At 42.0% G+C, this 72,089-nt stretch overlaps 1 protein-coding gene across 4 annotated transcripts; it reads left to right on the top strand.

Moving 5' to 3' along the window:
• Positions 1–20,514: 20,514 nt before the first annotated feature.
• LOC149285523 (zinc finger SWIM domain-containing protein 6) lies at positions 20,515–67,042 on the top strand. Of its 4 annotated transcripts, none has more exons than XM_089495246.1 (16): positions 20,515–20,830; positions 20,951–21,049; positions 41,359–41,715; positions 46,279–46,427; positions 48,669–48,819; positions 57,633–57,812; positions 58,316–58,492; positions 58,569–58,573; positions 58,692–58,836; positions 59,272–59,418; positions 60,361–60,621; positions 61,012–61,147; positions 62,552–62,709; positions 63,676–63,839; positions 64,530–64,611; positions 66,180–67,042. In XM_089495246.1, exons 1-16 carry the CDS (start codon positions 20,515–20,517, stop codon positions 67,040–67,042), a joined length of 3,390 nt encoding a protein of 1,129 aa, XP_089351372.1. The 4 variants fall into 4 exon arrangements, with proteins under 4 accessions (XP_089351372.1, XP_089351373.1, XP_089351370.1 ...); XM_089495247.1 differs by having other exon boundaries at positions 57,633–57,816; positions 58,329–58,492; XM_089495244.1 differs by lacking the exon at positions 58,569–58,573 and having other exon boundaries at positions 20,515–21,049; positions 58,690–58,836.
• Positions 67,043–72,089: the final 5,047 nt, after the last annotated feature.

The raw sequence follows: 72,089 nt of genomic DNA, 5'->3' as shown, positions 1-72,089 counted from the left end.
ATTTCTGAAAATACAAATTTACTAGCATATTTGACTTTTACATTTTATGTTTTTGGCACATTGATTTCCAGCGGAAATGGATTCTAAAAAAAAAATGCTTGGAAATAATGTATAAAAATAAGAAAGCATATGTCCTAGAAAATATATATACTATGAAACATAGGCAGTTTTAAAGCTTGTCAGGTTCATGGTTAGGTATTTACCTATCAGAATTACCTATAAATAAAAGAAAATATTCCAATATAGTTCAAAAGTATAATATATTTTTCTTTCATTTGCATTTAGCTTATATTGTTTTCAGCATTCTTCACTCCCGGCCTCCATTGGAAAATAGGTCCACCAGGAGGCTAAATCATTTTTATCTGAGAGTGCAGCAAAATTGCAAATATTAGGAATATATTACTGCCCCAGTGCTCCGTAGACAGTGCGGAATGGGCTGTCGTAAAATCTCTAAGCAATCTGAATTATGGTTCCTATGAAACCTTCAAACTGCAAAACCATATCTGCGATCTGTCATTTGCATAGAGTACACAATTGGAGGTTTTCTATTCTGCAGGCATAGCCCCATATTGGCGTAATGACTGCACTTATCTCCACGTACCCAGGGAACAGAATTGTCTGAACGCCGGCTCCAGCCAATAATGTGTCTCTTAACGCGAGCTGCAAGCAAGCCACTCAGCGTGGACCGCCAATATCTCTATACTGTTATAATTATCGACGGAGCGACGGCTAAAATATAATAACGCAGCTTTGTGTAAATTGGATAATTAATGCAGAACGTACTGTGACCCCTTTTCCATACATTAACAGAAAACTAAAAATAAGTTAGAAATCACCATTTGTACAAAATGTGTTATTCACAGTACTGTCTTTTTTTTGTCTTGGAGCCTTTAGTCAGAGGTGATACCTTTTATCAGATCGACTTAGAAAAAGCTGTAACATTATATAAGCTTTCAGAACCTCAAAGGTCTCTTCCTCATACCATCTGTTTCTGGGGTAAAGTGAATGATAAATAGAATCACTTATTGTCTGAGTATCTCTATGTATACATAATTTTTTCGACCATTTGTTTTTTTTTTAAACTATTCTTTTAACCCCTTAAAGACCTCCAGGGGTCTATAGGACTAGAGTAATTTTCATGTTTTTGCTATGTTTTTTCTTCTACCGATATTTTCCTTTTTCTCATTAAGTGTCCCCACACATATTTTTAAATCATTATTTTTAATGAAGAAAGTTTTTAAAAATTGAATTTAAAAAAAAACAAAAACCATAAACCATTTATTCACAGTTTTACAGTTATACATATAAATAAATAATAATATAAATTATCCATTGGTAGTTTAAATGTGTCAAACAACGTCAAAAATATATTTGTTAGCTTTCTCTGATTTTAAAACCAACCTTCATTGCTTTAGAATTTTTATTTTAAGTTTTCTCATTTTATTTTTTAACCACTACATAACACTAAAGTTAACCCTATGTAATTCACCAGTAACTAACCCAAACCATACTAAATATACAATAAGTATTAACAATAACATATCAAATTTAACCCCTTAAGGTAAGATTTTTTTTCTAATGTATTTTTTTTTAACTTGGGGACCCAGGGAATCACTTCTTACTGTGGGACATGTGGCTTGTGAAGTCATGGGGAGGGCAATCTTCACACCAGGGCCCTGTGGTTTCTAGTTATGCCTCTGTGTTAAGTTGTATGAATCCATGAAAATATTGTTGAATATTCTATGAATATGAAGGGAGCATGCTAAGGGAAAGATAAGGGAAAGATATTAAGACAATAAAGGATGGGTAAAGAGATATGAGAAGTTATGTTAGGTAGCATGAAATGAATGGAAATAATGGTAGGGGATGAAAATTATAGTGGTGAGGAATATGAAAATGGGAGGTATGAATATGATGGTGGGGGATATTGATTGTGGTTGGGTTTGGGAATGAATTAGGATGTTGGGGGTATGATGATGATCCTGGGCAGCTAACAAATACATACATACATACAGAAACTCTGACACCATAAACATACATAGATATACACATACCCACTTAACACTTTACACATTCATGCACACATACACACACTCTTTCAAGATACACATACAAATACAGATACATGCACACTAACAGCCATGCTAACACCATACACACACCTCTCTAACATCATACACTTATGCATACATACACACAGAGCCCCTCTGCCACCATACACTTAAAAGTACATGCACATAATCTAAAACCATGCACTTATATATATATATATATATATATATATATATATATATATACACACAGCCACTCTCTATGTGAATCCATGCAGCTCACACATGCCCCCCTCTGTCAGCCTCTCTCTTACATTTTTAGCTCTAAAAAATTTTAGGAGACCTATACGTTTATTTGTAATGTTTATTATCTACTGTGAAAGTAACTCCACTTTCTAAAATAACTTTGTTTTCAGTAATGTATTTCAATACATTTGAAAACAGTTTATTTCATACTTAAGATTTTTTTGGATTTTAAAAAAACTATACCAGTGCTCTCAGTTGGTCCCAACACATTACATGGTGTCATGGGTCACAGTGATTTCAAGAACTGTCCGGCCCTGATAGTGTTAAAGAGGCAGTCAGGCAGGTTCATAAAACCTATATCTTTTTAAATTAAAAGGAAAATAAATTGTCTTTTTCCCATAACCTGTGAACATCTCAATAACTTTTAATGCCAAAAGAAGTCACATGATAAAGATAGAATAGTCCCTACCAGATAAATGACCTTTACAGGTGGGCTAACTAGGAGGTATAGAAACCTAAAACTTGACAGCAGATAATAGCTAATTGGGTCCCTCATTAAATCAGATTTCCCTATGATACTCATAAAATATGTGGTAGCAGCGCATCATTTTGCTAAAATGTTTTTTTACATTCCCAACTAAACTGTTCTCCTTCCTTCAAATACGTTAAGCTTTAATAAGATTCATTATATATATATCATTAAATACCATGTGGTGCACCTTGCCTCCTACCAGCTACGCTGCAGTATTGCCTCTGCGCTTGTAGGTAAACTTACGTGTATGAACTAGACTTTAAAATTGTGAACAGGCTTCTCTTTACCTAACGTATCAAACTTGGGGTACTTTGGGGGGTGAAGCAATAAATGGCTGTATAGTGTGACGGAATACCCAATATTTGTGCCTTACATAGGTGTTTTTTGAATAATATTCACTGGGTATGCGCTGAATTCTTGCTTTGTTTTGTGTACATATCGGTCATTATTATTCGAGCAACAACCGGGAATCTGAATGTGTATGCCTTATATGCTTTTTGGGCTGTATGTATTTTTAATAATATAATAGATACTTAGTTCTATTAAGTATTTATATACTAGATGATATAGTGTAGCGAAGCACTATGTTGCTTTAATTGTTCCTGTAAATCTTTTCTTTCCGGTATGGAGGTCATTCTTAAACATAGGTTTTCACACACCGAAGAAGTACCATAATATACAAACATAAAAAAAATCTGCTTACATTCAATGTGATTAGCTTCTCCCAGATACACTGTAACTGGATTATAAATTAAAGTCCCTGGACCCCCAGAGCCCAAGGTCCCTATGTACAAATTTAGTTTGCCTAACAGATAATCTGACACTGGGGAGAGGCAAAAGAGGATTTTCCCCTCGGATATTGTCCGGTGAATTTGCAGGGCAATTAAAGATCTACAGAGGAAAATCTGAATAACAATCCTTGATTATGAGTATGGATGTGGGACAGAAATGCAGGGCTTCAGTACTCTGCTTCCCAATAACCGTTTGATTAAATGAAGTGAGGTCATGGCAAGAAGATGGGAAAAAAAGATTTTCTCCTTGTTCAAAATTAAGTAAATAAACTGTTCCAAAAATTAAGAATTAATATCATGTCACTATATAGGCACTATGGATATCACAATGACATTATTAGCAGTAACAACTGGCTACAAAGACAGATCCCTGACATCTATAAATACCCCAAAGGAATCTATTGTTAAAAAAATAAATACATAAACAAAAAAAATGGAAAAAGCTAACCAAACACCTCATGCCCCCGCACTAGAAATACAACTTGTCTCAACTCAAAAATGTTCAAAACAATGAAAAATAGTGTAGTATATAGCCTTTTGTCTCCTCCAAAACATAAAACCATTAAACCATATTTCCTTATGTTATTTTTTAATACATACCCAACTAAGCAGCCCCCCCCCCTTCAGACCTTACAAATGCCTTCTAGACAATATATATGTCAAGAATGTATGAAATGTGTTTGCTGGCTCGGTCGCGTGCAGCCACCAGCCGTGGTAGCCTCCAGGACTGTGTGATTGTTGAGTATCTCATCACGTGCAACATGGTGTGAAGGAAAGTATGTGCACGTATCTGTAAGTATAAGAACCATAGCCAAGGCTGTGGCCTCAGGAAAACAAATCCTCTGAGACGTATTGTCCTGCTATGTTACTAAATTAGTGGATTTTGGCATGTGTTATGACATTTTACCTTTAACTTTAGAATTGGCCTGCAGACATTTTTCATAGGTGGAGACATATTTTTAAGTTCGCTGGTTATAGTAGGCCTTCAACAGACTTAAAGCAGGACTGAGGATTGCTAAGGAGGGGAGAAATCTGTGTTATACTTTGTTACACATTTTTTCAATTTAAAAAAAACCTTGCATTTGAATGGTTTTCCTTTTGTATCAACGACAGTAACTGGGATTTATAATGTGGACAACAGGTGGTTGGCTTTGAGGAGAAGACTTTGTAACCTGTGGGTTCTGTAGGAGCGGCCAACGTCTATTCAGTAAGCACATCATTTAAGGAAAGACTGAGTCATTCTTCTACATATCCTTCGTGAAACGTTTGATTGCTCAGCTAAAGTAACAGGAAATCCCTAAGGCTACACCGATGAATATTAATAAGAACCTCCACCCACAGGCATGGCTTAAAAGTGCAACACGTGTAAAAAAAATAAATGATGTCACAGTGGTGCAATGCTCATGGTGACATATCTCAATGACTCAAGGTTCATATCTCAATGACTAAGGTTTTTATATGAGTTAACAAAGTGCTTTACTGGTAAGAATAACTTGGGGTTTCTTATATTTTTAAGTACGCCTACAACACAGAACCACACAAATCCTATACCTTTAAAAAGATGTTCCTATAACATGAATACTTCTCTGCCCAATTTACATTGACAGTGCAGAACTTGATCCCTATTTGTTAATCTGGGACCTCATATGTTCAAATATATATATATATATATATATATATATATATATATATATATATATGTTATGTCCTTCTAGTCAGTCCTTGGTCTTGTCTTAGATCCAAGATAGCTTTCTGTCTATCCCATACAGTTTTAGCCTCTGCCACTTCTGATGATCGGCTGTTCCAGTTATCTACCACCATCTCAGTAATTATACATCATTGTTCTTAGTCTCTTAGTTTTATTGTTAGAGAAACTGCTGATTGGACTATGACTTCCATGTAGCATTCTCTTCAGTACAGAGGAAAACTCTACATTTAACACTGGGCTTCTCTGATTAACTGAAGTCTCAAAGTATTAAACAAACAAGTCTTCCTCTATAAGCGGGTAACATGGCTCCTGGGCATCGTCCACTATACTACAAAAAAGAACTGATCTCTGCAAGGGGTAGGCACTCTATCACATACATGGTTAGCACTCTAAGGGTTAATGATAAGTTGAAGGGGAGAGAATTCTTGGAAGACAGCTAACTCTCTTAACAATATGCAGGTTCATTTTAGCCCTTCTTGCAGTTGAAGCTCACTGGGGTTGGACCTTCATGATATGCAGTTAAGTTGTAGTGTGTATGTACCTCCTCTATCACACCGGTGCAGTGTACCTACTATATCAATTCCAGCTTCACTATTAGGTACAGTGACACGTAGCCTTTTAGCTAATCTTATGGACCCCATAATCAGGGCCGGATTAACAATGGATCTCATGAAGCAATTGTTCCAGGGCTAAGGCGTCCTGAGTGGCCCTGCAGGAATTACTCCAGACCCCTGGTGGTCCATAATTCTCATCTGTCCTGCAATGTGCGGCAAACATCGTGTCGCACCACACGACACGAACATCAACATGACATCACCTTGGATGATCAAATTGTCACAGGCCACAAGAAAAACACAGGAGGGAAGTGAAGCATGTGGTTTAGTTTAGTGTATATATGTGTGTATACATTATACGTATATTGTATGTCTATTATATGTGTTTCTATATGTATATCTGTTTGTGTGTGTATATGTATGCGTATGTATGTATCTATATATATATATATATATATATACGGTGTATATATATGTATATATGTCTATGTGTGTATATGTGTTTGCATATGAATATATGTGTATTTATTTGTGTCTATGTATATGTGTGCGTATATGTATATGCATGTGTGTGGGTACAGAATAGAACTCAGAAAGAGAAAGAAAAATGTAAAAGGCAGACAAGCAAGATAAAAAGGGAAAAAAGGGAAATAAGATAGAAAAAAGCGTGGAAAAGATGTGTGAGGTAAAAAAAAAAAAGGAGAGAAAGGGCAAAAGACATTGCAAAAGAGGGAGAAAAGAATAGAACAGAAAGAAAAAAGATCACAAGATGCAGAAAGCAGAGAAAGTGGAAAAAGAGCTTGTTAAAGGCAGGGAATTTAGAGAAGAGGCCTTTCCCGTGTAATTGCTCCAAGGCCCAAAGCTCTTTAATCTGGCCTTGCTCATAACAGACGTTTGCACACAACATGAATAACTCAGATAAAGATCAACCATCCTTCTCCGAGGAATATTACTGCAAACTTGTATATATTTTTCAACATCATGTTATGTCAATTTAACACAGCACAACCCTAATGCATACATGTGCCTTCGCTGTAACAACATTTGCCTGGCATATGATCAGTCATTTTCTGTGGGTACTCTGAATGTTCCATGAAAAGTTATGATGTCATAATCCCCCCACCTTTTCACAGTCTGGGCATAAATGTCATAGAGTCACTGGAATTAATTACTCAAATCTTACATTAAGGTTAAACAATAAATCAGAAAAAAATCTGTAGAAAATAAGTCTTTTCAAAATAAATAACTTTGAGTGTATAAAATAAACTTTATTAAAACATCTATTTAAAATGTGTCTGCTACAGAAAAGAGAAAAAAAACAACTGGTTGACATTAGCCATCTGCTCCTGATACATATTTATACTAGCATTTGCTACCAAGAGCTTCTAATTATAAATTCCAGTAGAACCATAAACTGAAATGGTTTATTTTTTACAGCCCATAAAAAACTAATCTAAAATTCCATTCAGATTATTGATACCTGAATTGGAACGCAAATATAAAATTACTATGAAAAAAAAAATAAAGCAATTTTCTTTAATGTATTAACATAAGTTATGCTATATATTGGAATAAAAGTGTTAAATACAAAGAACTAATCTGCAGCGACAGTACGGTAATAAAGACAATGTATACCTCTGTAGTATTGTATGTAGACTATAAGAAAAAGTTTTTTTCTTTAAAAAAGCACCAAAAAAACATGCTGCCACTCTGTCTCCCCCCCCGAGATATGCTGCCACTGTCCCCCCCGAGATATGCTGCCACTGTCCTCCCCCCCCGAGATATGCTGCCACTCTGTCTCCCCCCCCCGAGATATGCTGCCACTGTCCCCCCCCGAGATATGCTGCCACTGTCCTCCCCCCCCGAGATATGCTGCCACTGTCCTCCCCCCCGAGATATGCTGCCACTCTGTCTCCCCCCCGCGAGATATGCTGCCACTGTCCTCCTCCCCCCGAGATATGCTGCCACTGTCCTCCTCCCCCCGAGATATGCTGCCACTGTCCTCCCCCCCGAGATATGCTGCCACTCTGTCTCCCCCCCGCGAGATATGCTGCCACTGTCCCCCCCCGAGATATGCTGCCACTGTCCCCCCCCCAAGATATGCTGCCACTGTGCCCCCCCCCCCCGACTCAGAGGATGTGCCGGCACCGGAAGTTGTTTACGCGTATTGCGTAGATGTCCCCCGCCGGCCCCGCAAGACACCCGGGAGTCTGCTCTGGTAAGTCTTGGGGGCAGAGGTAAAACGCATCGTGTGGACGGTCACCAGCACTTTCCACGGGGGGGGTGCCGGCACAGGAGGTTGTCTAAGCGCATCATGCAGACGGCCATCGGCTGCGGCGATGCGGGTAAACAACCTCCGCTGCCGGGACATCTGCACGATGTGCTTTAACAATCTCCCTTGCCGGGACTCCCTCCGTGGGAAAGTGCTGGCAGGGGAGGCTGTCTGAGCGTATCGGAGAGTAGGATAACCCCGCTGCCTGCCTGTCCCGGGCGTCGGGCGCTAGACCCCGAATATAGGCCGCACCCCCACTTTAAAGACTTAAAGTGGTGGAAAAAAGTGCGGCCTATATTCGAGCCAATACGGTGTATATATGTATATATATATATATATATATATATATATACAGTATATATTATGTATAAACATTATGTAATTATTATTTAAAAAGGGAAACAGCACAATATTTTTGAAGACTAATTTTAAATGTAAATGGGTTTGATATCATATAATGGTTGTCCTAATTGAATTACTATTAACGTGTCGGCAGGTTCTGTTTTACCTTATTTGATATGGTGGGAACTGGAGTAATCGAGCAGAAGAAGAGATGTGCACGCTAGGCGTAAGACAAAATGACTCGGTTAAAATGGCAGCATGTAAGCTGGTCAGGATGAACTCTACATCTGGAACTTAACTCGTTGTATTTCCCAGAAGACACATCGGGCAAGGGTCTGGGACTTGATTTTCCAATTGCAATACTAGAGGGAATTTTTCCAGGCTAAATGGCACCCTCATCTAATCGCTGCCTTTTTCACACAGATAGGAACGGCTCTTGTAGCATTTGTCTAGGTACAAAAAACTCAAGTTATAAGGAAACTCTATTGCAGTTTAACTAAAATAATAATTATATTTTATTCCAAATCATATTTTTTTAGCTATTATAGGACCATCTAACTTGATGTGTTTATATACACATAATAAATCAGAATTAATTTATTTGGATACTAACAGTGATGTATTTATATACTGCCCTAGGAGTAACACATGGCAGAGCCTCCTCCTGCCACCCCCTCTGCGACACTGTCCTTTTCTAGTGGCCATTGGGATATGTTGTACTCCGGCGCTCCACTTTTAAAGGGAGTAGAAGTAGAAGGGCTGTTGCCCTCTCCCCTCAGACCTGCCACCCTAAACCTTGGCGTAGTCTGCCTAAGCCAGAATACACCATGATTTATATGTATTTTAATATGGCCATAACTTTGTGTTGAGACTAAAGTAAACTGATTTAACTTCCCAACTCCCCTTTGTACCTTTGTGGAGTTACAACCACATACTATGTTGCAAACAATGCACATACATACAAGTTGATGTCACATACTCCTCTCTGACAAAGTACATGGCAAAACAAGACACAGTATATTACAATTGAAGGCAATACAGCGCGGCTTGCAGTGACAATACCTCCACTATCCTCCAATCAGAGGAGAGAACGTCACCACAAGTGCCATCATTTCGCCCTCACGTGAACTGAGGGCAATATGGCATGCTTGGGGTGATGGCCTTTTCCCTGATGGGAGGATCAGGGAGCACGCCACCACAGAATGTCATCTCAGGAATTTCGGATGAAAATTTGGTACATTTGCCATTTATACGAATCCGAATGCTCAAGTCTAATTTACAGTATTACCTAGTTCTAGTTTTTTCATTTTATATTTTTTTTCAGAGTACAGAGTGTAAATACTTTGCATGTACTGCTAAACCATATTCTAAACCCTATAGAGAAAAGCTATTCTACGTTGCACCTTTTAAAGAATACAATAAGCTATATATACACTACTGGGACAACTGACCATTACACCAACAGGGGCTTTTATGACATTACATTCTAAATACATAGACATTAATATGTAGTTGGTTCCCTCTTTGCAGTTATAACGGCTTCCACTCTTCTGGGAAGGCTTTCCACAAGATTTGGGAGTCTTTCTGTGGGATTTGTTGCCCATTCATCCAGTAGAGCATTTGTGAGGTCAGATACTGATGTTGGACGAGAAGGCCTGGCTTTTAATCTCCATTCCAGTTCATCCCAACGGTGTTCGATGGGGTCGAGTTAAGGGCTCTGTGGACCTTGCTTTGTTCACCACTATATGGACAAAAGTATTGGGACATGCCTCTTAATTATTAAAATCAGTGTTTGGGCCCCTTACTTCAAATGAACAAAAATCTTAATGCTTCAGCATATCAAGGCAATTTCAAAAATTGCTATGCTTCCAACTTTGTGGGAACAGTGTAGTGAAGACCTTTTTCTATTCCAGCATGACTGTGCCCCAGTGCACAAAGCACAGTCCATAAAGACATGGTTGGATAAGTTTGGTGTGGAAGAACATAGTCCTAAACTCAACCTCACTGGTACAGGGTCAGCTCCTCTATCCCAGTGTTGTTCTGCACCCAGGCAGGAAGAGTCGCAGGGCTTTAGATTACAAAGCGTGCTCTGATTGGGTTTTCAGCCATCTTCTCTTCCCTTGCCTCCCTTTCCTTTCCCTCAATGCTATATGGGCTTGTGTGCCCAGTCACATGCTGCGCAGCAGCTTATACCCTGTTGAAGAGAGGGCTGCAGACCGAGACAACAAAGAAGTGTCTTAAAGTATGACGGCTGATAGCAACTCTAGGTCAGTTTAGAGAATCTAGTTACCTGGTTTTTATTTTTGGCAGTTGTCCTGATATGAATGGGACAGCCATGAGCAGCAGTTGTGTGCCACTTGCCAACATTCCGCTCCAATTGGTTGCACATGTGGAGTGCATATTTTACAGTGACGCATGGTTTGTACATGTATTGTGACCAGGCTTCAGATTAGGGATGACAACATTTAATATGAACTGGGTGTGACATTGTGAAGAAATGTAGAGGAATCTGCAATAAATGTTTTTTGTTTTGTTTTATTTAACATTTTGTTTTATTCCTGTTGACATGGAAAAATAGGAGCTTGTTTTGTGTAAGTGCTCCAGAGCCCCTAGGGTTGAGCCAAATAATTGAATAGTCTATTGACAGCTGTATGACCAAGGTGAAAACACTATTGTTGTAGCCAAAGCAGCGGCTGTATATAGGTCTGTTGATGACTGCCTCACTTGGTTGGTTAAGGGGACCTAAAGGCAGAATCATCTGTGTCTGTCTGAAAGGTATTTGACATACTGTAAGAACTTACCTTCAGCGCCGTCTCTCACAGCAGGGCATCCTCGGATGGTGCTAGATCTCCTCGGGTAGCAGGTACCCGTGCCGAACCCGCTACCTGTCTGCAGACTGAACTGACCCAGTTTGCTGACCTTACTTCTCCATTAGTGATGTCCGGATCATGAACGAATCGTTCATTTGATCCGGTTCTTTTTAGTGATCCGGATGAGTCGGTTCACTAGACTGAACGATTCGTTTGTAGCGGTTCAGTCTGTGAATCATCATGCAGCTGTAACCTGATCCTAGAGCTGTGAGTCATCTGCAGAGCACTCTGGGGTCAGGTTACAGCTCATTAATTCTCACAGGAACGATGACTCATAGAGTCAGAGATTCGTTCAAAGAGTCGAATGATCCGAAGAGTCGAATGAACCGAAGAGTCGAATGAACCGAAGAGTCGAATGAACCGAAGAGTCGAATGAACCGAAGAGTCGAATGATTCGAATCTTACAGGGATCCGGATCTTACAAGGATCCGAATCTTACAGAGATTCGAATCATTCAGAGAAAATCACTGATACCATACTTTTATAAATAAATACATTAATAATGTTCACACTGCCCCCAGGATTTAGATTCCCCTGAGTTTGCCCCCCTTTACCTATAACTGCACCTACAGTTAACTTTATTAAATTAATTAAATTAACCCTCAATCATCAGCATAAAATTAACCCTTATACCCCATCAACCATAACTGCCCCTGAAATTAACCGTAAAGATCCCATTAACCATAACGGCCCCTGAAATTAACCCTAAAGACCCCATTAACCACAACGGCCCCTGAAATTAACCCTAAATACTCCATTAACCATAACTGCCCCTAAATTAATTGCATGTACTCCAGATAAATTACCTAATAAATTGGTATGGTTGATGGGGTCTTTAGTGTTAATTTGGGGGCAGTTATGCTTAATGGGGTGTTTAAGGATAATTTAGGGGCAGTTATGCTTAATGGGGTCTTTAGTGTTAATTTAGGGGCAGTTATGCTTAATGGGGTGTTTAAGGATAATTTAGGGGCAGTTATGCTTAATGGGGTCTTTAGTGTTAATTTAGGGGCAGTTATGCTTAATGAGGTGTTTAGGGTTAATTTGGGGGCAGTTATGCTTAATGGGTCTTTAGTGTTAATTTAGGGGCAGTTATGCTTAATGAGGTGTTTAGGGTTAATTTGGGGGCAGTTATGCTTAATGGGGTTTTTAGTGTTAATTTAGGGGCATTTATGCTTAATGAGGTGTTTAGGGTTAATTTGGGGGCAGTTATGCTTAATGGGGTGTTTAGGGTTAATTTGGGGGCAGTTATGCTTAATGGGGTCTTTAGTGTTAATTTGGGGGCAGTTATGCTTAAAGGGGTCTTTAGTGTTAATTTGGGGGCAGTTATGCTTAATGGGGTCTTTAGTGTTTATTTGGGGGCAGTTATGCTTAATGGGGTGTTTAGGGTTAATTTGGGGGCAGTTATGCTTAATGGGGTGTTTAGGGTTAATTTGGGGGCAGTTATGGTTAATAGGGTGTTAAGGGTTAATTTTAGGGGCAGTCATGGTTGATGGGGTGTTAAGGGTTAATTTTAGGGCAGTCATGGTTGATGGGGTGTTTAGGGTTAATTTAATGGTGAGGGTTAATTTAATTAATTTAATAAAGTTAGCTTAAGGTGCAGTTGCAGGTAAAGGGGAATGTAAATCCTGGGGGCAGTGATTATGAATGTATTATTTATAACAGTATGGTGACATTCTCTGAATGATTACAATGCCAATGAAGGCAGAGAGTCGTTCAAAGATCCGGCTCTTACAATGATCCGGATCTTACAATGATCCGGATCTTACAATGATCCGGATCTTACAGTGATCCGGATCACTGTAAGATTCGGATCCCTGTAAGATCCGAATCTTTGAACGACTCTCTGCCTTCATTGACATCACTGGAGGCAGGGGGGAGGATTCATAATGAAAGGGGCGGGGCCAATCGTTAGTGTGCCTGCACGGAGTTACTGGAAAACAGTAACTCCGTGCAGACACACTGAGTGATCCGAAGATCCGGATCATGAATCGGATCATTTCAGTGAACGAATCGAAATGATCCGATTCACTTTAATGATCCGAACTTCCCATCACTATTCTCCATATCGCTACAACCCATAAAATGATCTGACTCAAACTAATGTGATAGATCTGCAAAAAATACATAAAAATGCAACTATAGGTAGTTTCAACAAACCAACTGATATACACAAAAAGCTACAAAAGCGGCAGTTCCCTTTAATAATATATCAGTAACAGAAGGTTAAATGGCAGTGTGAGTGAATTCTTCTGTGCAGTGCTTCAAAAAGATAACAGAGAGCCATAAATCAAGTGAATGGCGACTCAGCAGTAAAGACAAACATTGAGAAGGTTTTCCTGTCTCAATGAGCTAGCAATCTAAACAAGATAAAATATATATTTAACCCACATTGCAATGATTACTCAAAATAGTAATGGAATCCTGAATATAAGACAAGACCAAGGGCCAAATAAGGATTTACTTTTTTACATTAGAATGTGTGTGCATTTTAAATGGTCTGAGGTGACAACAAACATTACTATTATCACTTTCTGCTTATGTATTAGATGTATTAATTTGGAAACTAGTATTGCTCTTGACTCGGTTAAGTAATTCATTAAAGAAAAAGGTAACATGAGAGTTAAGTTTCACCAGCTTGACCTTCACTATACATTATGAACAGCCAGCCCCAGTGAGGTTCTGCTGCGGAGCTTGGCTGGCCCTGTATAAAGTATAGTTGAATCTGGACTGACTTTAGAGGTACAAGCCACTTTCCATCTAAGTGCCAATTTCCTAACTGCCATTAAAAAGAATTTACCAAGGGAGTTCGCCAAGCAGTGCAAGAAAGAGGCATCAATGAAGGACAAAAGAGCAAATTGTAAGAACTCCTGTAAACCAATACTCCACTGATCCTTTATCAACTGCTGCCATACTGGTTTAGTGTGTTGTCCATGAACTTCCAATACGTATATTATCCGCTACTATTCCTCTCCCATTCACATGTCCAAAATTTGCTTATTTGAATTCTCAGTCTCCTGTATTATGAATAAAATATTTATCTCTTTCCAGCCACTAGCACCACCACACAATATTTTTGTGCTCTTTCATTACTTTCTGTTCCTCTTTCTCTCATATCAGGCACTTTTCTCTTTCACCAGCTTTCCCCTCCTCCACTCTCCTTCTCTTTTAGCAGGATATCTCTCCAAATCCTGGACCTCCCTTATTGCTCACTTTCCTCTGCCACTCAAGAAACCTCAATAATCTTATCCACACACACCCTGCTACTCCTTCTGTCCTCCTTTTAACTTTGCTGTTTGGAATGCATGCTCTGTGTGTAACAAACTAACAGTCATACATGACCACTTGTTCCCTACACCTTCTTGCTCTAACTAAAGCCTGGCTAACCTATTTTAACACTGCTTGTCCTGTCGCTCACTCCTATGGTGGCCTCCACCTTCTTACACCTAATGACAGAAAGGGTGGTGTAGGTTTCCTGCTTTACCCAACTTGCACTTTTCCTCTGCTCCATCACTCTTTTTCCTCATTTGAGGTTCATGCTATCCAGTTGTTTAATTACATCTCTTTACCCATTGCTGTTGTACATCATCCCCCTGGCACTGGTAATATCTTTCTTGGCCACTTTGCATCATGGTTTCCCCACTTCCTCTCCTCTGATACCTCCTCTGTCATGCTTGGGGACTTCAACGTCCCAGTAGACACTCATTTGAGTCCTGTGGCTTCTAAATTCCTTTCTAAATTACTTCCTCTGTTGATGTTATGCAGTATATACTAACTCCCTTATTCACGATGATTATCACACCCTAACCATATCTTTTCTAGCCAACTGACAACTCACTAACTTCTCCAATTCCCTTTCCCCCTCTCTGTCCACCACATCCTACCCCGCTCTCTCACTTTGCCTCCTACTCCTTCCCTTTCCCCCAACAACCTCACCTTAGAGACCCTAGCTCTCTCAATCTTCTAAATTCTCAACCGATCTACTCCCTCTGCGTTCTCCTATATTTAACATGTCATACTTTAACCTAGCTACCTCTCTCTACAATGCCATCCTTGCGCCTGCTCTTAAGGATGTAGCACCAAACACTACTCGCTCTTCATGATGCTGACGTTTCCAACCGTGGCACACCGCACTAGCCTGAGATCTTCGAGGTTGCTTCTGCACTGCTGAACTTAGCAGAAGTCTCATGTTACGTCTAATTTCCTGTACTATAAACTCATGCTACTTCCTATTAGTCTGCTCTTTTGTGCTTTAATTTTTGGTCTTCAGTTTATCACAACTATCCCTTTCTGCTAACCTTACTGACTCTGTTACCTACTTCAAAAATAAAATTTTAACGATCAGATATAATCTATCTGCACAGTACCCCCCTGTCCTTGTCCCTATACTACCTCATATGTGTCACGGTTCCCCATGCGCTGACCGGACTTGTTTATATTTTGCATTATTCATTTCTCGTTTCCTGCCACTAGTGGCCGCCCTAGCCAATCAGGACATCCTAGACTAATTATCAGGTCCAGCTGCAGTGGCTTACCTGATCAAGTCAGCCTTGATAAACCTGCCCAGCCCTGCAGTCTGGGCCTTGACATTAATGTTGGAGGACTACCTGTTTGGTTCCTGATTTGTTCCTGTACCTGCCTTGTTCCTGTACCTGCCTTGTTCCTGTACCTGCCTTGTTCCTGTACCTGCCTTGTTCCTGTACCTGCCTTGTTCAAGGACTACCTGTTTAGTTCCTGCCTTGTTCCAGTACCTGCCTTGTTTCAGAACCTGTCAGAACCTGCCTTGCTCCAGTACCTGCCTTGCTCCAGTACCTGCCTTGCTCCAGTACCTGCCTTGCTCCAGTTCCTGCCTTGCTCCAGTACCTGCCTTGCTCCAGTACCTGCCTTGCTCCAGTACCTGCCTTGCTCCAGTACCTGCCTTGCTCCAGTACCTGCCATGTTCCTGAGTTGCGGCCTGCGCCCCACTAAGTGGACTCCTAAGTAGAGTACCCTGCAAGTGGGCAACCTGCCGTGTGCCCTGCAAGTGGGCAACCTGCCATGTTCCTGAGTTGCGGCCAGAGCCCCACTAAGTGGACTCCCAATTGGAGTGCCCAGCATCGTTACTCCCAGGATGACTGCCCACTAGCGGACTACCCCTGGTTGAGTGCCCTGCAAGTGGGCAACCTGCCGTGTGCCCTGCAAGTGGGCAACCTGCCGTGTGCCCTGGAAGAGGGCTTCAAGTCGTGTGCCCCGCAAGTGGGCTTATCTGCCGTGTGCCCCGCAAGGGGGCTTGTCTGCCGTGTGCCCCGCAAGGGGGCTTGTCTGCCGTGTGCCCCGCAAGGGGGCTTATCTGCCGTGTGCCCCGCAAGGGGGCTTATCTGCCGTGTGCCCCGCAAGGGGGCTTATCTGCCGTGTGCCCCGCAAGGGGGCTTATCTGCCGTGTGCCCCGCAAGGGGGCTTATTTGTCCTGTCCGTGTGTTCTGTTTGTCCCAGTCTATAGTCCTAAGGTATGTCTCCGGGTTATATGTCTTGATTACATGTCTGGTGTGTTCCGTATGTCTGTCATGAAGGAATTAGCGTTAGGACCCACCGTCATTGGAGTACTTTGGCGTAGTGGTGGGCTAAGCATGCTATGGCCATATTATGTGACGAAATCTCCAATAGTTATCTGATAGTCCTAGGCTAGTTTCTGTATATTGTGTCCTGTATTGTTCATGTCTGTTGTATGTTGTATCCCCTGCACCTGGGCTCCTTATCCATCTGTGTCCTCGGTTCGTGACAATATGCTTGATCTCTCCCTCTCTATTGAATCTATCCTATCCTCCTTCAAGCATTCTACCATAACTCAGATTTTGAAAAAAAAGCCCTCCTTGGACCCCACTCATCTGTCCAACTACTGTCCCATCTCTCTACTTCCTACCTACTACCTACTTCCTCTCTACTACCTTATAGCTTCTTGAACGACTTTTATACAGATAACTAAGTTTCTCAACTCCAACCCTCTACTTGACCCTTGTAAGAGATCTCGGTACCCAAAATCGGTATATCCACTAAAGTTGGCTTCCTCTGCTACTCCGTCCGCAGAACCTCTTGCTTGTTATTGGCCACGCTACCACCTTTCTCTCAAGAAACATCAGCTGAGACTAGATGCTTGAGGGTAAAATCATGAACTGAATTTAATGGGAAACACTCTGGTATTTAAAACAGTACATGGAGGTAATTTACATACAATAGTCACAACAAAACACACATAGTTCTCAAGCAGGCCTCCTTTGCACACCGCTCAGTATTTGCAAGATGGTAAACACAGCTTCAACTTCTGGCCGAAACTTACTGGATATCAGATCTTGATGCAAATACTGGCCATAGAGGTCTCTATCCTGTAAGTCCTGACCTGATGGAGAGTAAAACACCACACATAAAACCTCCTCCCAAAATGCAGATTCACCAAATCTGTCTCTGAGCTCCACAGTCTTTAGAATCTCTGGTAACTGGGGAAACGTGGCACTCTATATTAGAGGAAAAAAGTAGTCCGAACGGACCCCCTGTACCCACTTCCCCAAAAACATAACCACTTCCATGGCCAGGGCCTAGAGTCTGTAGGGAGGAGTCTACTCCTACTTAACTTAGTAATGATTTACCTACTGCTAAATCCAAGGGCCTCTACTCTGTGCTGGACTTTTCTGCTGCTTTTAACACGGTGGACCACTCTTCACAATCTTGGTCTCTGTGGGACTGGTCTCTCCCGTTCCACCTTTCTGATCATACCTTTATCGTCTCCCTTTCCAGTAAGACTGTCTTTCCCCTTCTCTTCTTAGTCGGGGTAAACCAAGGCTTAATTCTATGACCCCTTCCGTTATTACTTTACATTACCTCACTTGACAAACTAATCTCAACCTTTGGCTTTCAGTACCACCTGTATGTTGATAAAAAACCCAGATCTACCTATCCTCTCCCGAACTCTCTCCCTCTTAGCTCATGTCGCTAACTGCCTTGCCTCTGTTTCAAACTGGATTCCTGAAATTCACTCTCTCCAGAACCGAACCTCTCATCCTATCATTCCTTCTACAATTTCCATCAATGTAAAAGGTGCAATCATCACCCGGCCCCCATATGCTCGCTGTCACTCTTGACTCTGACTTCCATTCACTCCTCACATCCATTCTGTTTCAAAAAACTGCCATCTCCATTTCTGCAACTATGCTCTTGTTCGTAACCCGTTTTGTTTCCCGTCTTGACTATTGTCCTAGCTGGTTTTCCTTATGCTGCTGCCATACTGATCTTCTTTACCAATTGCTATACTCACACCTCTCCCCTCTGTCAATCTCTTCACTGGTTGCCTGTACACTTTATGATTTATTCAAAACCCTAACTCTTACTTTCAAGTCCCATGGCTGTTCCCCTACCCACATCTCCAAATACACTCATATCTGGTCTCATTGATCATCCAATGATCTTTGTCTGCCCTCTGCTCTGAGTTTTAGTTCTCATGCATGTCTTACAAGACTTTTCAAGGGCTGCTCTATGCTCTGGAATCCATTTCCAGGGGTTACCTGGTTTAACCGTCTTTCCCCCTGCCTAGAGTCCATCAAAAAATCCCTCAATACCCACTTCTTTAGGGACACTTATGAACCTGCACGTTAGCTTCTTCCCACCTACCTTTAGCTCACCCTTCCTAGTCCCTCCTGCTTTCAGACAATACTTATGTCCAACGATATTATGTTTTAATTAACTAGTGTGGTAGTTCATCGCTAAAAGTGGCACTGAAGTGTGCACAGAGACTCCATTGTGGTTGTACTTCAGGAGGCCAGAATATTGTAGATGGATCCATGAGAAAGAGAAGTGTTTGTTAACTTCACTTTCTCCCCCAAACGGTCTACATTATTCTGACCTCTTGATGTACTTCCGCAACTGGGTGGAGTTTATAAATCTGAATGCACAAGTCTTATATTAATAATCAGGGAGATTTTTTCAAGGTCTTATACATTAAATTATGCATTATACAGGGCCAGCAGAAGCTCAATGGTATTGGCCAAGTTGATAAAGTGAAAGCACAGCTCTACTGCGAACTCTCCGGTCAGCACTCCCTTTAGTAAATATCCCCAAAGATTCTATTAAAGTGGCCGTTTTATTATAAATAATGGTCCAATAAAGCTGTATTACACCCTGCACTTGTAATGCAGTGTGTAATGTAACTTCTGACATATTGGGACAGTCTGGTTAATATGTTTTATGCAAACTTCTGCTCTCCTTGTTTAAACCAAAGAAACTTGCATTTTGCAGTTTAAGAAATACTGTCCAACAGCAAAAATGCAATAGGATTCCAGTAGCCATAGCAACCTGCCCACTGAGACTTTACTAAGAGGGCAAAAAAAAAACATCTGCTAAATTACAAAGTGCCCCGTTTCTCAGGCCATCTTTAAGCTCCTCCTGGCATCAAAATAGTTAACAGGAGTGCCAGTTCCTCCAGCAAATCCCCGCGTGAGGTGACTGGTTGGGGGTGTGGGGATTTCACACACGCCTCCCTGTGTCAGCATCCACTTCCTGACTCCTCCGCTGCCACATTTCTTTTGTTTTGAAAGAGTGTGTGACGTCACGGACAGCCTCCACAACCAGGCGCATTGCCAGCCGAGGTCACAAGGTTCAATGGATCACGCCCACATTCCGAGCAGCCCACGCCCACAGGCCTCTGGTTCCTTCAGACCTCTGCCCTCCCTACTTTCCCGTCAGGAGGCGCGCGACCCTGGTCACGTCTGACTTCAAAGGCCAACGAGAACTTCAAAGCCTCCCAAGCGCCTTCCATCAGATAACCACGCCCCCTAGTGCCAATGACGCGAGGATGCGAGTAATTAAAATGACACGCCCACCCGGCTTCATTTCTCAAACGCCCGTCCGTCTCCACCTCTATTTATGTTTCCAGCTTTTGAAGATTTGCATAGCCCCGCCCTCTGGTTGTGACAACAGGAGTTCTCCTTCCACAACCGCGCCTTGTATTCATTTCCCCGTCCTGTGTTGTACTGGGAAGTGGGCTGGACTCTTGTCAGCTGGTTGTCTGTACCGGATTGCACTGGGGCGTGGTTCGTGGAGCACTGAAGGCGTGATCGCAAGCGGTGCACGCCCCTAGTTTATAATGCGCACCCACTTCCGCTGTCTGCTCAGAAGCGGTGCGAACATGGCGGAGCGCGGTCAGCAGCCTCCTGCTAAACGGCTCTGCTGCAGACCAGGCTTCAGCTCGGCTTGCAGGCCGGGTCAGCGGACGGGCGGAGCCTCCTGTGGGGCCAGCGGCTCTGCCCATGGTCTGGCCGGCAAGACACAAAACCCGGAGTCCCTCCTGGATATCGCGGCCCGCAAGGTGGCTGAAAAGTGGCCATTTCAGCGGGTTGAGGAACGTTTCGAGAGGATCCCCGAGCCCGTACAGCGCCGCATAGTCTACTGGTCTTTCCCTCGGAGCGAGAGGGAGATCTGCATGTACTCGTCCTTTAACACTGGTGGGGATGATGGGACGCCCTCCGGAGGGGTGACGGTTCCTGGAGCCGCAGGCACAGCCGGTACAGGAGCGACGACGGCGGTTGGAACGGCCTCTATAGCAGCCACAGCGGCCGTGGCAGCAGCTGCAGCCGGCGAGAGCATTGAGGAAAACAGGCTGCCCTTCCGCCGGGGCATCGCTCTGCTAGAGGGCGGCTGCGTGGACAATGTCCTGCAAGTTGGTGAGTCCGCGGGGAGGAGGCAGCCACCGACAAAAGCCAGCGTATATTGTGTACCCACGGGGTCACATGCAGCTGCTCATGCATGCGATGTGTTGCAGAGCAGCCCCGGGGTCATGCAGCTGTTCCTGCATGTGATATGTTTCCGATCGGCACTCACACAGAGGGCTATAGTGATGCACCTTTTCTTTTGCCCACGGATGTACCCCCAGCCCCCCCTTCTCTGGTGTGACACCCTTTTGAAAAAAGATGGGAGCCCCCTCTCCCTCCCGGCAGCACCCCACCTCCAGGAGATCAGAACAGGAGAGGCAAGAAGGAGGAAATTCACAATCAGAACAAAGAGGGGAATTTAAAGGGCCGCACAACAAGGAAGGGGGGATCGGTCTGCAGACACACAATGCAGCGCATACCCAAGTGTGTGTGTGTTTCCTGTTTTGTTGATGAGCTGGAAGAGCTTGTTCTGTGTTTGCCTCTTCTACCCCCTCCTTCATGTGTGTTGTTTTTGGCTTCTAGTGGCTCCCCATCCTTCTTGTGGCGAGGGTGTCAGAGTGGTTTGGGGGTGTGGAGGGCATTCCTCATACACTGTCCTCAGTCTCCTTGTTGTGTTGAGAAAGCTCTGCTCTCTTTGTAACTGGAATAACTAGCTGTGATCCTGAGTTTGTTCCCATTAGTCATTGAGAAGCTCTGTCTCGGGGACTGTGCAAAGTGTGTTTCTTAATTGCCTGGAGGTGTCTTCAGATTTGGGTGTCTGGAGAAGAGGGAGGTCACACCTCCTGGTGGGTTGTGCTGCAATCATTGCTTGGAGGTACTTGACAGGATTGTGTGTCTGTGAAAGGCTGGATCACACACACCCCAGGGCTGTGCTGCTGCATTGTGCCAGGCGGCTCGGAATGGAGCTGTTTCTTGTCAGGACAAGGGAGTGGAATGAAAACAATACCCACCTTTCATGTACCCCCAACCCCCTCTTCTTTATCCAGTTACTTCTATGTACCGGCCAATACCCTTTTATGATCAAGGCTCCGATGAGACCTCTTAATTGCATTGAGGATTAGGGAGCGATCGCCTAAATCCCGATCTGCCTTGTGCATTGATCACTATGCACTTTACTGTTGCAACTCTAAATTTATATTGCTTTTCACATCGGTGTGGGGGCTGAGGCCGCTGCCACGGTTCAGCCTATCCTTTATTGTCCAGGGCTTTCTTTTTTTCCTCCTCACTGTAGATGAGTGTCCGTTCTGTTTTCCTGAAGCTTCACAATGGTCCTCCAGCGTTTTTTATTTTTTATTTTTTATTCGTGGGGGTCGAGCTTTAAACCTGGCTCATATTTGCTACTTGTGAATCTCAAATAGCCGTCAGGCATTCCTATTGAGAACACGGTACTTTGTTCTCATTTTCATGTTTATTTGTCTTTTCAGTTTTCTGTCACCCCTCGAAAGGAAGCTAAACAAAGCCGGCCCTTTATTTCTTTTCAGGGCTAGTTAAATAGAACAGACTTGACAAAGACAGCAATACTGGCTAAAAGGGGCAGCGCTCCCTATTTTGGCCAAAGCCGTTTTCCCATTAAGATGGGCACAGTTTGATTTAGTTGTGCTCAAGCAGACTTTTCGAAAATAAAATCTAATCATATTAACAGGATATTTTGTGCGTATTGCCCGTTATCTCCGCTCCCCTTTCTAATAGAAGGTTCAGATACTATTTTAATCCACTCTCTGCGCTTCATTTGAGTTCTAATGCAATCTGCAGACGTGATTTTCTGCATGATCATTTGTTTTCCGGACGCGGCCCGGGTTGCTTTATCTGGGCTCTGTGCCCTTTTTCCTCCTGCCCCGAGGCTGGAATAAACGACGAACCACATTGATGCCTTTTTGTTTTTATCCATTTACATTATTTTTTTTGTATGGTTATGTTATGGCAAGTTTTTTTTGTTATTATTATTCTTTTTACCGTAAGGTATATTTGCGTTAGACGTCAGGAACCCTCCTCCGTAGCTGGCAGAGGGTTTTGTCTGTGCTTGACTCTGCATGCAAGCGATGAAGGATGACAGGAGAGCACACTGGGAGGGATTCTGGGCTGATTGCGTTTAAGCCAGGAATTCATTGTGAAAATAAAGCCAAGGGGCAATTAATAAAAGATGCAATCTTCTCTTGGAGGCAGACTCACAAGGCCTGGATTTCATTTGCTTTCAGTAGTAGGAGGCCCTTTTTAGAATCTGCAGAGTCCATTTTTCCTCCCCGAGCACTACAAAAGGGAGTATGACTTTAGTGGGCCTGTGTGGGGGGTGACTTTGGTTTGAAATAGTTCAGATAATTTCACAGTTGGCTTAATTCGCTGACATTCCTAAGCCTGCTTGGAGTAGCTTGATATATTTACAGCTGTTTTCTTCCTTCTAGCTTAATATTCAATAACTTGAAATAAATTCTAAAGCTGGTTTTCACTCTTACTACTAGAGCAGGGGTATAGTTACTACGCTCATTCGTGGGCTAATAGTAAATGAATTGTTTAGCCATTATTTTATACTAAAAACAGCAATGGTCACAACCTTGGGGGGACGTGTTGGCTTGTTTCTTCTACTGAATGGGTTAGAACGTTCAACACCTGAGCCCTTTATTATTTGTGTTATGGCTGCGTTTTGTCTCCTTTCGTCATATCGCTTTTTTTAATGTTTTAAAAGAACTAAACACACACTGGTGATATGGCTGAGAGTTTTTTTAGAAACAGTTTGCTTTAAGGGTGGCCAGCGTTTGCCGATTATCCTTGGGATAATGCAGATCCCGGCGTAAGGTTATATACACATGGTGTGGATGGTAAATAAGACTTTCTCATGCACAGTGTTAGCGTTGTCTTTATCTCGACATGAGTGTTTGTTTCTTCTGGAAGAATTCTGTTCTTGACATTGTTGCAGGTTGTAACTGGAATGTATCGCTAGCCTCACTGATAAGCATGTTAGGTGATGTGTATGGTGAAGCCAGATAAAAGATGGCTACAGTTAGTCAAACCATTAGGGTATTGGTGGTTTCCCAAGTAAGAAGCTCACAGATGAGAAATGTTAGACTGTGAAAGTAGCACGGCCTTGCAATCAATGAAATATAAACGCTCAATTTAAGGGTAGAATCTCATGCTTCAGATATAGGCAAAGTGGTTGAATTTGTGGTGGGGATAGATGTGGACAGAGGGAAGACCTATTCAGTTTTAGAGGGACCTACACCAGGCCTTTTGTTAGGATGTGATATGGGGGAAGATTTCTGGTTCTTCATGTCCAGAACATTTTTTCAAGAACAACCTTCATCCTCCGTTGCCCAGGATCATATAGCAGAGGCGAGAAATTGTTGGTGGTCTCTTTACTTGGGTTTTGTATCTCAGCGATTTGGGGGAATTATTCTAGAAGCTACTGTTGAATGCTTACATATTGCCTTGCGCTGAAGCATATACCCTTCCATTATCAGAATGCCTCCTGCCTCTGTTATTTCATCATAAAGCACCTCCTTCAACTTTGTACATTTCTTGACAACCAAGAAATTCTAAAATCCTGTTGACTCTTATTGCAAGGCTCATCATGTAGAAAGAACGTGTTTTATCGTATGTTTCCATGACCCTTGTCTGGAACACGTATTCTAAACAGTTTTCATTTAAGTTTATGGAAGTTAATGGAAATGTAATTGCAGGTATTTAGGAAGGAAATATTTGAATGTCTTTCACTCCTAACAGGAATAACCCAGGGTTGCTATTTATTTATAGTCTTACTGTGTCCAGTTTTCCTTTACATGATTGCTTGTCCCTATCTGTATGAGTTTGGTTAATTTTTCAGTGTTTGTTTTCCATTTCCTGACCCGATTAGATATATAGAAACGCGTTCTTTCAGTAGGACAGTCTTTGAACTTGTAAAGACCTAAAGCTGGTTGTGGCGGCATGGGCTTGAGCCTTATGGCTGGCTGTTACATATGTCTCAATACGCCAGCTCCCCTTCCACCCATGGGTCCTTGCACTTTGACCAGCGAATTAATCAGGCTCTCTAGCATTTATATGGGAACAGAAATTAATGATCAAAATTTCTTTCATTTTATGTACTGTAAGGGAAGCCCATAATTGTATGCCAGGCTGTATTCAATTGCCTGGGTTTTTTTTTTGTTTTTTTTTATGAAACCTCATGTGAAAATCCTTGTGCGTGTCCAGTTAACAGGCCTGGAGACATGATCGGGCCAGCAAAATGTGGTACCTGTTAAGAAAAAAGTTATGTGCTGTTTGCCTTACGATTGGGTCTATATTTTTAGCCATGCGATTTGAAAGGCTTTAGTGTTGGCGCGTATTTTCTCTTAAGAGACAAAGTCTCTGACCTTAATGAAAGTGTTTTTTTTCCCCTCTTAGTGACAGAAGGGTCTTAAATCACATTCTGTAGTTCAAAGTTCTGTGACTTTGTTTGCCTCCTGCGTTTTAGGGAATTTCTATTGCTTGATGACTCCTGTACAGGCCGCTAGTTTATTGTATCGCTGGTGTATAATAAACATACAGAATATTTAATTACCCATTCATTGTACCTCATTCTAGAACATGCTATGTAAATCAATACATATGTATAATTGTATACTCTTAAATTGTAATCAAGGTAAATTGTTATCTGGCTCTTCAGATAATCGTTGCAGCTGTACCGTTCTGTTCACTTGTGACTGTAGTACTGATTAACAACTACCCTTAAGTGTTCTTTCCTTTTAGTTTACCATGTGCTTCCCACTGGTTTTTCAAGGTCACGTAAAAGGTCACTTTCCATTGTAGCGTTATGTGGCTTTTATGACTAAGCCTTGTTTACAGCATCATCTCTGGTGTGCTTCTCCCATTGGTATCGTGTACAAGAATGCAATTTGTTTTCCTAAGGAGAGACTTCATTCTCAGGAACTCACATGTTTACCAGAAATACAGCGCGTTGCAGATACGCGTTTTTAATATATTTAAATGCTCGAGTGGGAAGTTGTGAAATATGTTCTATTTTCCAACCACCTTGAAAAATCAGGCTATTGTAAAACGTTTACGGGAAAGTTTCGTTAGTGGCAACCTTTCAAACATCCCTTTTGGCCGGATGACAGTATGAGTTGGTAATGTGGCACAGTTTTCTTAATATCTCCAGAAGCCTTAAATCTGAATAACTTTATTTACTGTTTAAGACTTCACTTCTCTCTGAAAACAATTTTAAATGAATAACATAAGTTGTTGACGTTTTAATTGAATGTTAAGATCACAAGAAGAGCCTCTTGGAGAGTTTCTTCTTAGGACCCTGCTTGGACTTCCTTTTTCTGTCCATTATTGGTGGTAACAGCAGTTGGATGGGTTGTATGGTGTGAACGTGCTGTATATATTAATACTACTGCCGAAAAGGCCTATAACTGTATGAACTGCCTTCAGATTTAGTCGGGTTCTCTCCATAAGGTTTCTGCCTTCTCCTGTGTTCCACTCCCTTAAGATTGTGAGCTTGTGCTCAGGGGTTGCTTTACTTTATGAATCCAACATTGTGTGAAGGTCTTAAAAAATGTCCCCTGTTGTGATGTCATTTAACACCCTTTCACTGGTGCTTGGGCTGGGCACTGTCGCAAGTGATCAGGAAGCCTGCGATGCTGACAGGGAGCAGTCCAGGCTGTCAATAAAGCCAGGACATACGGGTAGATCCTAATGAGCATCTTGCCACAGCTTTTCAGGACATGTCAGTACGTCCAAATGGTCCCGAAGGGGGTTGATCCTTACCTGGTCTACCTTTCTGAAGAGTTATACGAAGCAATATGCATTGTTAAACCTGAAACGCTACCTTTGTAACATCCAGATCGTTCTGTAAATACTTGCGGGTCACATGACGGTCCTCTGGTTAAACGCTTGGCATCTGATTGCGGTGTTTGCTCTTATTCTTGTAAGATGCACGGGATGTGTATGAGAAGCTGGAACTTGTGAGTTGGATCCTTAGGAAGTGAAGAAATGGTGCTTGTGACGTTGTCGCAGCGTCTGCGTTCTGCCTCGTGTTGCGTTATCTCGGGGAAGCACTATCCCATGTGGGTATCTGCTTCCTCTTTCCCTTCTAACACACGGCATCCTGTTACATTTAAGAAGTGTGTTGTAACGTGTGTGTTCTCTTCCCTAACCCCCTTCCTGAGTTCCGACATCCACCGAATTGTGACGTTTCCAGCACGTTATTGAATACCTGGTAAATGTTGAAGCGATAAGCCAAGTAGGGCCCTGTTTAAAGATTGAGCTCATCGCCCGCCGTGCTTATTATTAATTTGGAAACAGAAAATATTAATGACATGTAACACATATCCAATTCTTTAGCAGTTTATCAAATGATTCTACAGTTTTTCATTTATTAAGACTTTTGAGGTTTCTTCACTTGGGCTGAGAATTTGACTTATCTCCACCTTATCAAGGTGACACATTTCCCCCCCAGATCCAACAAATTCTATATAAATCCTCGGCCATCTTAAAATATTAACACTTTCATGATCTCTCCGAGAGTTTAAATCCTAAGAAAGAGGTGACCTTAAACTCTTGGCACACGGAATATACGTGCCGTCCAGGAAACGTTCATGCGCCGCTGGGATGTGGAAGATTTATCTGATGAATAGTGGCTTTTTAGAGCGCAGGCCTTTTTTAATCCTTAAAGCAGCAGCGCTCGGTGTCTGGAAAGTCCTATTCATGCGACGTCTTGGCTGAACACTGAGCTTTTTGTGAAGTGCTAAGGGAACACTTGTACATAATGTATTTGTTAATAATTCAAGAGGCAGCTAGAGTAAACAAAATCACAAGCAAAGCCCTTTTTGTGTTTCATACTCTATTTTTAAGATAAAGTGCAATTCAAAGCAGATGAATGCCTGCCTCTGGAAGGCTGTACAATAAATAATATACATGACAAAAAAGAGCCTCAACAATCTTTCGCATTATAACCCGTATGAGCCTCAATTCTTCATTATTTCACTGATATTTCTTCCTCTAAGCTACAGGCAAGACTTAGATTGTTGGGATCTATAGACATAGATTATAGAGATCTCTAGATAGATATAGAATTGGTATTTTTGGTCTTGGTGATTTTCTTTTAATTATAACTATCTATACCAGATGCGTGTACTTTGGATACGCTTTTTAACAGCCGTTAAGCGTATACTCCGTCCCTCACTTTAATCACAGCTGACTGTTACAGTTTAACCCCCCTTTTTTTTGGGAGATGCGTAGAATGCATTTTCCATGATTCCCTTGCAGCAGATGCATTCAGCCAAACACATCTGCGGAGCCTGCGCAGGCGCGGGGTACTTCCAGCCAGCTCCTTCCTAACGAGACCCCCTGCAACAATCTGATTTCAGTGCGTTGAAAGCTTGTCTAGATTACATTTACAAGAATTTTTCTTTCCCCGCAACTAGATATATTATACATATAATATGGGCTAGAAAGGCGCATGTTGTTTTTAGAAAGCGTCTGGATTGTCTATTACAGGGGCAGTCTATTTGTTGCAATACATCTTCAATATGTGTGTGTATGTGTATATATATATATATATATATATATATATATATATATATATATATATATGAGAGAGAGATAATGGCTGCTCATTGATTTAATGTGGCTGTAGTTGCCTGATTTTGGCTCATAAGTCCATTATGTGGGGCAAGTACACCATTGAACTGCAATATCAGTGAGTATCGGCCATCATTAAAAATAAGCTCTCTTCCTAAAATTGTTGCGTAACTGTTTTCGGAGGCTGGAGGAGTTCCCGCTTGCCCGTGGAGTTGGAAAAACATCTGTTGTGCGGTTTTGTGTACCTGAGTCTCTCAGCACTTCTTGTGTTTATCGTTGTTTCGTTGTTTTGATCGTAGTGTAGACACTGCTATTTTTCCTCGGTGATATTTAAAATCTGACAGCTGATGAGATATTGCGGCAGCGCACTCCCAAATTAGCATATTCCTTTTATGAACGATCCCGTTGGTATGAATGGAGTACAAGCTCCCGTTTGATTAAACGTACGTTTCCCAACCAACCCCACCGGCAGATAGTTCTTTGGGTGTTGTCCTGCGTTCAGGGATTTTTCTGTGTTTTCCGGTTTCTTAAGCCATATGACGATGTGAGATTTTGATAAAAACCATCCTTAGCACCTAGGAGGAAATATTCTATTTGTAGTATTTGCATTATTTCGCACAGGGATTGTCCCCGATAGTTTGCTGTCACACCCCGCATAACGTGAGATCGCTGAGCTCTTCAATGTGATTCATCCAAAAGCCGTAAACATCGCACTAAATTCTACGAAGGTCGCCGATAATTCTAAACAAGTACGGCGGTATATTTCATCATCGCGTTTTTGTTTGGGAGCGGTCGGAGCCGGTTCATGCCCCACAGGGCTCTATAGAAGCGAAACAGGACTGAGTATACTGAATTAACACCGTAAGAATATAAAACGTATCCTATTATTGATTTATATAGCACCTTCACATACCCCAGCGCTGTACAATGAATAAACAGGAAGTAACAAGTATTACATCACTTAACAAGTTGGGGGGTCTGACTCATATAATCTTACAATCTAGAAGGATCAGTGTGTGAGAATTTGCCATTCTCTGATTATTTTTATTAACTAAGTTCTAGGGAAAAAAATTTGTGTGCAAATGGTAGCCCATTTCATCGCCACGGTGGGGGAGCTCATTCAGTAATCCTTCCCTTAGGCAGCGGCTTAGTGCTGATAAATAGGGAGCTTTCAGCCCAAGGGGCGAGTATTGTTGTTCTGTGGGTTATGGTGCGTTAAGGGAGGGATGCATTTAGACGACATGGCCCTAACTTTGGAGATTCAGGTCTTTGGCATAGACATCTTCCCCGGTCAAAAGTGTCCCTCTTCTTGCCTTGAGCGCAGCAGATGTGACCAGGAGGTGTACAACCAGACGCGTTTTAAACCTGTTCCTGGGGGTTACGAGTTTTATTGCTCCGGCACTTTAGTGGTTAAACATATGCCACTAATTTGAGCTCCCGTGGAAATTGGCAGCAGTTGCCGATTTGTTTCTAATCCCCGTATGAAGCCAGGTGTTTTAGCAGAGAGCCAAGTGCTGGCTGCAGGGATAAGAGTACGGGGGAAGAAGTGCCGGGAATATGTATGACAAACTGTTTGTTTACGCGTTCAGTGCCATCGTGGAGTCCGCGGCATAAACATTTTGTTTCTCGTGTTTTTACACCGGCGCTCGGGCTGCGGTTGTCGGCGACTTCCCTTCTGTGAGCGCGGCACCGGCACGGCGGCTGTCCATGAGACTGGGGAGTAGGTTGCCGGGTCCGAGTATAAACGCCATTTATTGAGAAACAGTGCGATCCTTGTGTATACCGCGAACGGATTGCTGCTGCCGGAATGTGCAGACCCTCGTGACTTATTAGTTTAACAGATGTAGCTTAGAGCGACGACCAAATGTTCGCACCAGTCGTCGGGCACCTGTTGGGGTCACGCGCTGGCAGGGACGCTTCAGGACACTGCGTTTTTAGGGCCGCGCGTTTAGTCGATAATGTTTGAATGAATGGCTGTCTGTTTGGAAAGCTAAGGGTTAAAGGGCCCATTGGTTTAATTGTTCTCCACCTTAGACCTGTATAATAGTGTGTTTGTGTGTATTTATTGTGAACTTGTGTACCTTTTCACTATGAAAGCACAAATGCCTTTTTTATTCTGGAAGAATAAAAACTTGCATATGAATTTGTCTACGTTTATACGCGTATTTGAGCCCCAAATGCTTTTCTACATATATTTCAAACCTTTAACCCTTTACGCGTCAGGAACGTCCCTTATCTGCTTTCCCTGAGCCTTGGGCTATGCCGCGGGAAGGGTTAACGTTCCGCCTGTTAGAGGCAGGATTTGCTATGGATCGTATTTATGGGAATTGTGTGGCTGGCAGCTGTCGGGGTCGGCTGCTGAAGCCCCACAAGGTAAATACAATATAAAATTGATCTTTGAAGTGAGGTTATTCATTTAGGGGGGGATGATGTGTTTGGCGTTCTTGGATTTCCAGGGCTGTTTCTCTTCCTTTTTGGAAGTGAGATTCCAGATTTCCTTTGGAAAGCGGAGAGGAGGTCAAGGAATTTCATTTCTCCCTTTAAAATAAACACGGGGGTAAACAGTAGAGGCAATGATAGAAAATAATAAAACCTAAAACGCAGTCTTTGGAAAACCGAAACCGACCAACTCCCATCACTCTTATCCAGCTGCATATTTTCACTGCTTCACTCTGATTATCTTCAAATACCCGGTAAATGTTAATCATTTATCCTGCTCTCTGAGATATAGTTTAAAGTCTGCGCTCGGTGCATTGGCTTCTTAAAGTAATGCTGTAATTTGTGGCTCGTTCGTTATTCTGATGGTTGCCATGTAAGGATTTTAAGGTCTAATTTCCATTGGTTTAATTGCATATGGCTAATGATTTAGCTTGCTGTATTTGGGCTCTGATGAATGCCAATGGCTATTGAACATTGTATCTGTTGCCTTCGCAGCATTAATCGTAGCCAAACAAATTTTCTCTAGCTTGTTCTTTTGCGTTTCAGGAAACGAGGCTCTTTGCATTTACCGGCATCTGCTCTATGGGACACGTTGATTTCCGTGAGTCGACCTTTAAGGGAAAATGCTTTTTCCTCCCCTGACACCCCAGTACTCTTTAATATACAATGCAAATGGCACTTAAGGGGCCCCGCTAATGTCTGATCTGCCCTTCAAGGCAGATAAACAGTTAAACGAAAGCCCGGGAGAATTTGCTGCTTCGTATTGATTTTCTGGGAGGATTCGGAGCGATATCGGAGGCTCTGTGCATAGAGGAGACATCGCTGGGTGCAGCTATTGTAAACGACACATGGGCTACACGGCACTACACGTCGTTACACGGCACGCCAAGTGGCAGCCGATGGGGGGAGGAGATCAGAGTTTAGTTATTATATTAGTACAGATATTGAATGAATTTCAATTTAATTTGTCAGATTGTGAAAATACTGGCCGAGTATGTTCTAGATCTAATTCCTCAAATGAGCAGCCCAGCGTGGCTTTCTGGCCTTTAGCGGCCCCTGTGATACACCTCGTAGATTTCCATCTGTTAGTGCGGACTCCGTGATGTTTTAGGCCAGCGGCCGGCTGAGTGTCCTGGGAGCTGTTCCCGGTTCCTCTGTGGTTAAGGTTCCTGGCTGCTCGGCACTCAATGTGGGCTTTGTCCGTATACAGAGGAACGCGGAGACCAGTACAATCGCTAATGTACTTTGCCACCCAGTCGTGCTCTGATTACCTGCCTGGCCACATGCCCAGAACTATGGGAAAAGAAGCCGGCCGCACCCCTTCCCCCCCCCACCTCCAGCCCTCATATCCTTATTGAATGTGTACAATGTCCTTCATGCAAAGACACGCACATCGTTTCATTGTGGATGTTTGCCATTTAATATGCTGAGCTCTTTGTTATTATTATCAAGGAGGCTTTTTACTTCATTCTCCGATCACCTGATCTGCTTTTAATCCAAGCAAAACAGCCCCCCCCCCCACGAGCGCACTTTGTTTTGATGCGAGCCCGTGCACTGAAAGGGTTAAAGGTGGATTGGCTGAGGCATTATGCAAGCTGTTAAGTAAAAAGGAAGTGCATTACAAAATGCTGAGCTCAGTAGTCTGGCTCCCGGCCAAGCCTTTGCTTTCTTCACTACAGCTGAGGGCTTTCTAAGCTTCCCACAAGTGGGTTTGTCTGAACTGTTCAGGAATGCGGCCTCCGTCGCCAGCTGACGTCAGTGCTGGCAGTTCAGCTGAGGGCCAGGCTGACAGTGCCGAGGGGAGGGCCGTGCCGCGGCCGGCTACGATGCTCAGCCCGTGTGATGGAGAAACGCCGGCGCGCTTCTTCCCTTACGTTGCCCTCGTTTGAACTTTGTTGGGATTCGCCGCACCGGAGGACTTTTGCCAAAAAGTAGCAGATAATATCAGGCGGTGGTTTCGGGGTTTTTTTGTTTTTTTTTTCTTACCAGATACGTTTCCTGGAACAATAACCATTTTTGGTTTCCCGAAGGATGGAACTTTATTGGACTTCCCATCGAAGGGAAGGGATAATCTCTCTTTTAAAGCCAGTCACCATGCGTGGTAGCGTGACACCCAAATCCGCTCCTGTTCGGTTCCTCCCGGTATTAACGGAAAAGGCTAGGCTTTTGAGCAGATCCCATGTAAAGGAATATTACAGCGTTTGGTCCCCAGCCGCGTCTAGGCTTATATATGGAATAGCCGAACCGTTGGTGGCTTTGCCGTCACCGTTCTTCTAGGAGGCCACCTGCCTCTCGCTTCTCTCCTTACTGTAGGAGTTATTTAACCCCTCGTGCACTAAGATGCCCAAATGGTTACAAATTGAAAAGGCAGATGTTGCCAACAGACTTGAAAGAAGAGACACCCCCCCGAGTTTGGAGCGGAGGGCTGGCATGTGACGCCATCGGGACGTTTGTGTGTTGTGTCCGGTGTAGGGTTGCTTTTTCTGCCTGGCTCTTGTGTTTCTTCATTTCTAAATAGAGAAAGCCTGTGGTTTTCTTTGCCGAGGCCGACATTTAATGTAGCTTGGAGCTGCTCCCCTAGAATTACTCTCTAGCGGTGGTGGTTTAACCCTTTCAGTGACACCGAGCTGAGTAACGCAGTAGACCTCTGGACTCGGAAGGGTTCTTGATGCAGAACGGTCTTTAGTGCGTCTAATTACTTTGGGTCTTTGGTATTGAGGCGTCTGGGGAGATTTCCTCTGAATAGAGAGGGCTCTGGCTTTCACTCTCTGGCCGTCTGTACCCCGGATGGTCAGGCGGGTAGAACCGCCATAACTTCACTATAGTAGCCCATGAATCTGAATGTACACAAGCCTTGAACATCATACTTCTTTACACGTATGTCAATGTGCTACATGCAATTATAATGTAACATTTCTTTTGTTTCTTTTGCTGTTGTTTTATGGTCTCTTACTGCTGTTTTATGTTAATATTGTTTCCAATTCTTTTTAGCCGATATTATATACTTAGAATCAGATTTAGTCACATCAACCTTCCAGAATGACACTGGGGTTCCACGCGCGTTTCCTCAAAGCGTTGGATTGGGATTTGTTTATTATAGTCTTTATTCTCATGAAATGCAGTCGGTGGAGCATTATATTCCCACGTAAATGAGAGGTTTAGTCGTTTAAGGGGGAGCATTCAGCAGAGTTGCAGTTTCATATCACGGACTTCACGTTAAATGATAAATGGTCAACTGTGGGGCCCTGAATCAAGCATTTTCCAATAGGTGCGATGTCTTGAAAGTCACCTCGCTGATTGATTTATACATCATGCTGGCCTAGCTCAGCTCTTCTAACAGCGAAATATGCAAGGGCTTGTCCTTTGGGAAACTCTCCAGCCGTGTTAGTGAATAGCCCCCCTATGCCATGCATGGAAAGGCATTGGGTGCGTGGGGGGGGGGGGGGGTTCTTGTAATAACAGAAGTATCTTGTTCCTATAAGCCATGGTTAGTGATGTCTTGTTATCTCTCACATACTTGTCTGGGAAGCTCATTTAAGTGTGCGTGTCGGGGGAGGGGATCCCGTCGATCTGAATGCCAGCAGTCCTCTTGTGTTTTGTGTAAACAGGACTAGGATTCACTTGAGAAGGGCTTCTAAAAACCCAGACTCTCCACTTAGATTTTGCCAGAGGGAAGCAGACCACACACGCCATGTCTGCAAGGTCATGTTTTTTCACATGGTAGATATATATATATTTATTGCTCTTCTTATCCCTTCCCCCACCGTACAGGACAGGGAGCTGCAAATGCCTGGCCCTTAATTTCCCTTCAACCTCAATGTATTTTTATTAAGAACGTTTTAGCTGAAAATGTCCTTAAACACCATGAGTGACATTCTAGATGGTAAGCCCATTTGGACTTAAAGAAAGGCGATGCACCCCTTATGTTCTGTGTACCCGTTATACCGTGCCACGGCGTCTGATGGCACCATATAAATTAATAGGAATAATAGAAGATAAGGCCGTGTGTTTAGTTAATTTAATCCGTGTATGTGAGTGTTTTATATCAAAGCTATACAATAAGTATGGCTTGGAGGTGAGAGACAAGATAGAAACGTTTAAACATATAGAGATTTCACAAAGTACAGGAGGGAATTTATTTCATAGGAGGAGAAATGTTGGAACAAGAGACCATAATCTGAAGCTAGAGGGTCAGAGGTTTATATGTAACATCAGGAAATGTGAATCTAAACATGCATGGGCATATGGTTCCTGGATCTAAGACCAGAACAGACTGTTTCAGCATAAAAAATACAGAATCTGATAAGAACCATTCAGTCCATCTAGGCCAGGGGTGTCCAAGTTTTTTCTGCAGTGGGCCACTTCATCAGAATTGTATCCGTGCGAGGGCCGCACTCATTTTTCACTGAGAAAATATGGCCTTTAATAAAATATGCAGATTAAAATAAAGTAAATGACACTGATTTCTGGGCCTAGAAAGTGTTGTGACTACAAATTCAGGATAATTAAAAATGAAATAGTTCTATTTATTCTAGGTATGCACCAAAATGAAACTTCTGGACCAAAACATTCACTTAGCCAAAACCGAAAATGACCCCCACCTTTAAAAATAATAATAAAAACTGACATTTTTAATAAAAGTAGGTAGCACACCACAATTGGACAAAAAAAATTAGCAATATGACTTGGCATGATAAGAGTGTGATTGCTAACAGCAATCACAGTCCCATCATGCCTAGGTTCCAGCACTTACATATCCAACCAGTAAATGCTGGTACCTAGGCATGATGGGACTGTGATTGCTGTTAGCAATCACACTCCTATCATGCCAAGTCAGCTAGTACATGCTGGTACAGGGTGGCTGTAAGTGATGTGCAGACCCCATATTGCTGGCAGCATCAATACACAAGGGGGGCAGCTAGCTAGGTTTCAGCATGTACTGGCTGACTTGGCATGATAGGAGTGTGATTGCTAACAGCAATCACAGTCCCATCATGCCTAGGTTCCAGCACTTACACATCCATGCTATCACACACACTCATTCATTCATATACTCATTTATTCACAGATGCATTCCCTCAATCATGCATACTCATTCAAACACCCTCCCCACCCCCTTACCTGCACTGCAGCTCCTCGATGCCGCTCACAGACTTCAGCAGAGGGCGCGGCCTACCTCTGCGTTCTCTCGTACTGCACAGAGGAAGCAGGACCGGAGCAGAGTCATGTGATGTCACGTGAAATCTGCTGGGTTCCGCTTCCTCTTTGCAGTACAAAAGACACTCCCACTGGTAAGTAGCGGGGCTCGAGGTACGTAAGATCGGTTGCCCTAGCTGCCGATCTTACGTGGGCCGCACCTCGAGGTCTCGCGGGCCGCATGTTGGACTCCCCTGATCTAGGCTGTCTAAGAGGAATATGGGATGTTGTGCTTTCTGATAATACGGACCAAGGGCCGCAGGGCGTACGGTGAGGGTGGGCAAAGTCATTCACGGTCGGCGTGCGCTGGTAGTCGGCTCACCGGGGCATCAGGATGGAATATCCTTCGTCTTGCACTTATTCTTAAGCACAGCTGGACATAACTCTATCACGCAGCAGTCCCGATCCTTTCTTTCCATGCCCTGCTTTAATCCATGTGTTCTGTATATGTGACGTGGGAACCCCTGCAGCACACGGCGCAAAATGCAGACAAAGCAGGGTATTTTATGTGTTGGTGGCCCCCAAACATACCTCGAGAGCCAGGAATGGTATTGTCAATTTTGGTGAAATTCTGTTGTGCGTTTTGTCCTTGCGTCTTTTGCGCGCCCGCGTGTCCTGTGTGTAGGAGGAACGTGCGCTTGGAGAATGGACTGGAATTCTTTTATTTTAGATAAAGCCGTTGCTCTCTCCCCGCTCACAAGCTGTCCACCCGGATATGGATGCTAATTTTGGCTCGCTGGCTCCGATACATTCCAGTAGAGTAGATTAAAGCACGTTATGTCCGTCCCCCGGGGGCCACAGACCTCTTGCAATGTTTTTCTCTTAAGCTGAGAGCTAAAAATCGTATTCGACTGGCATCGGCTTTGACTTTAGTGAAATGTTAGCAATTTCGCATTATTTGTGATTTCCTTGCTTTTGGGACGAGAATCTACCTTTTCTCCAATTCAGCGCATGTAACAGAAATTTATACCCAGAGTAATAGCCTAAGTCTCCTAGTACTGTGTGTTACCCTTCGTATTTGAGTCCTTGGTTGAGGTGGATAACTTTTTATTGGCCTGCATGGAAAAAGACAAAGTTCTGCGACCTCAGAGGTCCCTTCCTCAGATGGAATGCCATCCACCTTGACTGAAGAGTGTTTTCTTTAGGGTTAATACAGCCATATCCATGACCCTTTAGATGCTAATACTGTTTGCGAATGAATTGCGCTACCGCGAGGTCGTTAATGAAGTTAGTCGTAGTGCTGCAACTCTCACTATTCCTGGCTATATATACACATGGTAAATATTCTGGTGTCTGTTATGGGAGATTATTTTTTATTTTTATTTTTTTCTATAGCACCATCATATTCTGTAGCGCTGTACAATGGGTAAACAGGACATAACAGTATATAACGTTACAGTTCGACTTACAGAAACAAGGGGGCAAGGAGCTCAAAAGAGCTGACAATCTAGAGGAAGAGATAATATTCCCGGCAGTCGTTAGTGTGTTGAATGCACATGGCCTAAGCCTTAAAGACGACATCTTGCTCCAAAGCCGCACTCCGGTGAGATCTGTTGGCGTGTTTTCATCGGCCGAGTCTCGTTAGACCCCCTAGGACTGGCGCGGTCAGGCGTGGGCAGTGCAGTGGGCATGCACAGCAGAACACGTCTCCAGTGGGAGGTGGTGTGGGGGGTTCTGCTAAAATGTAAGATGCATAAATAATATATTCCCTTCCTTGGGTTTATACATCCCACATACTGCAAGGCAGCACTTTCCCCGTCGGCAACATGTGAAGTATAAGTCCTGGAAAAGATGGCCGCCACGGTCACCCCAGCGAATACTCGGCTCAGTTTGGGTTTTGCTGTGTGTTTAGTGGATTTTTTTGGCTGATATTTCTAAATAATGTACTGAAAGTTGTAGAAAAAGTTTCGATTTGACAAAAGCTGCCATTAACGTCGGATCGTCTCTCGCGAGCTTCCCGCGTCTTCGCCATATGGGTTATGACCCTAAATTGCATAGCGATGATGCTGAATGCGGTTGATGCGCGGCCTAATAAGTGTCTTCGTTTTCAAAGTACTCCATTTCCAAGCCGTTCTACACAAGAGTACATTACAGCTGAACAAACAAGCAGGGAGCATCGCACCATCTTGCCCATTATGCAGCGGCATTAAATATACATATAAGCAAAGGGAGCAGCTGCTTCTGTTCAGGAATCGACATGTAAAGACGCAGCCTCTCCCAGCAGGAGCTGCTTCAATCTGCTGCTCCTTCGCATGTAATGAATCGCTAATTTCGCCCCGATGGTCCATGAGAGACTGAGCGGGAGGCTGTCGGGGTGTGCGAGGGGGGCTCGAGCCTCTAAACCCAGCGTGGTGTGGAGCAATGTGCTTTCTAATGGGGAACCATTTCCGCACTCGCAGGGGGTGAAAATCATAAAGAGCTGCTTGGCTGTTACTTTGTATTCAAACGAGAGATTCACACAAACAAGCAGGTGTTCTCGCAGAGGGCCGGGAATGGAGCGGTTTCGGGCAGAGAGGTGCAATTCAGAGCCGCCGAGCCGTGGGGTATTCGCATTTATTGGCAGGGATGGCGTGAGCTGCTTATTGCTCTGGTGTTCGGGGGGTTAAAATGCCATCTAGGTGGGATTCTGTGATACCCCCTTGTGCCTCACTCACCAGTCTTTGGATTGTATGGAGCCGTCGACCCAACTGTCTCATGTTGGGGAAGGGGGTCTCTATCATTTTATATAATTTTATCTGTAGCGCTGTCATAACTTGGGGTGGTTACTGTCACTTTAGACTTGGTGTCTTGTATTAAAATGTGTCAGAATTCCATCTCCTGTATCTGCGCAGAGATGTCCTGAGCACAGACCACCCTTCATGCCGTATTCCTTGCCCATTGAATTATGCATTATGCATGGCAGGCTCACAAGCTATCATTTAGTGGATAAACCCCATTAGTATAGTAGTAGTAAAATGGTGCTTTCTCACCTAAAAACGTTATACAAATCACCTTCTGTTGTGTTTTGCGACTCCTGCGTGACATGATGTGAACACGTCCTCGTTCAGCTTAATGAATAGTAAGAACGCGTAATTTGTCACTTCAGTTCGCGTTGTGCGTGATGTCTGTGTACCGCTCAGTGCCCTGGCACTTAAGGGGTGCCGCGACCGTCTTGCGCTGTTATGCGTATTTCTTTTATGGGGTGAAACTTGACCTTGGCAGCAGCTCTGCCGTCTCTGGGGTTCCCGAGCTGTCACACGTATACAGATGTCATATGGGCCCCAGCTTTATGTAACATAATCCTGGGCATTTCAGAGCCTTTGTTTTGGGGGTAAAAAGGCCAATTACGGTAAAAATATAATATATATATATATATATATATATATATATTGTGTCTGTGTATGATATATATATATATATATATCTGATGTATATCAGTGTGCTTTTCAGTCACCGGCTAACAGAGAAGAGCTCTAATCCTTCGGAGACATGCAGCGGGGAGCAGATCCATTTTCACCGACTGCTCCTGCCTTCGTATGAATGTCTCCTGTGCATCCCTTTCCTTCCAGTTGCTTGCGGGTGTTAAGTTTTTGTTATTTGAAACATGCTTGTGATTTACACTTTGGGAAATGGAGCTGACCTCTGGAGATAAAGAACCAGGGAGTGCCCCCCGGAGAAGCAGCTTTTCTTAAAGGAACCGGCGCTATTCCAATACGAGAGACACCAAAAAATCTTATTGCAAGGAAATGACCGGCCCTCGGCAGCCCTCACCTTCTGTATCACTGAACTGGAACAGGGTATATACAATGTGCCTGTCTGATTTTGTAAATGTTCATAATGCTAAAATCCAAGGGTTTTTTTTTTACGTAAACCTTATTTTTTTACTAATTTTTAGCAGGTTTTTGTTTTTTATATATATATATATATAAGCATTTCTGGCCGGTTTGTATTATGTGAAGCCCATAGGTTTACACTACTACACCATTCTAACGTGCATAGATTGTCCTTTAAGTTATGGTGCTGGTGTGTAGCTTTGCTCCATCTCATACATTCTATATACAGATACAATATATTTTTACCCGGCCCCCTTTATAGAAGGAGCCCTGGCGCCGGCCGTAATCTATCTGGGTTGTAGGACCCCCGGCTCCGGGCTGATTCTCTGCTGCACGTATGCTGCGGTCTCTATAGATTAGTGAAAGTGCGGTAGGTGGAGCAGGCTGACCACTTCATTCTTTCTGGAAAACATATACGTTTCACATGCTGCTGACACGTAAAGCTCTGGCATGTGAACACTCGTGAAAGGGAATCGTTTACTCGGTGGCCAGTGTGGACACGGTAAAAAAGCCACTCAGGTAAATTGTTTTGTAGGAAGCAAATAGCGGTTATGTTTGCGATGTCTGGTTGAACGATGCGTGGGTGATCTTGCACCGCTGCTTGTTATCCGTGGCGTATTGTGGGAATGTCAATGTGGCTCGTTTAATGGGACCTTGCTGTGAGTTTTGTGACCCCTGGTTATGTTGAATGGGAGTGGGAGGATGATTTGTGCCTGCTGGTCGCCTTTTTGCGCCAGCCGCGTTGCCTGCTCTGTTGCCTTGTTGTCATATGTATCTCTTGGGCAGCAGAAGGGTGGCTACTGGACGTTCTTGCTTATTTCCCAAAGCCTAGTTGATGCGTGATATTCCTGCACACTGGAGCTGTGTCAGTATTGTTGTACCCGGTTTGTCTGCTTACTTGAATATTAGTCCAGTAACTAGTTAAACCCCATGTTATTAAAAATAGATGACTTTGCAGAGATTTCGTTTAATAATGAGAACCTGTGTAGGTGTCGGAGCTTCACGGTGTTACAATGACCTGCGACACAGCGCGTACGGTCGCGGTTATTACAGCGGCCCATTCTGCGCTGCGATTGCCACTTTCTTTAACGTGCCCGTGGGTTTGTATATCTCTACAAGCTATGTCCGCATGTTCACTAGCTTCATACTCTGTAAATATGGTCCAGGTTTGCTTTAAGGTTCTAGGAGGAGAGGAATCTTTTTTTGTAATACGAAGAGAACGTTCCTGATCTCGGAGTATAGTCATGGCTGCCTTTATAACTACATTATATGTTCTTCTTGGGAAGTTTTATTAAAGTGCCCTTTTTGGCTCTTTTCGTACAGGTTTCCATTTGAGTGGCACGGTGACAGAACCTGCAATGCAGTCGGAGCCGGAGACCGTTTGCAACGTGGCCATCAGCTTTGATCGTTGCAAGATTACCTCAGTGACCTGCAGCTGTGGAAACAAAGACATCTTTTATTGCGCCCACGTCGTTGCACTCTCGCTATACCGCATCCGCAAGCCGGACCAGGTCAAGCTGCATCTTCCTATTTCAGAGACCCTCTTTCAAATGAACAGAGACCAGCTGCAGAAATTTGTACAGTATTTGATCACCGTTCACCACACGGAGGTCTTGCCGACGGCGCAGAAACTAGCGGACGAAATTCTATCGCAGAACTCGGAAATCAATCAAGTTCACGGTGAGTAGAGCTGCGGTTTGGAAACATCAGCCCGATACGTATCATAACTCTCAAAATGGCATTCAACTTGTCGCGTAAGAATGATGATGTGTGAGTCTGGTTCTCAAGTTCCAAAATGTGGAGCTGTCGTCATGGCAACAATGGCAGGTTCCTTCTGCTTGCTTCACGCGTGATACTTTCGCTAGGGCTGCTCTTGATATGTATATGCAGTGTACACGGTGTGACGGGGACGAGGCATACTCAGGGGATCAGTTATGACTTCACTGGGACAAACGGCTTAAACAAGGTAGCAGTTTAGTCAGCGCATCCCTAATCTAATATTTGACCCCGATTTGTTCTTACGCAGGTAAATGAAACAAGTATTTTGTGTAAGGTGTCTGCTTCTGTGTCTCACGACAATTAAGTGTTCCTGAGAAAACGCAAAAATGTTTTCCGTGGTTGAAAGAATAATTTTTGTGAAAGGGGTGTAAGGCATTGAGCCGTAACTAGGAATGACATGTTGAGTGCTGCATTTGGTTACAGAAGTGTTACATTCAGCCTGTTTTTAAGCATTAGGCTTTTTTCACCTTTCTGAAAGGTGCCCTCCAATGTTGCGTTCTACTGCTCCCGCTTGTCACTCTATGGAGTTACATAATGAGTGCGAGCGCCTTTAATGGCAGAGGAGCCTGTAATATGTCGCAGAACAGATCTTTTAACTGCCCATCACTTTGTCATTTGTCAAGGGCAGAGGATTTGGGATGCATTAAATCCACGCTGGACTGTATATTCCTGATTCTATACAATGCCTTTGTTAGCTACCAGCAGGCAAGTACTGCATGCGCAGCAAGGAAATTAATGGCGGATCTGGTCAGCAGCGACGGGGAAGTGTGATCCATCATCTGAGGTCATTCGAGAAGAATGATGGGGAGCAAAGACCATGTAGCACTCTGTAGTTCTGTGACTGACGTGCTGCTGGTGGATGCGTAAATATTTACCAAGAAAAAAACCTAATACAGCTGCGAGAACGGTGTCTGCCGGCAACACCCGCAATCTCTAGTCTCAAACCGCAACCTCAGCCATATTTGCATTTACTGAAGACTACTTAAAATAAGTACAGGAAATGTTTTTCATCGCACACGTCTTCTCCTGCTCGCCGCTGCCCTATCCCATATTCAAATCTACACGTTTCTGATGTCACCGATGACCCAGGAAGACAAGATAATGCAAACTCAACCAAAAGGATAACTATGACCTTATTTCCAAACATTTACTCATATAAGTAGCATATATATATATAATATATATCACTGATGAATTGGGAATACGTCTTCTGCTTACCATTGCTCAAGAACGGAATAGTGATAGTCGGCTACAGCCGGCGCTGCCATTGATTTTACTGGGTGCACCTTTCCTCCTCGTGATGACCCCAAAAGCAGGGGGTGGTGAGGATATTTACTTTTTTCTTACTAGTAAATAATGTCTGCTAAATTACCCACAAAGTACATCAATATGCAGTATTTGTTGGTCCGGCTATATGGTACGTTAGATATATTTTGCCGCTCTGTACGTAATGAATTCACTTGTGTCATGTCAGATTCTGAATATATAAGATGCCTGAGCATTCTCACATGGAGTCTTATCCCAAGGAGAATGTTTTCTTTTAACCTTTGTCACGTTTCAGTAACGACGTAAGTCGTAACATTTTCATATAAATCATACCCGGTTCCTACATATAGAAAACCCGTATTCTTTTCTTTCTCTCTCGCTCATTATCTTGTTGCTTCTTTTCCTTTTCTTTCTTTCACTTTTCTTTTGTAATTGTACACTGAAAGGTGAATTTTTCCAGTGTGAATAGCGGATTTAAATGGGTGAGTAGGCAGCAGCGATCACGGTATTCTCCAGGCAGTGCAGTAATTGGCACGGTGTGTGAGCCCACCCTGTAGAGCATGGCCCCCAATGCATGCTCCTTGGAAACCCCCAATTAGGGTTAAGTGGAACAGTATGTGGTTAAGACACATGAGATCTCTGTTGTAATCCCCTTATCCTTTCCATGGCACACAGGTGTTTCTAGTACCCGGGCAGTCTATTTATGGGTCATGGGTATCCCCAGCCTACAGTTTAATGAGATACGAATGTATGCAAGCGATCCCATTAACTTCCTGAAAATATATTATTTTTAGGGTTTCGATGTCCACCTGCCACTTAGAGGGTTAACTTAAACAATGAAGCCTTTCTTTGGTATGAAATAAGTATTTTAAGCCTTTCTAGTTTTGTTAAAAACAGATCCCGAGTATATATTTTTATACTCGGTTGGTATTTTTTTTATTTATTTTTAAGTTTTGCATTATTTACCCCCACGTGGATTGTAGAGTGTGACCTTGTGCTCAATACCGATTTTTTGCTTTTCTTTAATGAAATGATGAAATTAACAAATTTAGTTTATCTGAACAGAAATACGTATTGTTATAAAATAAGACTCTTCAGAAAAGAAAAAAAAAAATGCAAAAATTTATTTTGTGCGGGACGTGATGAGAATTTTTTTTTTTTTACTTAGTTCTGTTCACAACCCAAAAAGTTGGCGTGGGGAGCTGGTTAGACACCTTGGTTATTCCATTTTCATTTTTGAAAATGTGAAATTTATAGGTATTTTATGGGAATATTTACCATACAATCCTTATGCTTGGGTATATGTTGCAGCAAGATAATATGGCTTTTAGATAAAGTCACCATGTCGAGCACAGAGTTATGGCTGCTGATGACATGTAAACTCTCGCTGTGCTAATTCTGGAAAACATGTAAATTCTAAATGTTCCAATTAAAAAAAAATCTAACAAAAACTATCATCTATTGTGGATAGCTGGTTCTGTTGGAGCAACTTGACCTGCTCTACGAGCCTCCATTCACCCGCATTTTAGGTTTATGCACCTGTCTTGTCTTCTGTGAGATATAAAGCCTTGGACGCATCACACGGCCGCTACATCACCCTGCTGACAACGGTCAATATTTAATAAAGGCGACAAACCCAGTGAGAAAGGAATCAGAACGTACGTGCTCCCCGCGTGTTATATACCTGTGAGGCTTTTTCATCCAACCTATACTACCCTCTATCAGTCAAGGAGAGCTGAAAATGCTGGAGGAATGGCCTAATTGCCAGAGAAGAGAGGACTTGCTTGTTTGGTTAAAACAGTGACTCTTTTGTTTGGAGTCCGGAGGCTACCTGGAGGCTCATGAGCTCAGAGCTCAGGTATTTGGTTAAGACGATGTTTAGCAGTCGCAGGTGTGTAGTAGCGACATTACTTAAGCATGTATTAAACACCAGTAATCCAGCCAACAAAGACCAGCCTGGTCCTCACAAAGATACCCTTTGTTGACCCAACCTCTGGTTTGATCAGTTTGTCCTAAGAAATGTTAACATGCCAAAAAGGGGGGGTCATTTTCTACATTACCCTACATAAGGGATTGGCATTCCAGTTTCTGTGGATTCCAACTCCCATCAGTGGTCTTGTCATAATCGCACTTGGTGTTCTCCTTGACAAGATGGGATGCAGCAGCCTACTCATGCCCTGTGAGCCACCATAATTAAACATTATAACGTACGTCTTTTTACGATTTGTGCAGGTCACGTGTTTTGTTTTTAAATTGTTTTGGTAACTTGTTATAAATTGTTTTACAAGATACTGAGCCCGTACCTGTCAAGCGAGGAATGGAGGACAACTGGCTTGGTTACCATGACTTTGTGGCAGTGACCGGAGTGTCTACACGGGGCTGGTATTTTAACTGTAAATTGTGAAACATGCACGCTGGGCTATCAGGCTCGGTATTGACTTTTTCTCTACCGAAGCGTTTCATATTCTCCGCATTGTGATCAGATAGATAAGCAGCCCGGCGGGCTGCGCTCTTCCCTGTCTGAGTTGAGGTATTAGCCTTTTGTAGAGGAGTCAGGTACTAGTCCCAGCCTTTTGAACCTCTTCGTTTGTACAATGAATAGCCCACAGCGGTGTGTGAGCTGGTCTCAGTGAAGGCTGAAACTGTTTACAAAGGCCTAGTCCGGTAATGAGGAGCCTTCAATCAGCCTCGGGGCATTAGGCTGCTATTACTGTAGGCATTGCAGTAATAAGTCATATGGTTTTCTGTTTTTTTTTAGCAATGTGCCTATTTTTTTAAAATAATGTAACTGAACTTCTCCTGGATGACTGTCTGAGAATTATGTATTTATAGTGTGACTATAAACAATTGGTAGCCATTGTTGGTGTATTTTAGAAATAACCAAACGTAAGAGTTAGTCGTCATTGCTGGGTTCCTCTCGTATAGGCCATCCTATTAATGATAATCCGTGCCATAGATTTACATACAATTTGCTTTGTGGTTATTTATTGGATTTGGTTTTGGAGAATTCATTATTAGAGCTCCAGCTTTGCACCTATACAGCTTTAACCACATGGTGGGGACTTTGCGTGTAATACCTGGGCAAGACTCACAGGTTTTTTAGTCCTGTGCCGTTGAAGGTTGATCTAGTGTGAAAACTGTTAAATCCTGCTCAATAGTTTGCATTTTCGTAACCTTTAACACTTTGTTTGTGTTCAGGTGCTCCGGATCCTACAGCCGGTGCCAGTATAGATGACGAAAACTGCTGGCACTTGGATGAAGAACAGGTCCAGGAACAGGTGAAGTTGTTCCTCTCGCAGGGCGGCTATCACGGATCAGGGAAGCAACTCAATTTGCTCTTTGCAAAGGTATGATAGAGTGACAACCTCGGGGTATAGACGGGATTTCTTGGCAGACGGGAAGCTGACACTTTTTGTTATTTTCCGATTCCCACCATTAAGGTTTGTAGGAAATGTCATACAACAAAATATCCGATGATGAGTAAAATGTGTTGTGTTCTTTGTAAGCTCTGTTCTGATGCACGAATGGGTAATGGTGACAGAATTTTGGTGTTTCTGCAGATGTAAGAAGGCTGGTCCTATGAAGTTGTCCTTTTTGCCTTGATTTCCTCTGTTCAGGTTGTGGTTACGTCTAGTAAATTATGGAGGCTTAACCAGAGGTCTCTTTACCTGCTGCCCCCTCCACGGTCGGTGTCTTCTCTGCATTAAAAGGTGCACCACGTCTTAAAGGTGCGCAGCCTCCTCTAATGCCGTCTATAGAGGCTATGCTGAGTCGGCACAGCAAGACGGAGATCTGCCGCCCTAGGCCAGGGTACTGGGCTTAAAAGAATGTGTCAAGCGTGACAGACCCCTCATTTACTTAGCATTATAGTTATTAAAACGACTGTTTCACTTGGACAAATTAATTGCACTAGATATTGCGTTCCTGGTGTGTTAAGCAAACAAACCTATTGCTGGGAACAAAACGTAGGAAGTTAATTGTAATTCTTTATTTAGTTACTAAAATGTAAGTTCTAAATTCAGCAGAGTTGGTGGAACTGCACCTTTAATAATACAACTTGCTGATAGCTGATGGTGTCTGCTGCCCACCACTTGCCTCTGCTCCAGGGCAGCACGAGGGCCGCTGTCTTATTGCCAAACCCAAACCTGAAGCCGGAAGGCATAACTGTTTATCATTCACGTGATGGAAGTATATGTATGTTATATAATACAGGGTTATGGGATGTATGTTATTTGAAGTGGGGCTTTTGGCAGGACGGTTCTGGGTGGGGGACATACTTGTTCGCCTGGACATGGATCTAGCGAGACCCTTTTTATTTCCCAGAGATTACCTGGCTCATCGCATGTTCACTCCTTTTCCGGATACAGCTCTTTATCGGATCTCACGCTCTTATTGTGTTGATAGAGCTGTAATCCGTAAGGTAATATAATAAAAATTCATTAAAGGTTTTGTCCTTTTCCCCATTATTTTCCGGTATTGTACGTGGAGCGTCTGTGAAATCCCCCCGGGGTCTTCCCCTTCGCCAGGTTTATAGCCGCTGAAACCCTTTCCCAGGATTACATGCAGTCCGCCTATCTGGTGCCTGCTGGGCCCAATTCCTGAAACCAGCTGTCAGGAATAATGCATCAATAGCATGCGCAAGCAGGAGCCCAGTGTGCACCCATTCAAACAAAGCTGGTTTTCATGAGTGACCAGGTTCAGTGACTGGGACAACTGGGAGGGGGGAGGGGGCCAGAGGCAAGCGCCATTACTGTATTGTGTATAGGGACGCCGCATATCACCTAACAATATAGGAAAGTGATCAAATCCCTACATATGTGAAAAAGGGCAGAGCAGAACGTATTCACTGCTGCTACTTAAAGCTGCTGTTCCACTTACACATTCATTGTACTCTCTAGTTAAACGCTTTTGTGTCACATGACAGTTCAGTCTTCCCAACGGAAAAAAAAGGTGCGCGGTTTGACTTGATCAGTTGTTTCTGGGAACGGTTTGGACGTTAGACCGCACTAGGGATCGGGTTTGTGCATCAAAAAACACTCCATTGGCAAGCATTAAAATTCATGTCCTACCTTTGTATATACACAGTTTGATTCCCTAAGTGATTAGTAACCCTTTATATATCATATCATCTAAACTGCTCACAACGACGCACAAAAATAGTATTTATTTCTTGAAAGCAAGCAACCTATATAGCAGGATTAGTCCAAGACAACGTTGAGACAGCATTGAGTCTTCGGTTAAAATTGACATCTTTTATTTGGCCGGTGCAGAAAAAGTCAAATAAGCTTTTGGGACATACATTTTCTAAGAGATCTCTGAGGCCACAAATATGGTCTGTTGGCCTAATAAAAGGTTAATGTAATTGGATTCTCAGGATCAGTACCGGCAGCATGAATCCATGTCAGCCTTTAAGAGCCGCACTAATGAAAGATTGCCCTCATCTCACGGGGAGAAATAATAATAAAAAAAATTACTGCGCTGTCGGGGATGATCACGGAATAGAGTTGCGAAAGTTCCCTACGAAAGCATCCAGCGCCTTTGATGCGCGCATGTATCCACCAATTCTGACTTTTCTTTTTGTTTGACAGGTGCGGGAGATGTTAAAGATGAGGGACTCCAATGGAGCGCGCATGCTGACGCTAATAACTGAGCAGTTCATGGCGGATCCTCGACTCTCGCTATGGCGGCAACAAGGCACTGCAATGACTGACAAATACAGGCAGCTCTGGGATGAACTAGGTAACCTTCATTTTATTGTACCCAGAGGTTAAAGAAAATGTCCTATGTATCCCTGTAGAGTCCTGGCCCATTGAAATCATTGCTGACCCATCAGTTATAGAAATGGGTATAGGGGCGATCCATACATTGTGTAGACAGACATCCTTTGTGTTCCTCTTCGCATCTGGCAGATATCCCGTTTGCCGCTCTCCCCGTTTCGTTAAACTTCCCCCACTTACAATGTGAGCCGCTTGGGCGCCGATCCCCCACCACCCCCAGTTTCTGTCTGTTTACATTTTTGGAACCGTTTCTGTTTTGTAGCTTTAATCCTTTGTATGTGTTTACTGTTATAATGAACACTTGTGGTGCCAACTTGGCAGTGATTTGTCAGCGAGTTATTTGGCATATTAATACAGGAACTCTATGTTCACTTCCCTGCGGTGGGTTGAGAGCCAGCCATGGGAATCGCCTGTGATCTGGGCTAAGAGGCCTCTGTGAGGCGCACGGTACAGCAGAACATGTTCTCTCTCCCCCCCCATAACTGCGTTTGTTAAGCTGTTGGAACTGTGAATCCGTTGGACTTTTTACGTTAATTAGTGCCAAATTAGTATAGTGAACGGATGGGGAATATCACAGAGGATCGTGTCTTCCTTACCAGCTGAGCAGCGTTTGTGCGGGATACTATTTCTGAAAAGAAGCATGTGATTGATGGTAGGTTTAAATCGTGTTAAAAATGAATGTGGCGGTGTGGAGCCGTTCAGGTATTTAAAGATCTGAGTCCGTCGATATGACGGGAATGGATTTAGGAAGCGAGTTCATGAGACGGGTGTTAATCTTGCTGCGGTGTTAAATGGAGCTGCATCCCCTATTGCATTTATGATTTCTTTGAAACTTCATATTTTTCATGCTTTCACACCATTAGCACCAGAGACGTTCTGTTGCATAATATTTACATTGTCACTCATGGGACTTTTATTTTCCCTATGCTGGTATCCTATGGGGGATGTTCCTTGTAGACCTAATGACAAAGCCAACTATTCTGCCAAATTGGTAGGTTACAGGTGGAACATCTGTGACCCTTGCAGGTATAATTCCTAAATGCCCTTTTTTTTCCCGAAGCTGCATGACTTTAAAACCACCTTTGGCCCTAACTCGCTAAGGATGTTTCCATAGACTCCATGATATTAGGATTCATTGTTCTAGAGCTTTTCATATGATGCGTATACTTTTCAGAGTCGTCAGGGGTTCTACGACCAATTCTCGGATTACCAATCAGTGTTTCTTAAATGGATATGAGATTCTGGTTCCAGTGTATGTCGTAACCTCACCAGTTCATGGGTCCTGTAGCTCAAACGTCTCCATAAATACCAATAGCAAGTTGCATCAAATCCCATTTTATTGAAAAGAATGAAATCGACATCTGGAGCTGTTGCATTAAACCAATGGGAAGTCGGACTGCATGTCACAGTATGTTTATGTTGTAGTAGATTTTGAATGTGCCACGCATGACAAGCCCAATATTAAGGAATAAAATCCTTAATGTTTTTATCCTTTTATTTCATAAGTTGTGATACGAGCGGAAACATTTTCTCCATAGCAGTTGGTCACTAAGCTCATTTAACACTTACATCATGGTTAACGGCTTCAGTATTGCGTTTGCCTGTTCCTGGAAGGGTTAAACCGAGTGCCCTTTTGCAATCTGTGTTCTCCATAGCCGCTTCGTACTCGTGGATAGGGAAATAGGTTAAATTCCTCGTATCTCCAGAGCTGGCGTCACTTTTGAGAAATGTGTTAGATGCATTTCTTCACTATACCGGCGAGAAGAAGCAGCTTGTGAGGTCTCTGTCCCCCCGTATCGCCCAACACCGGCGCCAGCGAGCGGATAGATAATCCAGAACATTCATGGCAGGACTCCGCTGCTCAACAGAAGGCCGCGCAGAGCGAGGACAAGGAGAACGTCCGATCTGCCGCGAAGAGGAACAAACCGTGAAATCTCCGGCACGCGCCTTTATTTTTGGCTTTAGATTTTCCCAGTAAAGTACGTCTACTTATGTTTGTTTCTGTTCTCCAAGGATAGAGGACCATTGACGTAATTTAATTTGCTGCTAATAAATTTTAATTTGGCGGCGGCTGTGCATTTGTGTAGAAAACGCCCTGTACTGCATTGTATAAAACCCAATGCTGCAAACCCAAAAACCCTGGGGCAAAATCAGAAAGCTCGGTGTTAGTAGTTTAGAGATTCAGGAGGAGGGCTTATCATGATAATTAACTAGATTTGTCACCTTTTGTGTCTGTGTCCAATATTATACGCATTCCAAATCCAGAAGACAGATGTAGCATCTGAAATTTTAAGTTTGAGAGATTTACGTAAAGGTCCACCAAAAAGGCCATTTGTTGCCTTTCCCCCTCCGCCTCTAGCATAGTTCATCAACAGCCACGGAAGCAAAATGTTTCCCACGAGTGGAAGAGGATCGAACGCGTTGTTTGCCAACCTCTGGAGATGTTTGCCTACAAGAACCGTATCGTATTATGACACCCATGTGACCGGAAACCTTTGTCGCCCGTGATTTCCCGTGACATCAATGGATTTTTAACCAAGTAGGCTGCGTGTTCTAAGGGGCCTACAGAGTTATGCTTTTTGTGTTCTACGTTGGCTTATTATGGAGAAAAAGGTAAATAAGAAATGAAATTGGTGTCTTGTGCACACATCTCACCGAGGAAGGAAGCCTTTGACCCACGTCGAGAATGAAGGACCTGAATGCAAGCGTCACACGTCACCATCGGGGCTCAATGACTGGGATGTTATATGTAATTTCAGTATTGGGGTTATATTTAAACTAAACGCCCCACTTGTCTTTTCCTGTAACTTAAGTGTCTGTTTAGTAAAAGGTAAGTGACAAATTACACGAAGAAGTCCCCGCGTTCTTTTCACCTGTAAAGCGCAGCCAGCTTTCATCGGGCCGCAAATGAATCGTTATTCTTGACAACCTTAAAGCAAGCTATAATTGGTACGGCTACTGTTCTCAAAGCGAGGCCGTTCATTGTCAGTTTAATAAAGCTGAACGTGTTTCAATGAAATCCCAGAAGTTTAATTTGATAGTAAGAGTCATGTAAACGAATTCAATGCCGGTATCTATGGCTTGGTGAATTGACAGGTCCGGCTGCTTGTTAGCGCTCACGTTACCGAATACCAGGTTTTTACCTGCTAATTAAATAGTATTTTTTCACCCAAATATTATGTCAATTATTTTTTAATTGATCAAGAATTCCTATTTCTCCCCTATACTTTTACCTTTATTTTAAGAACTTGGCAGATGAGAACCGTTACGCCCGTCTAGCCTGCCCAATTTTTCCTGATGTAGATGTAAACACTCCACATTTAAATCCCATACTGTATTAGCTTCTACCGCATCTGCTGGGAGGCTCTTCTATATGTTTTTCACCCTCTCTGTAACCTTAAAAATTGAATAAATAAATCTTTGGAGATATAATGAAACAGAAACGACGTGTTGCTGCTTCTGATGGGAGGCAGTTCCATTATAACTTGATGTTCCAAGATGTAGGAATATATACATCACCTTTTGTTAACATGCTGTATATAATCTCCTATTACAATTGACAACAAACAGGAAAATGTCAGATAAACTGAAAAGGCACAATTTCCGGGTTTAATTTGTTTCCTATTTTTGGCTGGATTTTGTTTTGAATTCGCTGCTGAATGCGTTAGATTGGTTTCTTATGAATCGCATTAAGCCGCACACACACACTTTCCTAGCGAGACAGTCTGAATTGCCAAAAATACACGTAATAATCCAATCTTTTTTTCTGTCGAAAGATATTGTTACAGAAATAGACACTAAGAGAAGAGCCATAAACTGCTTGGGTATCATTCTGTGGTCTTACATTACCTAGCCGCTTCCGGCGCTCCCAACCCCCCACCCAGCCACGTAAATAGATTGCAGCGTTCGGGAGGCATAGGGCTCCCCCTTGCCATCAGAAATCCATTGCATTAATCAACCAGCCAGCGCGAAATGCATGGGGAGTGATTATACTATCATGCACAATGCAGTCGGCATGAAGCACTTGTCAAGTTCAATACATCACGGTTTAATTCTGTAATAGAATGAATTAGAGCAAAATGAAACGTTCTGTTCTTCCAAGAACCGTGGCCTTTAGAAGTGGTTCTTTCTGCAGACGGCTTTCAAAACAATCTCACAAATGAAGCCAGGGCTCCGGTCTCAAAATAGAGACACCGCGCAAATGTGAACACACTAGTGTTAGAATTGTACATCACGCCGAGCGTTCCTATGGGGATGGCTGCTTTTTTTTTAATTATATATATTTTGTGTTTTTAGAGACAGTTTACAGCTTCTCGGAAATAGGTGTTTAAATTCCTACCGCATCGGAGTAAAATTTTAGCTACAGAAAGAACCGCCATTTGGTTTTTTTTTTGTATTTTCTATTGATATAGCTCCATCATATTCCCCATCGCTGTACAATGGGGAATCCTGGTAGTTCATCACATAGCAGTTTTGGCTTAGGTAGGTTTTATAGGACAGCCCCGCAGACTCTCCTAACGCATATGTTTATGAATAATGGATTTTTCAATACTTTATATTCTAATTATGACAGGGATCACAAAGGGAAGGGAGAATGTTAAAGCCCATAATCGGAGACCGGCAGAAGGTGTAATTACCCAAAGTATCCCAGAAAAGCCTCCAGCTACCTATAACTGTAGTTCTATTATTGGTTCCCAGTCCTTCATCTAAGCGGCGCTCTCTGAATGATGGCATTGGCACCAGATCGTAATATGCAGGAGAATTAATAGGGTTAATTTATGATGTTAAAGCGAATGTTTGCTTTTCTCACTGGCTTACAGTCTTACTGGATTTTGATTTGATAGACTGTTCATGAAATCGCTACCCCATCCATGTAGTTTTCCTCCTTTAGACTATTTTGTGCCGGGCTGAAGAGGTCAATGAGCAAGAAATGCATTCAAAGTATGTTCTGCACAAATCTCTACATCAACCTACGCAAGGATTTGAAGCTTAAAAAAAGAAATCTTTTGCCTCGTCGCTTTACAGGCAAGACGATGTCTCAGGCTGGGAATAAAATAAACCATTAATAGAACGTTGGTGTGGAGCCGTTGGTGTGGAGCGGTAAAATTGTATCTCTCCCCCACCTGTGGCTTTTCATCTGCTTGGTTCTTTCCAACAGCTGAGAAATGCAGTTCCAGTAAAGGATCTGGAGATTTCACAATCCACAAGCAACTAGAGAAATGGAAGGTTTAAAGCAGGCGGAAGTGCGGCGCGTAGCTCATCGGCGGCTGGTAACCTGCCTTTTCTAGGTGTTGTGAGGCCACCTACAGGTCTCCTCTGTACTTGGTGTAGCTACTAGCAGATGATCGTGGCTTTTCTGGTACCTGGACAATGCAATTTACATTTTCTCAGCAGCTGGAGAATTGCGAGATGCCTATACATACGGTATACGGTCCTTTACCTGCTTCCCCGAGAGATTCTGGTGCTGTTGTGCGAAGAGCAGGGTAACAGAACCTCAGAAGGAGAACATGTAGTTAACATTGTGTTAGGAATGCTGCTGCCATCAAATTGTCTTATCTGGAAAACACTCCCCCCCCCCCTTCTTCTTTTGAATGCTTTCTGAATGGTACAAATAATAAGGCTTCCCACTCTGCTGGATGCTTTGAAATCCTTTAAAAGCCAGCCCTCAAAATCTGTCGCATAACAAAGGGGCTTATGTGGAAATGGCTTCACATTTACAGCTCTGGCTTCGAATCGGGAGCAGGAAACTTGTATCTGCCGGAACCTCGGCACATGGATGCCAGGAGGGTGATCTCAAAACGGTCACAAAATAGAGAGCTTAGAAAGCTAATGTTGGGAGTTCTGGCAAGAAATGTAACTCTGAGCTTTTTTTCCCTTTTTTCTCATTTTGAAACTTTTTAGTTTATTTTTTATTTATTTTTTATAACATTTGCCGGATCTCAAAAACAAATAGTCACTTAATATGTTTGGTTGAATTTTTGTGTTTTAGCTGATTCATTATAAGTGAATAAACTGAAAAAAATGTACAATAAATATAGTATATCAATGATTAGTTTACTTAACCGTTTGAGGAATGCTAAAGCTGTGGCAGGATTAGATGTTTTTTTGCTATAGAAGTTTTTGCGGCTTTTAAGGGTACTAAATTCCTTTATAAGAGACGGGTAAATGCTGAAATACACTCGGAAGCAGAGGCTAGTGATTTTATCTGGTCTACAATCTAGAGGAAGAAAGGGCTTTAGTGAACCGTAGGGCATAATTTTATGGCAATTTCCCATCAAGATAAGTAAATATGTGTCCGTACTCCAGCTCCAGGAGGATTGGGAGATCCCATTACATTTTTAAACGCAACCTTTGAACAGATTAATTCCCCAGAAATGGAGTTAAAATTGTTTAACTAATGCCATGTGGTAGCAATGTATGGTGATTGCTGCGGATCAGTTTATTCAGAGACTCCCTTCCCTCGGGAGCGCAACATAGGCTTTATGTAAAGAAGCGCCAGAAGATCAAAGAGTTATATGAAAAAAAAAGACAGACGAGAATAGATTCCATATTTGAAGTGGTGAACTGCTCAGTCCTTTTGTACGGGAAATATAACCACACTGCCTGCTTTGGCAAGACAGGGGCTTAGTACGGCATATGTGCGGTATTGATCTTTGATCCAATTTTATTAATAATCCGAGGCTTACCTTACGGCTCTTGTGGATGGTTCTGCGACAGATGCCTTCCCGAGGCTCTATTTGTTACTATTCTTATGAATGTCCCTGTTTAAAGCGAGTGCGTGACAGCCATGTTCGTGAACCCAAGTGTGCGTCGCTGATGTCAGATTGTGTAAGCCCTTGCCACAGGCTCCCACTTAGTCGGGGATTTTTTTAGTAGCCTGATTCTAAATATTTCCAAAGAGGTTGTTTCAGGTCCTTTACCTTCTCTTGCATTTATCCCTAACGTGTCACTTGATTGGATCGCATCAGTTTATTATTCTAAATCACTTATTAGCTGCATATATTTTGTTCATTGATCAGTGTGGGTCCCGTTAACTGAGTGCCTGTTTGTACTTCACTCAAGGTCAGTGCTTAATTTGTGATGAATCCCGATTTCACATTTTTTACAATGCCTAAAGGTTTGTTCTTTATCTTCCTTGTTCTTGTATGGGCAAGTCATTTTTTTTTTTCTTATCCCATCCCCCGCCCCACCCTCAGCCCTTTAACTTGTCACTACAGGGGACTGGTCTCATCAGTATGAAAACACGCATGACCTCTCAGGGTAATAGCATGATGTCCATACAGCGTAGCACTTTAATGGCTTAGCTTCATTGCAATGCAAGGACTCATCATGGTGTTCTTCAGCTAGTATTGTTAGCATAAGCTGCTTACCTGTTTTGTTTGCTTACGTAAACAAGACATGCGTATATACATGTAAATGTGTGTGTTCTTTCGACATTTGCTTTCTTGTACTAGATGCGTTTTGGACAGGATGGAAGGGGGAGGACAGAGCTTATTCTCCTGTCCTCCTCAGATGTGCCTGATCTGCGATTTCTCCTTGATTCATCTCTTCCAGCGGATTGTCCGACTGATTGAGCAGATCTCTTCAAGTGTGCAAAACGCATTCTTAATAAGCAAAAGAAGTGTTGCTGAAAAGCACTTTCAGACATCTTCACGCCGCTGTCAGAGTTCACGTTGGTGAAGAGACAACTGATTAAAAAAAAAATGTCTGTGAAAATTGGGTTGCTTCATCCCCCGATGCATTTAGGCTGTGCAGTTATACAGTGTCAGGGATTCAGATTGTGAACCCGTGGTATGTGTGAAATGTCAGCGCAAATTAGATTTCTCTCCCGACTTCTTCAAAGGAAAGGAGAATGTTAAACAAATTTCTCCGTTAACCTAATTGTGAAAATAATGGGGTTGGAATGGAGTGGTGCGGCTGAGATTTCACTGAATGGTATGAGACCGGCATATGGGCTCGAAGTTAGACTTTGAATCATTTGTGCTTTTGTTCGCGTTTGTCCAGCGGAGTCCAGACGTATTGTCTCCTGTCAGCCCTTTGCGTTCTGCGCATCTAGGGCTGTGTATATGGATGTATAGATCTGTATGCAGACATCTTGCTGCATTTATCTCTGTTCCTCTGGAAGAACATTGCTAATCTGCGCAAATAAGCTACTCTTCGGGTGCGGAAAATGTTCAAAATTACCCTAAATTGGGTATTAGGAAAATAATTTTTACATGTAAATGGATTAGTTGAAAAACTCAGACCTCTTAATAGGCTATATAACAGTTCTTGTTAGTTTTACCATCTTAATATATCTTTTTCACGTATAGATATCAATGATTTTGCTTTTTTCTTGCTCTTAACGTTGCTTGCGCACAGTTATTCACGTAGCTGGCCCTTCCAGAGGATTCATGCTCTTGCCATGCCTTTTGTTGCCGCTATACATCTATTCCGGTGACTATTTTACCGCGAGTCTCTGTACATTACATGCAGCTTTTTAAACCTTTGAGCATTATCCGCAGTGTGCCGCAGCGGGCCTCTGTCACACAGAGTTAAACTGATCCACCAAGTGATTAGTAGGAGTTGCTCTGTATAGATCAAATGCCATGCGGCCCTTATTTTCAAATTTTAGTACAGCATGAACAGGGCCCTCCGGCCTTGTATTCTTATATTTTGAAGAGAGCTGACGCAAAATCACATCAAGGCTGTGCTGGGAGTCGGAAGTGTCACAATGACCCTTTTCTTTCCTTTCTTGTTGTTTAATCCAGTTTTTTTCCCCTCCCCCTCTGTTAGGTGCCCTCTGGATGTGTATAGTCTTAAATCCCCACTGCAAACCGGAGCAGAAGGCCAGTTGGCTGAAACAGCTGAAGAAATGGAACAGTGTTGATGTGTGTCCCTGGGAAGACGGGAACCATGGAAATGAGCTGCCCAATTTAACCAATGCTTTGCCTCAGGCTGGAAATGCCAACCAGGGTGAGTGAAACCTCCTGTAAAAAGTACCCCCGCATACGCGCTTCTGTTCACTCACTGTATAAATATCCCAGGTCGGTTTGGCTCCACTTCTTTTATAAATACGACCATGTGTGAAGTTTCTAAGGGACAGCCCAGAGCTGCCGAAAACACTCTCACGCACTAGTGGATATTTAGTTTAAATCATTTGGAATGCTTACTGTTGATTACATCTTCCTTGTAATCTGAAACTGCCCACTATTTCCTAGCCTCCCTTTACAGACTCATTGATTGCTCCAAAAGTCTTCCTGGGTTCCCTGCTAATGCCCCCTGGACCAGTCATTCATGCTTTCACTGTTGACCTCATGTTGTAGGCTTGTGCGTCTGTGTCCTGACACTTGGGCTTCGTCTGGAGGGGCACTACACATCGCTATGACTGTGCCATTTTTGCAAATTTTGTTGATTCCTACAAAAGCAACTTTTTTTTTGAGAAACGTGTGAAAGACTATTTCCTTCCATCGTAACAGATTCATCGCACAGACCTCATCGAACAGTGTTCACACGAGCCATCGAGGCATGCGATCTTCACTGGCAAGATAGTCACTTGCAGCACATTATCAGCAGTGACCTTTATACCAACTACTGTTACCATGACGACACTGAAAACTCCCTCTTTGACTCTCGTGGGTGGCCCCTCTGGCACGGTAAGTTGCACAACCATGAAGATGCTTCAGTGACTTGGTGCTTTGTTTAAAATTCTATAGAGTTTTAATTCGGGAGGAGAAGTGGGTGGATGAAATACTTCATAATAACCGCTGATTTTGTTCTGATATCAAACCATGTAGCATGGGGAAAATCTGTTTGAAGAAGGCTACATGAATGCTCTGTGTTTTACCCCTAGAGCATGTCCCAACCGCATGTGCAAGGGTGGATGCACTGAGGTCTCATGGCTACCCACGAGAGGCCCTCCGACTAGCAATAGCCATTGTCAACACGCTAAGGCGGCAGCAGCAGAAACGGATGGACCTTTTTCGAATCCAGAAGAAAGGTAAGCTACAAGCCTGTTGGAAAGTGAAGCTGTCTTCTGGTACATTGTGTTCTTTTCGCTCCGGGGGCAAACTTTAATGAGAATTCAGTCGATTAACATATTTAACATAAAACCGATGAAATCCTAGTTTCTGATGTATAGTCTTCTTAACCCTACAAAAGACACATCACACAATATTTGGGCTTTTCAGTGAGGTCGGAAAAAAAACCCAACTTTTGCTTATAGTAAAGAGTGTAATTAAAGGCCACATGCCCAGCTTACTGGAGTAAATGATCACAAAATCTGGCTTGATTTTCTCTCTTGGACTGCCTTCACTGTCAAGTTTTAATAAACAGGTTTAATTCTTCACAGTTTATATAAAGCAACTCTGCTTCAATTTTAATGACCCTTCACACTGCTTGTGTTGATTTTATTATATTTTTTATCTGACAATAGAGCTTCTACACAAAGGCTTAACATCCATAACAAATCTTGAAGGCTGGGTTGGCCATCCTTTGGATCCTATCGGTACGCTGTTCAGTAGCCTCATGGAAGCCTGCAGAGCTGATGATGACGGATTCCATGGGTTCTCTGATTTTACAGGTAACAATCAAAATAGTGTAATGGCATTCCCATGGTATTATTTGAATTAAGAGACAGGACTGTCAATTATTTCTTTCAGAAAGGTACATTTGGTAAAACAGTTAATGTTTCATAACTGAATTCAGGTTTAATCAAATAATTCTGACACAAATGAGTGTCAGTGCTGAGCACAAGGCGTATGGCGTGCCACAATTTCAATAAATTACCCCGGATACCCACTGCTAGTAATGAATGATTGATAGTGTTCCAGCCGCAGCTCTTATTAAGTTCTAAGGAGGTATTATTGAGATTTGTCATGAGGCATTGTGCGCGGCTTTTATGCTGCAGCCTGCACAGCTTCAGCCAGGAAATTAAATTTCTTTATTTTGATTTCTGTATAGTGCTAGGCCATCCCAAAATTGCAAAATGTAAATCGTACAACCAAACTCCATAACCCTTTGTTAGATGATTCTTTGAAAGCGTTGAGCATTTGATGCTTCTAAAGCTGACACGATACACATGTTTGGGGTTTTTGTTGCATGGTGGATCAGCGTATTTTCTAGTAATATATTTCGGTTATATTTCTGGCGTTTTCTTTGTGTCTTTTATTATATAGGGTCGTTTGCATAAATCCAGTGGATATTTTGTATAGTAAAGCACTGCTCATCAGGAGTTAGATGATCAGCCAAACCCCTGTCTTAGCGTTTAATGTGTAACACATGCTTCATACCTGCAGACAGAGAAACTTCCACCTGCTGGTTTCAGAATAAGTTAAGGAACAATGAAAGGTCCACAGTCAAGTAGATAATATCACCCAGTACAAAGTGTGTAAAATTGATTAAAACATGTTAATGTTTATTGATGTGATTTCTTGATTTCACTATATGCATCCCAAAAATAGAATATCAATTCCTCTATTATGCAATTTTTTCCCCCCTGACAATTTGTTTGCTTTATGTACAGACGTGTTCGGGCATTGCAAATCTGTGGATTATCAGCATATGTCTCCCCACAAGTTTTTAGAAGAAGGAGAATCCTACTTAACGCTGGCCGTGGAGGTAGCGCTAATAGGACTAGGACAGCAGAGAATAATGCCAGACGGTTTGTACGCACAAGAGAAGGTGTGTCGGAACGAGGAGCAGCTCATTTCTAAACTGCAAGAAATCGAACTGGACGATACGCTAGTAAAAATCTTTCGAAAGCAAGCAGTCTTCCTATTAGAAGGTACGGAGGTCAATGCTCTAAAGCTCGTGGGTCATACCACACTGAATCCAACACGGGTGAACCGTTGGCTGTAATTGGGGTCATAATCAGTAAAGTCTTCCCCATCTTTGGATCATCATGCACTTGTTGGTGTAGGTCTAACTTTCTTAGTACATCTAATACAGGTACATTTCTATACCTGATTTAAAATTGATAACGTTTTTGTGCCAGGTAATTTTCAAAAAAGATATCCTTCATTTGACAATTAATTTAGGTGTTCTATCGTCATCCTCTATTGTAATGTAATTTAAGAATATTATTTTTTCTTTTATTGGAGAGGATTTTAGATTCTTGTTTTCCTGCAAGTCTGTTAAATCACAAACAATTAACCCTTTCTCTTTCTCCCTTCAGCTGGTCCATACAGTGGTCTGGGTGAAATTATCCATCGAGAGAGTATTCCAATGCACACATTTGCCAAGTATCTCTTCACCTCCCTCCTACCTCACGATGCTGAATTAGCATACAAAATTGCACTGAGAGCAATGAGGTATGTATTGCTTCATGGTTTTGTGCACACAGCCCGGTGTATGTGCGGGATTTATACACGTGTGCCGTTCATTTCTGTAGAGATCATCTCCAGGCAAACACCCAGACCTTTCCCCGGGATTGGCTCGGTGGAGGTGAATTAAGAAACCACGGGGCACATCATCACACTGACACTTTAATTTAAGTACGGAATACGGAGTCATTTGAAATTCTGGAACGTGTGACTATTATGAGCGAAGTTTAATCACACAGCTCCTTCCACCGAAACCTTTGCTAAATAATTCATTGCACTTTGAAAATTAGATTTTTTTTTTCCCCCTTTTGAAAACGTAGAGTCTAATAAATATGGTCGACTGGATCTAATTGGGGCTTTCCATCCATTGTACTCTTCTGAGAACCCGAATGTAATTTGTGGACATAACCTTTATGATACGGCCATTGAGGTTTTCCCTTGGTGAATGCTGCCTAGTTACGAAGTTACACTATTGTCTGATATTATAGGAAGTGTGTGAAAAAGTCACAATGTGAAAATATTTTCAGTGTGGGTTTTTTTTTCTTCATTTGTGTAACTATTTAGACTTAACACTTTAGCTTGAGTGCACTTTTTTCATGTTTTTTTTTTTTTTTTTTTTTTTAACTACCTAATTGTGGTTGAATTTTTTTCTTTAAAATCTTCGGGGTTATTTATTTCAGGGGGTTGTTTGTGTTTAAGGTACACAGAACAACTTTTTAAATGTGTATAAATACCATGTATAGTGCATCTTAATCTATACAGGAATTTCTTTAAATTGGCATGGATTCTTATTTAATGAGTATAATATTTATTGTTGGGTGTACTTGTAATGCTTTAGTGCTAATACGATAAATTGGGGTACGTGAACATGCATTATCACTAAAAACATCCCTATGATATTTGCTGCATGTGGACTTAAGCATAGTTGCAAGATATTAGGTTTTAATTGCATATACATTTTCTCTGGCATCAAGGAGAGCCGTATAAGTGCCGATTTAAAATGCTTATCACTTGTGTGTTTTGCATTTGGTGGAAATCTATACTTTATGGAGTCACAGACACCAAGTCTGTTTGTAATCAACTTCTTGCTGCTTAATTTTCCGTTCTCCTTCGTTAGATTTGTGTGCCTGTGCATTCTGAATCTTCTGTGTTTAAGATTCTAGTTTGCCTGTTGCCATTTTTCTTTGACCCGTCATTAATAAACCGTGTGACCTATTGGCAGGAACATCAGGGACGGTCAATAAGTACCGAACGCTGAATAAGGCACAGCAGACTGGATCCAATAAACTGAAGGCTCTGGGGAAATTGCCTTGTTTATTAAATCCAGTCCAGTGACTGACCTTTAAGTAATGGGTTTGAGAGCAATACTAAAACACTGTCCTCTTTCTCCAGGCTGCTAGTGCTGGAATCCACGGCTCCTACAGGTGACATGTCCCGGCCACACCATATTGCCTCAGTAGTTCCTAACCGTTACCCCCGCTGGTTCACCCTGAGTCATATTGAGTCTCAACAGTGTGAGCTGGCATCTACCATGCTGACAGCAGCCAAAGGTGAGTCCATTCATTGCAGTGCGATAAACATTGGTGGAGTTCTATTCTTTTTAACATTTAATTATGATGGCAGCTCAGTTGTGTGGCTATCGCTCTGCTTTGTGTGAGCCTCTGTTCTCTGCTTCCTCCTGACCCATGCACATTAAGGTCATCTCTCGTCTACCCATGACTGGCAAATAGAGCTCAATGTGCATTTCCCAGATGTGGGAGAGCTCTGGGCAGTCTGAGGCTCACAGGTATACTGATCACTTGATCCTTTTTCTGGGCAATGGCTTTGTGAAAGGGGTAAGCTTTAGACAACTTTAAATGGGAGGGGGAACAGTGTGCCCCAACAGGTTGAAGATGGCCTGGGGAAGTTAGATTTCACCCAGAGACTGCAGGGCAAGCTGGAAGCATTGTTGGATATGTGGGCAACCCTGCTGTATATGAGTCCGGGAAACAGTAATACATGACCTCATATTTATATGCACCCTAGTATGTTCTGCGTTTTCTGAGTGTTCAGAGCTCATCCTCCTTATTTTGTTATGTCTGCCTCTAATTTTGTTCTCGGTGGCTTTATAAAGTTATTTGTTTTTATCCATTTTTGTTCTACGTTGTGGCTGAAAGTTTACAGATGTATGATGATCTTTAAATTAAATGTTTTTTGGTTTTTTTTTTATTTGCAAATTGACTGCAGAAAATTTCAAGCAATTAAGAGTACCCAAGATTTAAGACCATACATAAAATATATTGGGGTTGAGTTTTAGGAATTTAGTAGGTGAAGTGGTGGACACAGAAATATTGAGTAAGGACAGATCTATTACTTGATACGTAGGGATACGTGTGTAAATACAGTCTGCCTTACCTGTGCAACAGTTACCAATATACCATCTAAATATACAAGAGATCCAGATGGCTTCTTGATCTCATACACTTGTGTTCCAACGTTACGTCCTTCAACAAGTCAATCTTTCTTCTATCTTGCAGGTGATGTTAGGAGGCTGGAAACAGTGTTAGAGTCCATCCAGAAAAACATCCACTCCTCATCGCATATTTTCAAACTTGCACAGGATGCATTTAAAATAGCAACATTAATGGACAGCTTGCCAGATATAACGCTTCTAAAAGTGTCCCTGGAACTGGGCCTTCAGGTTTGTTTGTCTTATTTGTACAATTTTCCATTTTTATCTATAATTTGTCAACTAGGTTAAAACAATAAACTTTACATATATCAGTTCATGGCTCTATTTGATCATGTGGATTATGGGGTAATAAATAAGAGCTGCAATGCACCTTAATGCTCTGCTTATAAGACAGATCTCTTGTGACAAGTTTTATAATTAGTACAGGTAACAGGAGGACCATTAGTTCAAAACACATAAATGTTAAATATTTAATTTCGTTTGATATGTTTGCTTTCTTAAAAGATGTTTGGTTAAAAATGTCAGAACATCATATAGGAAATCTGTTACCAAGAATTATAAAAGGAATAAAACACAGAAGTTTCTACAACACTAAACTGTTCTATGCTACTCGCCACTAGTACGCAGAATTATGTTTTATTCATCGGTAGCACATAGTGTACTTTTTTGCAAGATTCCGAAGTAAGAAATGTTCAACATTGTTAGCATCACCGCGGAATCCATTGATAAGAATGCATTCACAGTAGGTGCTATAAATACCTGTTTTTATAGTGAAACCGTGCATTGATTTATACGGAGATGGTAGGGGATGTGGGTAAATATTTATGCCTGCTAGTAAATTAGAAATGGACAGCTCTCTTGGTCTGTCACGTCCCAATTAACAGGATAACTAATGTTTCAACCTCTTCTGCCCTCTAGGTAATGAGAATGACGCTTTCCACTTTAAATTGGCGACGTCGTGAAATGGTTAGATGGCTGGTAACATGTGCAACTGAAGTGGGTATGTATTAAGCATCTTAGCTGGAAAAAGAATTCAAAATACACTGCTTGAATAAACTAGCTGAAACCCACCCAAGACTTGCAGTTCTGAGTTTTACTGTTGTATATATCAAATAAGCACAAAAGAAAAATGTCCACTTATGGAAAATCTTAAGTTACCATTCTTGTCAATATTTTAGTTTAGTAAGTTAAGTTAGTGGAATCAAATAACCCCCTTTGTTACTCTGTACTGTACTATAAATATATATATTTTAATGGCATGCAAGATCAGAAACCCCACAGGTTTACTGCCGGGAGGTCTTGTCAAACTAGCTTTGTTTTTTTACTATAACGAGAGAGGGGCGCATGAACATGTGGAGAAAACAAAAAATACTAAATAGTGTAACAAATTCTGATCAGAATTTATTACACTATTTTGTATGTTTTGTTTTCTCCACATGTTCATGCGCCCCTCTCACGTTATATTGACTTTTTGAACACTTGTGAGGAGTGTTATTTGGGAGCAGCTGAACGTGTAGGGTATTTATTTATATATATATATATATATATATATATATTTATTTTTTTTTATTTTTTTTTTATTTACACATCTACACGTGAAGGTGGTTTCTTTGTTTTTCTATTATAGCTTTGTTTTTTTGACTGATTACAATAGACCAGAGATGAGCATCTGACTTGGTCCCTCATAGAAGGCTTCTAAATAAGTTGTATATGTGCAGTGTTTGGGCTTGGGTGTTAAAATAGTTGAATGGATAAGGCAATCGTTGAGTGACAGTAGACAGAAGGTTGAAGTTATTGCACTTGGGAGTAATTATTTCTGATGACTTAAGGTATGCAGGCAATAAAGTGTCAGAAAAAAGTGAGAAAGGCACTGGGTTGTATAGCAAGAGAGGCATTAGTAGCAGGAAAAGGAAGGTGGTTTGGCCTTTTTACAGATCTCTTTTCACACTGCATTCACAATTGTGGAGACGCCATCTCCGGAAGGATATTGATATAGAGGAGACAGTTCAGAGGAGGGCTACTAAAATGTTTAATGATTTGCTGGATATAAATTATCAGGAAAGTGGAAGGTATCTCAATATGCATGGCTTGGAGGAAAGAAGAGGAGATGCAATCGAAATGTTTATATACCTAAAGGGATTTAAGAAAGTGCCAGGAAGGAGGGTCAGAGGTTTAGATGTAATGTAAGGAAGTTTTAGGAAGAGGCTAATACAGTGAGGGAATTGAAACAAGCATTGAATAGACTTAAAGCTATTGTGAATCTAAGGCAAAATTGAGGACCAATTGAGGCCAGAGTCTCTTTATCTGGAAAAACGGACAGACTAGATGGTTCTGCCCTGCCATCAAACTCCGTGTTTCTATACTGGGTGGTTAGACACGGTGTTATGTTTATGTTGGGTGCAACCTATTATATTTTCCCAACAGCTGTTTTATACACTGCCACAGCTAACATCAGACTTGGAATACAAAGACTAATAGAAACAGAGGTATATAGAGCCATTGTTTGTCACTTTCTATGTTTCGTGAAATAAAATGGCATAATATTATGTGTTTGGTTTTTTTTGCCAGGGGTATATGCACTGGACAGCATCATGCAAAGTTGGTTTACACTCTTCACTCCAACAGAGGCCACTAGTATTGTTGCTACAACAGTTATGTCCAACAGCACCATTGTCCGTTTGCACCTCGACTGCCATCAACAGGAGAAGCTGGCAGGCAGTGCTAGGACGCTTGCACTCCAGTGTGCGATGAAGGACCCACAAAACTGTGCCCTGTCAGCACTTACTTTATGTGAAAAGGATCACATAGCTTTTGAGACAGCTTACCAAATTGTCCTGGATGCTGCTACGACCGGCATGAGCTACACACAACTTTTTACAATAGCACGGTACATGGAGCACCGTGGTTATCCCATGAGGGCCTATAAACTGGCTACATTGGCCATGACGCATTTGAACCTGAGCTACAACCAGGATACTCACCCTGCCATTAATGACGTTTTGTGGGCTTGTGCTCTCAGCCACTCCCTCGGGAAAAATGAGCTAGCAGCGATAATACCTCTTGTAGTCACAAGTGTCAAGTGTGCAACAGTACTTTCAGACATTCTGCGCAGGTGCACTTTGACCACTCCTGGGATGGTGGGACTTCATGGGCGAAGGAACTCTGGCAAGCTTATGTCACTGGACAAATCCCCTTTGAGACAGCTTTTGGATGCCACAATTGGGGCCTACATAAACACAACGCATTCGCGGCTCACGCACATCAGCCCTAGACACTACAGTGAATTTATAGAGTTTCTTAGCAAGGCCCGAGAGACCTTTTTAATGGCTCACGACGGACACATTCAGTTTACACAGTTCATTGACAACCTAAAACAGATCTACAAAGGCAAAAAGAAACTGATGATGCTGGTCCGTGAACGATTTGGTTGATGACAACGTGTGAATGGGGCTGGGTGGGAAGGGGAAGGTTTGTTTTTACTTGAGCCTGCCTTTTTATCCTTTTTAACTTAAGAAGAAAAAATGTCAAAACAATACAAAAAAAAGCCACACCGGTATTATGTGTATAGTTATATTGCGTTTGCAAAACTAAATTGTCATATTGTGAAAGTTTGCGTATCTGTTTTCTTTTTCCTTATTTTTGTTCTGTTTTCCAGTTATCTGTGTGTGTGAGAGAAATTCAAGGTTTGGTTTACACTGAGTAAATGTTGTCAAGTGGTGAAAGGCCACGTAGCTCTCCTCCTTCTGTATTTGTTCACAGCCTCAAAAACGCAATGGCTTTAAAATAATTATTGAAAAACAAAAAAAAAATCCTTTAAAAAAAAAAACCAAACTTCAAATACAACCTTCATCCTGTGACAGGTACCTCGAATGGATCCAGCTTTACCCTTCTGCATCTCATCCTTACATTTTAACCTATTTAACACAACAAGCAAACCCTAAAATATTAGTATTTTTTAATTAAAAAAAAAAAAAAAAGGCTGATTCTGTGGCTTTTGCAATGCTGTTCATCTAGAAGCATGGCACCCAACGCTTGTGCACGTGGAAACTTAAGCGGCTGTCAAAATACATTCTCAGGGATTATCAAGAAAAAAATGAGAGCATTTATTGTACTGTATATATATTATAGTATATGTCTGAATATTGAAAACAAAGTATAACATTAACTAATTTATAAAAAAAAATATTCTATGTAATGCAAATACTTGAAGCTGCAGTAGCTTGGTTTTTAAACAAACGAAACAAACACAAGTGGATAAAACATATCACAAAGTGAGACGCGAGCCTTGCTTCGGTGTACGCTGAGGTGGTGACCGTACGTGCTGGGCATCTATACAGAGCCACCTTAGTTGACTTGCATTGCTCGGCTAATACCTGTTGCAGAAAAATTATACTTTTTAGCCTTGATTCGTACAACCGTAGGAATATTTATACAAAAATGCCCACACCTGGTATGACTGTTCAAAGGATCTAGTAATTCAGCCAGAGAGCAGCAGGCCTTAGCATTAAATATATATATTTGCCACATTAGGGATTGTGCCTCTCTAAGCAGCAAGAACTTCCAACATTCTACTACGCAAGATGTCAAAATGTATTCAACGCAATTGACTTCAATACCGGCATTGGGCTAACAATAAGCTATACATTGTGCACAAATAGCATACGTTATATATATTTCTGCATAGGTATTTTGACTTTGTGCGGGGCAGAAAGTTGTGTAGGTATGACTGTTCAACTTTTTATTTTTCTAATTTTGTTAACTTTTTTTCCTCTAGATTTGCTCAAAACAAAACAGCCTTCTATCTTGCCTTGTCTTAATGCTTTAAAATAACCAAACTGGAGATCTAACTTACCAAACTGTTCGTTATATAAAAAGTACCAACTTTTATTGGTTCTAATAATGTGTTTTTAATTTTAGTTGAATGGTTCTGTATCCTTGTGCTTTTTAAAAAGCCGTTCTTATGTTTTGGTGCAAAAGTTGTCTTGTGTCTCTTGTTCCCTTCATTAGAGAACATGCTCTAGGTATGTTTGTAAGTATTTTTTTGTTTAGAAAAAGAAACTTTCATGCTCTTCATTTTATTTATTATACTAGGTAAAAAAAAAAGGTTGTACTTCATCACCCCATGTAAACTTGCTCATGAAGTTTAAAGTAATTAAAATTTGATACACTGATATCAATTTATTTATGTAACTAAATCACTGTTTTATAAACTTGTTAATGATCAACAATTTTTTTTGTTTTGATTAAAATTAGTTTTTTGAAAGTTGATTTCAGCTTCCTTTTAGTTGCGTGGTGTAACTTTTCTAGATGAAATCTAGCATATGAAGTAGTTTGTCTGCTAGAAGATGTGTTGCTGTAAAGAAAACATCGAGTGGAATAACAAAGAAAAGAGCAGCTTTCTCCAAGCAAACTAGATGATCTGGTTTTTGGGAACGATGATTCCAACAATGCTCAGCTGGCATAACTCATTCCCTTTAGGGTTTATTTTTACCATGGAGGCTGTAGTTCTATAACCGACACGGAGCACCTGGGAGGGGGACTGCGCTTTGATTAAGGTGAGCTGTCCAGAACATGAGGTATGTTAGTGTGTGTGTGTCACTGTGTGTGTGTGAAAGTGCTGTTGTGTTAGTGTGTTTATACGCCGATCAGCCATAAAGTCGCTCAGAACCTTACGCTTGCCCATTTTTCCTGCTTCTAACCCATCAACTTCGAGGACAAAATGTTCACTTGCTGCCTAATATATCCCCCCACTGATAGGTGCCATGATAACAAGATTATCAGTATTATTCACTTCACCTGTCCGTACTCATATTGTTATGGGTGATCGATGTGTAATCACACAAAGCAATATACATACACACTATAATAAATGTATATGTACAGTCGTGTGAAAAACAAAGTACATCCTCTTTGAATTCTATTGTTTTACATATCTGGACATAATCACCTGTTCCTTAGCAGGTCTAAAAAGTAGGAAAATACAACCTTATATAAACACATGACCTATTACACTGTGTCATGATTTATTCAACAGAATAAAAAACCCACGTGTGAAAAACTAATAACACCCTTACTGCTCCCATAGTACTTATGATGCTACGTAGCAGAGGGGTGCTGCTTATCAAATGCCCTTGATTATTGATCATCGGCAAATGTGACCACACATTCAGGTACGTGTTAACACAATACCAAGAAGGAAAGGTATCAGCAATAAACTTGGAGAAGCAATTGTTGCTTCCCATCTGTTTGGGAAGGGTTATAAGGCAATTTCCAAACAACTTAAAAGTCCATCATTCTATCGCATGAAAGATTATTCAGAAGTGGAAAACATTCAAGACAGTAGCCAATCTTTTCAGGAGTGGACATAATAGCAAATTAACCCCAATGGCAGACTTGGTAAAAAACAAACAAAAAAAAAACCCCTGGAGTTACATCTCAGACTTTACAAGCCTCAGCATGTTAAATGTTAAAGTTCATGACAGTACAATTAGAAAAAGACTGAACAAGTATGGTCTGTGGACAGGGTTACCCGGAGAAAGCCTCTTCTGTCTAAAAAGAAAAACGGCAGCATGGCTTAGGTTTGCAAAGTTGCATCTGAACAAACCACAAGACTTCTGGAGCAATGTCATTTGGACAGACAAGAACTAAGTAGAGATGTCTGGCCATAATGCACAGGGCCACTTTGGTGAAAACTAAACACAGAATATCAGCACAAACACCTTATGCCAACTGTCAAGCATGGTGGTAGAGGGTGGGTTTGTTTAGCAGCCATAGGACCTGGGAACCTTGCAGTCATTGTGTCGTCCATGAACTCCTCTGTTACCAAAGTATTCTAAATACGAGGCCATCTGCCAGACAGCTAAAGCTTGGCCAAAATTGAATCATGTGACAGGAGAATGATCCCAAGTACACCAGCAAATCTACAATAGAATGGCTAAAAAAAGAAAAGAATCAAGGTGCTGCAATGGGCTAGTCAAAGTGCAGACCTCAACCCGATTGAAATTCTGTGGCGGGACCTTAAGAGATTTGTACATAAACAAATGCCCGCAAACTTCAACGAACTGAAGCAATGTTGTAAAGAAGAGTGGGCCAAATGCTTCCACAACCATGCGAGAGGCTGATTCTGTAGAAAATGAAGACTTCAAGTTATTGCTGCTATAGATGATTCTACAAGCTATTGAATCATAAGGTGTACTTAGATTTTCATACATGGCTTCTCCATTTTTGCTTTATTTTTGTTGAATAAATCATGGCACGGTATAATATGTCATGTGTTGTTGTTCACCAAAGGTTGTATTTACCTAATTTTAAGACCTGCTAAGGAACATATGATTGTTATGTAAAACTATAGAATTCATAGAGGGTGCGCTTTCCGTTTCACGCAACTGTATGCATAGTGTCAGTGGGTGTGTATTTGTGTAAGTTGGGTAGAGTGTGGTGTTACGTATGTTACTGTATGACATTTGCATGAGTGTGTATTTCCACATGTAGTGTTAGAGTGTTATAGGGTTAGCATGTGTGTAATGTGTTAATGAATGGAGTATATGATAGTATGTTTGTATTAGTATTTGATGTCAGCATGTTTGGGTGCCAGCATAGGATGTTTTTGTAAGGTTGTGTGTCAGTGGTCCTTGAAGAAATACTGTATCCACTACCTTGATTAAAAAGGTATGGAAGTATGGTAGGAGCTCCCTTTTAAAGGAAATATTTTATTGTTTATACCTAATTCAACCATTAAATTAAATAATAATTTAATTTGTTTGGGATTTTACTATAGTTATCCCACTCATGGGTCTCTTAATACAATTGAATGGAACAACTCTTATGGTCACAAAGTGTAAAAGTGCAGTTCTTCCTCGCTGGGACAATACACAAGTCACAGGGTAATACTATGTATGAATAAAGGTACATTCACATGTTGCATGATCAATTTTCATGTCTGGCTACATTTTATTGATTTGTTTCTTTCACTTTATTGTCATTTCAGTAGAAAAGATATCTTTAATGTCCATAAAGTTCTGGAATGTTTTCATATTCAGTATTAAGAATGTTGCAAATTATGGTAGACAAAATACTGCATGATTTGTGGTAAACTTGCTTTACCGATGACGAAAGCAGCCTAAAGGAAAAATGAGATATTCAGCATTGTGTCTTTCATTACACAAGGTAACTCTCTGGAAAACAAATGAGATTTGCATTCTCACAAAATACTGAGGTATATGACAAGCATACAGAACCATATTTCTTGCAGAATGGGATTGTATCTGAGAAAATGGGAGATAATCTGAGAATACAGTAGATTATGTCCCATTTGAGCGCCATATAGTGCTGTATTAAAGTATGATTATTGACTAAGCACCTAAACCTAATCTGACACATTTTATGAACCTTGCTGGTGATCTTTTTGGTGCCCTTATGATTTTCAGTGGGTGTTTTTTGACATTTCACATAGTCAGTCTGCCTTGTAACTTTGGCCTA

Source organism: Sceloporus occidentalis, unplaced genomic scaffold, assembly GCF_023333645.1.
Source record: "Sceloporus occidentalis isolate IW3139 unplaced genomic scaffold, rSceOcc1.0.p SCAF_78, whole genome shotgun sequence".
NCBI classification, from domain to species: Eukaryota; Metazoa; Chordata; class Lepidosauria; order Squamata; family Phrynosomatidae; genus Sceloporus; species Sceloporus occidentalis.
The sequence above is the reverse complement of the archived record's forward strand: the minus strand, read 5'-3'. Positions and strand labels throughout refer to the sequence as shown.

What these genes read in the sequence shown, in the direction of transcription:
- LOC149285523 (XM_089495244.1), top strand. Translation starts at nt 20,515, where the DNA reads ATGGCGGAGCGCGGTCAGCAGCCTCCTGCTAAACGGCTCTGCTGCAGA. An exon ending in TGGGTGGCCCCTCTGGCACG is followed by an intron (nt 58,493 to 58,689) that starts GTAAGTTGCACA and finishes TTTTACCCCTAG; the next exon opens with AGCATGTCCCAACCGCATGT. An exon ending in TTTTCGAATCCAGAAGAAAG is followed by an intron (nt 58,837 to 59,271) that starts GTAAGCTACAAG and finishes ATCTGACAATAG; the next exon opens with AGCTTCTACACAAAGGCTTA.